Source organism: Papio anubis, chromosome 7 (assembly GCF_008728515.1).
Source record: "Papio anubis isolate 15944 chromosome 7, Panubis1.0, whole genome shotgun sequence".
In the NCBI taxonomy this organism is placed as follows: domain Eukaryota; kingdom Metazoa; phylum Chordata; class Mammalia; order Primates; family Cercopithecidae; genus Papio; species Papio anubis.
In genome coordinates this window covers 21,344,111-21,416,199 of record NC_044982.1, presented here as the reverse complement: position 1 = coordinate 21,416,199, position 72,089 = coordinate 21,344,111, and the positions used below count along the sequence as shown (strand labels likewise).

Here is a 72,089-nt window from a genome sequence, read left to right as displayed (position 1 = left end):
GGATATATTCTATATCAAAACTGCCAAATATAGTTTCAGTTTCTGTGATCCCAGCGTTTCATTCTACTAGAATGCAGGTAAAGAAAAGCTTGATTTAAAGCCTCAGAAATGTGGAGGGCTCCAGGGAACACAGTGGCTTATGCCAGACTCTCTGACCTACAGTTGGACCTAGTTTAGGCAAACAGACTGTAACATTTGCAATTGGACAATGACCATGAGATGTTCCATACTCTTAGTATTTTTTTAATATGATATTAAGGTTTTGATACCCTGTAACATCAATGAGGAGTCATAAAGTTGCCTTTAACTGGAAATTTCTGAAAGGTTGAAAAAAGTGATTCCTAATATTTATACCCAACCTAAATTTACCTTAATATTTTGGCATAGTTGAGTGTATAGCTCCCTGAATTCGATAAATAAAGCATTATTAGCACCCTGGAAATCTTCTGTTTTAGTTAGGGTTCTTCAGAGAAACAGTAACAATAGGATGTGGGTACATTCTTTACATTTATAAAGAGATTTACTGAAGGAACTGGTTAATGCAGTCATGGAGGCTGACAAGTCTTAAGATCTTCAGACTGAGTCTTCTTAGACCAAGAACAGCTGATGGTGTAGTTGCAGGCCAAAGGCCAGCAGGCTCCAGATCCAGGACGAACTGATGCTTCACTTCAAGTCCCAAGGTAGGACAAAGCTGGTGTCCCAGTTCAAATGAAGTCTGGCAGGAGCCATTCACTATTTCTCAGAGGAGGGTCAGACTTTTTGTTTGTTTGTTTGTTTGTTTGTTTGTTTGTTTAATTTAGGCTTTCAACTGATTGGATGAGGCTCACCCACTTCAGGGTGGGCAATCTGCTTTACTCAGTTGACTGATTTAAATGTTAATCTCATCCATAACCACCCTTATAGAAATACCCCATATAATGTTGAGCCATATATATGGGTACGCCATGTCCCAGTCAAGTTGACAAATGAAATTACCTATTATACCCTCTTACAGTAAATGCATAAACACACCACACACACACACACACACCCCCATAGCACCCACACATACACACCCCTACTTTACAGTATCTACATTTTTTGTTTGATCTTTTTCATGCAACTTTATATTTGTGAGAGTCATCCATACTATTGTGAGTTGTTGCAGTCATTTTATTATTAGTGCTGTACCCTATTTCATTTTGGGGAAATATACCAAAATATACTTATCTCAATTTCTATTAATGAGCATTTGGGGAGTTTGCAATTTGTGCTGCTCATGCTTGTTATTTCTTTATTTATATTTATTTTTAGTGAGCATCTATGGAAATTTTCTATAGGCATACACTTAGGGGTGGCATTGCTGGGCTATACAATTTGATTATGATAAGCATTAGTATATCTTCTGTAAACAGACCATTCATGCCAGGAAAACTTCTATATTGTATGATGTAGCAGAATTTCCAGGATGCCTAAGTTTCTGTTGCTCAATCCTCTTACCAAGAAAATATGTGCATGAGGATAATCCCAAAGATTACAGAACAGATGTTCATCTCTCTGGAATATCAATTTTTATGTCATAAAGACCTGAGGTACCAAAGCCCACAGGCCAATGCGCTTATTTGGAGGTTATTAAACTGATATCATGTGTTTATGCAGGAATATTGCCAATTTGGGGCCCTTTGTCTTTTTTGACTAATTCAATAGAGTTACTTTTTTCCCAACTTCTTTAAGAATTCAAAATTTATATAAGTACTATTCATTGTCAGAAATTTAGAAAATATAGATAAAATGAAATGAATTTTTAAAACATTCTGTGAATTTATAAATTAAAAATTTAATCATCTTGAAGCACTTAAATGGCCAAGGGATATATCCCTTGCCTCAAAATATACTTCTAGTTCCTTAGCATGGACCTTTATGATACGACCTCTGCCTTAATGTTTTTCATTTATGGCCTCATTCTCTGTGAACCACTTCTATTTCTAGGACTATTTCAGGTTATTTCTCATTCTGGGTATTGAACACCAACCGTCTTCCCTTCCTGTGAGAGGGTATTGCAAGCCCTATTTTACAAGACAGAAAAGAATTAGAGAGAGTAAGTCACTAGCAAGCATCACACAGGAGAGTCAAGTTCCAACCCACATCTGCTCTTTCCATACTGAATTATTTAGCCATTCCTCTCCATTACTCTTACTGTCCCTGGTAAAGACTTCCCTGGCCTCTCAAAATTTTAGAAGACATTTTTTCTTTGTGTTCCAATAGCTACCTATGCACACAATCTTAATACATTCACTTTCTTACTTAGAGTGTTACCATCATTTTATTTTAAGCTGTATGAGGGTAGGCTCTGCCTTCTTGACTGAAATCTGGAATAGCTGCCAACAAGTCATTCATCATCTCATCTTCTGGTTTTGTTTTTTCTATGCTCTTTACTCTCTGAAAATTATATCAATGGTATGTTTACTTGTTTATTATCTGTTATACAGGCCCCAAACTGACTGGGGATTTTGCTGGCCTGCACACCACTGTTTCCCCAGCACTCACAGATGTGCTGGGCACATAGTAGACCCCAGTGAATAATTAAAATAAATAAATAATGGGCCCTAATATATTTAATGGGTAAACACACTATGCACATTTATATTTGTACTCTTTACTAGGGCCCTAGATTTCAGCCTCATGTAAATAAATCATTGAAGAGATGGGATATATATGGCTGTTTACCTTTTCCAAAAAGAAAAGGGCCGCAGTTCTCATGCTGCCCAAAGACCATACTGAATGCTTATTTTTGTGAATCTGAGATACGAGTGTCTTTCTTGACATTAAAATATTAATTATTAATGTAATTCTCTTTGAATAATGCTCAGTGGAAACATGTATTAGTTTGCTCGGGCTGCCACAGTAAGATACAATTGGGTGCCTTAAACAACAGAACTTTACTTACTCATAGTTTCAGAGGCTACAAGTCCTCAAAAGAGGTCCAGCAAGGTTGATTCCTGCCCAGGGCTTTCTTCCTGGCTTGCAGACAATCCCCTTATCACTTTGTCCCCACATGGCCTTTCCATATGCATGGAAAGAAAGCAAAGGAGCTCTCTGGTGTCTCTTCTTTAAGGTGGCTAATCTAATTGAAGCAAGCACCACCCTGCTGACCTCATTTCATCTTAATTACCCCCTTATGGACCCTGTCTCTAAATATAGCCATATTTGGGGTTTAGATTTCAATATAAACATTTGGATAGAACACAATTTATTCCATAGTCGAAGGCACATTGTTGCAATCTGCCAGGCATTCCAGTTGTGATAAAATTCTTCCTTCTTGAGCTAAGTACAGGCATTTCATGTGAAAAATCTTGTCTAAGAGACATTTGAAGGATTGTTTGATGTGTTAGAAGTTCTTTCAGTATTAATCTGCTTCAAGTACTCCTGCATGTCTGCCTATTGCGCCAAATCACTGGGTAATATGGGAGGTAGAATTTGTGGTCTTCTATGAAAGATGGAGATTTAACGAGCCCCAGAAAATTAGTCATTTCAACCATGTCATGGAGGAAAGTGATGAAATAGACATTTCTGGGTGGAATGGCGTAACTGATTTCCCTGAAATTGCTTACTGAGGCTATAAAAGCTTGATCAACAACAATAAAGGGAAGGGAGTAGGACTGTTGGCTTAGGTAGGATGCTGAAATCATCTCTTTATTTAAAGCATTCTACAACTAATAAGGCCTTCTTTAGAAAACAGAAGGTTGTAAAAAACAACAACACTTACAAACACCCATTTTCAGCAGTACAATATTGTTCCATTGTAATCATCTCTATTTCATGACAAGGTTATTTATCACAACTTTGCTTTCCAGCCAATAAAGCAAGGCCAAAATAATGTTAAGTTGTTGTTTTTCCTCGAGGAAATAAGAACAATGAAACAAGATAAAAATATTTCATTTACCATGAGTTGTCAAATTATTTTCTACCATTTTTAGAATTTTAATAAAATACTTGAAATATGTTACCCTGTTATCTAGAGTGATTAATTTACCAGTTCTCTTTCTCTTTGCACTAACAGTCTGTTATCTTTTGGATTTTTAATAATACTAAATTTTTATGGAATTTAAATGTTTGATAGTACACATATTATGAATTTTGTATTTTGGGGATTCTTTAGCATTTAACACTTACTGAATACCTATTAAGTCCGTTGTATTGTATTGGGATATTCATAGGCAATATCTTGTCCCTACATGCATGACAAGCTGTTAAAAAAAAGTACTAAATCATTTACAAGACAGCAAAATAAATTCATATTGAGGTATAAACAAAGTAACATTTAAATTACTATAATGGATAGAAATAACAGAGAAGTCTTCATGGATGAGGTGATATTTGAACTGAGTCTACAGGAAGAATAAGATTTCACTATGTTATAAAGGTTTGGAAGAACATTTAAAATTGGTGATATTAAGTCATGAATTCCTGAAAGAGAATAATACACCCAAAGTGAATATAATGGCTTACCATGGAACTTGAATGAGTAGGGAGTGGCAGGTGAGATTTATAAGATATCAGAATCTGCCACCCCAAAATATACCTTTTTGGCATAAGGATTATTTTGAATTGATTATTTTGAGAAACAACAGACAGGATAAGCTCTGAATATGGAGTAGAAGTTACTCTTTGGTAAAAGAAATTTACATTTAGAAAGAAAATCTCCATTTGTAAAGATGTCTTCCTCTTTGTACCAGGAAAGAAGAATAACTGAATCACTAGAGACTCTTACCAATAGAGAAAGCGCTTAAATCTGCATAACAAACCTTACCCTTGTTTGCCCTGCTTTTCCTGGTGACCTCCCCATCACTGGCTCCCTTCTTTCTTTGTTTCAGGGAACAATGGTAATATAAGCCTCAGTTCAAAGCTGCTTCTCTGAAATTCACTGACTTTTCTGGGTATCACCAATGTATACATGAGGTATATATGTCATTAAACTTGTTTGTTTTTCTGTGGTTAACCTGTCTTTTATTAAAGGGGTTCATCCCAACTAATAAATATGAGTGGAGGGGAAAAAAATTATTTGCTTTCTCCCTTACAAATCCAAACAGTAATTAGATGAAAGGCTGTGAAACGTCTTAAATGCCTTGTAAATGAGTTTAAATTTTATTCAATAGACCAGGAGAAATAACTGATGATTTTTTTAAGTATGGGTAATCAACCATGTTTCATATGATCTTTAAATGCTAAAATAAAACTTTAACTTTTAATTTTAAAAAGTGTGTTGGGGAGTTCTTGTGGGAAGAAGAAAGAAAACAGAAAGAAAAGTCAGGTGGTGAGTGTGGTCCTTCATATGAGAGATAATGAAGGACAGTTATTCCAAATGTAAAGGTACAAACGTTAGAGTAGGCAAATGTGAGCAGGGCAGGAGAGGCCCCACCCAAGGAATGTCAGTCAAATACAGAAGGGTTGGGCTCTTGGCTAAACTCCACCCTCAAGCCTGGAGCTTTGGCCCTGGAACCTCAGCTCCATGGGAACTGCTGACCCATATACCGAAGGGCTGGGCTCCCAGTTAAAGTCTATCCTCAAGCCTGGAATCTCGGCCCTAAATGAAAGCATCTGACCCTATTTTTCCTACACAAATGATTGGCTTTTTGGCCTGCCCCACCCCCATCCTGTGCCCATTAAAACACAAGCAGCTGATGCAAGTGGTCAGGGATGCAAGCTGCTGAATCTCAGGGATTCAAGCTGCCAAATGCTGGGGATACAAGCAGATGAGTAGTAAGTAGAGAAGCAACTGAGGTTCAGTGACTACAGATAACACGGCTAATTTCCGATGGTGCAGTTTCAGAAGGCAGCCTAGCCAGAGACAGCTCGGCTTCAGATAAAGATCTCCTTCTTCCTGCACCATCCCCTTTCTAGCTCCCCCTTCACCAAGAGCCACTTCCACTACTCAATAAAATCTTCTACATTCATCATCTTTTAAACAGTTCCTGTGACCTGATTCTTCCTGGACACCAAACAAGAACCCAGGCATCATAAAGGGCAGGTGCAGGAGGCAATCAGCCTGACCCTTCACTGAGCTATTAACACTTAGCTGTCCACAGACTACAAGCTGAGTGAAATGAGCCGCTCCAGTTCCTGCCCACAAAGGGGGTCAAGGTCAAGGGAACACATACCATCTCAAGGCAACTATAAGGTCATGGTCAGGCAGTTGTTCAATTGTCTTTCTAAAATAATAATTGGTCACACCTGGCATCAAGGAACATCAGTCGCCCAATAGACAGAAAACACCTGAAGCTGGTGATCAGCAGCTTTCCAATAAGATCTCAGGATTTGGGTGAGTGGGTCCAAGCATGTGCACTAATAGGCAAAATGGCAGAGTTTAACTGGTATATGACCTTTCTCTAGGAACACTCAACTGGTAAGGGGAAAATACCTCAAGTGAGCATGCACACTACTTCAGTAAACACACCGTGCATGCACTCCCCTCTTAAGTGTTGGCAGGCTACTGCACATGTGGACAGCCTGCCCCAAGGAAAAATCAAGGGAGGAGAGATGCAAAACTCCAGAAGCATGCCAATGTATAAAACCCCAAGTCTAAGGTCAAACAGAGCACTTGGATTGCTCAAGTCACCTGCTTGGCCCTATTCTTTTCTTTTGTTCCTGCTCTAAAACTTTTTAATAAACTTTCACTGCTTCTCTAAAACTTGCCTCTATCTTTCACTGTGCATTACGCTCCACAGATGAATTCTTTCCTCTGAGGAGGCAAAAATCGAGTTGCTGCAGACCCATAAGGATTTGCTGCTTCTAGCATAAAGACCCCAGAAGACTTGCCAGAACTGGTATTCTCAGAGTCAGCCAAAAAAATCTGAAATATGAGACAAATAGTTGAATTTTCCTAGGAAATATATCCCAGCATTGCTGCAGGACTTACAAATATTGTACAGTGAGGCTGCTAGACTGGCAGTTCTCTCTAACCACCAAATATCCCAGATCCATAGTTCTCACTCATTAGGATGTATCAGAATCACCTGGAGTTGTTGTTACAACTCAAGTTTCTGGACCTCACCACCAGAATTTATGATTCAGTAGCTCTGGGTGGGACCTGAAAACTTGTCTTGTTACAAAATACCCAGGTGATGCTGATGCTACTCTAGAGACCACACTTTGAGAGCCACCAATAAGCAAAACATGGAGAATGAGAAACTATATTTTTTCAAAAATCATATACTTTGACAAAAATATAGGGATGTCTCAGAAGAATGGTCTTCATAATTTTTAGTAGAATAAAATAATAAAATATAAACATTCAAAAATAGAGGATTTATTAAGAGAATAAGGTAGCTAAGATTGAATAACATGTAATCGTAAACAAGTATTATAACATTTAAATAAAAGACAAAATAGGATACTTTACAAAACAGGATATAATCTATGACCTCTTTGAAGTAAAAATCTATTTCTGTTTACATATATGTACAAATATAGACACATAACTAGAACAAAGAACCAGAAAGAGGTATCTCAAAATGTTAATAGTAGTCATCTCCAATGTGGTGGGATTATGAGTTATATTTATTATTTTCTTTAGACTTCATATCTATTTTCCTAGCATGTCAATAAATATAACAAATTTGGGGTTAACAAAGGTATTTTTTTAATATTGGATTCAGGGGATTCATTTGGATTATTAGCTTCTTTTAGAAGGGAGGTAAGCAAAAGACAAGCATCTTACATCAAAATTACTAGCTCATCAGGAAATAGAAGTAATTTTGATAGATCATATATTGGCCCAAAGGAATGATTGCACATCTGTGCTCTTTTTTCTGCCATTTTAGGGATTCTGATGCAGAAAGACCTGAGCCAAAAAGGAACGCCCCTCTTTGTGTTTAATTGACCATTCATCCAAGCAGCAGAATGAAATCCCAAGGGACGACCTCACAGTCACAAATGCATGCTAGTCTTGAGGAGCTTACATTAATGCCCACAGAAAGTAGAAACACTCAAGGAAGAGGCAAAGCCATAGGAAATAGGAAACCAAGCTCCCTGAAGGAAGAGAGAGAGAGGTATGGAAGAGAGACAGGAAAAAGCAAGTAAGGAAGTCCTGGGGGAGATTTAAGGTTCTTGTGGCACTTCAAATTATGTTAGCTTTCGTTTCACACAGGATTGAATTTAGCTGCCAAGAATGAATCTACTATTTCTTTCTTTCTTTCTTTTTTTTCAAAATAACATTAAATTTATTTCAACAGGCTGTCTGAGCTACTCCGTTTTGTTATGAGCTGATGAAAATCCATCATCAGCCAATGACAGACCCTGCCTTTCCCTCACTCCAATTTAAGGCCTGAGTACAAGCAGCTGCAGTGTTCCTGTCAAAAGTCAGGCACGTCAATGGCAAGTCTTCCTCTACTAAGATTAAAACTTGGCCTCTATTCCTGCAGCCCAGAGTCACTCATCAGAAAAGGTGAGATCTCTTATCACCTTTCTCAGTGAAGAGCCATTCATTCCATCAGAGAAGTATGGTAGTATCCTGGAAGCCAGACACAGGGGGACTCTGATCTCATCTGTCTGTACAGGGTAGTCAGAACCAGACTTGATCTGAACTTGACCAAAAAACTATGGAGAAGAGTCATTGTTGCTTATGACTCATTGCCTGAACTGCACTTTTCTTGTGCAGGACTTTAGCAGCAGGAATTATCCCAAAATGCTATATCCTTCTCCCTATGATTGTTATCATATGGCATTAGTGTAGTCTGATCTACCAAAATCTGTAGCAAAATGCTGTATTTGAACTGCCTGCTTTAGAAATCTAGGTGAGGTGAACAACCAATAATTGAGCCCCACTCTCTGCCCACTGTATCTGAGTTTCTAGTAATAGGGCCTGATAATCTAGAATTTGGAAAGACACCCCAGGAGATTCTGATGCAACTACATTCTAACTACTGCTGACAAAATGATTAAGAACCTGAGTGTCTAATTCAGACAATTTTACAGCTTGCTTTTTTTCATGAATTTGGAAAAATTACTCCCTTAGAACCTTAGTTTTCTTATCTATAAAACTGGGATGAAAATACCTGAATTCCTACTAAAATCCTTGGCTTTCAACTGTACATAAACCACTCAAGCACATAGTAAGTCAGTAAGTGTTAGTTATTGCTATTTACTACGATAAAGATCGTTTTCTTTATGTGCATAGCAGCTGGGTGAAAAAATGATGGACATTGAAGCAAATCAGAGTTCAGCTTTGGTCTTTGATATGTATGGCTTCAAAGATACCAGGACAAGTTTTGTTTTAGTTTAGTTTTTTTTTTTTTTTAATCTATTGATTTTGTGCCTAATATGTGAACAGTTATGATTCTAAATCCTTGATAGATAATGAAGAATGACCTAAATAATTTGCTTACTCTTATGGTATTCCTCACCTAGTGAAGAAATAAGCAAATAGCAAAACACACAAACATACATAATGGAATAGTTTCAGATACGAAGCCTATGAGGAAAATAAAGCAAACATTTGGATAGAAGGTACAAAAGTTAGGTAAACGATAACTGTGGATAAGGTAGCCCCAAGCATTTTGTAAGGAGGTCACATTTGAGTAGATCTCGAATGAGAAAAAGGAGGTAGCTATGTGGACAAAAGCCTTTGGTAACTTTGTTAAATGTAATAAACATGGCTTAACATTAAGGATGGCAAACTTCTTCACTTGGATAAGGTATGTTTGCTAGGTATCCACATTACAAAGTGACTATTTTCCCACATCTATATTCTTGTAGCAATGAGTGACTAAGCCCCGCTTCCTTTCTTCCAGCTGTATTATTCCAGAAGATGCCTCCTTCAAATGGCAAACAGGCAAGAATAGTTTGAGAAGAAAAGGGTTGGATGGAAACCTACAGGAAAAAATTTCCATCCTGAAATTCTCTTTGGATGATCTTAAATTCAGGGAAGATCTTGACTGAATTATCATTATTGAACCCAGACAAGCTATTTCCTAATCCTGTTGAGGCTTGCTAAAGTGGAAATCCTTGTCATTCTTAAGGCTTATTTCTTCCTATCAATCCAAGTGAAATGATACATTCCACCTGCTCATACTTACCTGGCAGGGGAGATACCATGATCACATTCCACCTGCTCAGCGTATACTTAGGACACAGTTGGATAAACTACAGATATGGTTGTTGTCACAGGTGCAATCCCACTAGACATCACCTGCATGCATAGCAGAAACCAGGACAGACAAGGAAGAATGGAGGAAAATCCACATAAACCAAACTCTAATCATGAGTGTGATTCCATTTTTTCCTTTTTACTCCCAGCCCAGTCCTATAATTCTGAAATATTTTGAATAGCTTTCTTCCCCTCAACTATTGAATTATGTTTTCAAAGTACTAGGTCAGGAGTTCTCAAACTCTAGAGTGTATTGGAATCCACTGAAAGATATGTTAAAGCAGGTTGTCTGGCCCCACCTTAGAGCTTCTGATTCAGTAGTTTTGGGGTAGCACCCAAGAAATTGCATTTGTAGCAAGTTCCCAGGTGATATTGATACTGCTGGTACAAGAACTACTCTTTAATAACCATTGTCCTAGATTAATCATTTGGTTCTAAGTCTTTTAATTTAAAAAAACAAAGACTCGGGCCGGGTGCAGTGGCTCACGCCTGTAATCATAGCACTTTGAGAGGCTGAGGAGGGCAGATCACGATGTTAAGAGATGGAGACCATCCTGGTCAACATGGTGAAAACCAGTCTCTACCAAAAATACAAAAATTAGCTGGGTGAGGTGGCATGCACCTGTTGTCCCAGCTACTCGAGAGGCTGACGCAGGAGAATCTCTTGAACCCAGGAGGCAGAGGTTGCAATGAGTCGAGATTGTGCCACTGCACTCCAGCCTGGTGACAGGGCGAGACTCCATCCCCAAAACACAAAAACTAAAACAAAAACAAAAACACGAAGGCTCTGATATTGGTGTTTTTATGAGTTTAAGTATTCATAGGTTATAGTTTGAATAAAAGAGATATGTGTGGCTGGATTATATTGGAGTCTGTGGGTGGTAAAGGCCCAGTAGCCCAGCCTCAATTTTGTACAACACTTAAGGTTGACTCAGAATCTGAGTTAAACATGGGGATAGATGGGACCTATGCTGAAATTGCTTTGCTTTTCAACTTCTTCCTCTACTCAACCCTTCTCCCCTTCATTTCTCCGAAGGAATTACTCCTAAGAGTACACCTCAATAAAATCCCTGCATGCAAATATCTACCTCAGCTTCTTAACTGGGGAATCAAATCTCCTCAACATTTGAATTGATGGTGTCAGTTTTGTGTGTTTTCATTGGTTAGTTTTAAAAGTTGCACAGAGTCTAAATTCTTGCAACTCTGAGATGTGGCAGTTGGTTTTAGTAAAATGCTATATAAACTCATGTTCATAGATAATCCTAGTTTGAGTCGAAGCACTCTATGTCAAAATTCTATTAGGCTGGTGCAAAAGTAATTGAGGTTTTGCAATTAAATTAGTGGCAAAAACAGCAATTACTTTTGCACCAACCTAATAGATGATAGCATTATTTTTCCTCATATTGTATCTCCTGACAAAAATAAATAAATTTAGCATATCACTAAACTACTCCCCTCCACTCCTTATCTTCATACTGTATAACGATTTGGCCAGTTTAATAGTTCTTTTTGTTTTTTTGTTTTTTTTCAAAAATAAAAGAAAGTTGATGGCACATTGTTAAATTATTTATCAGGCAAATAGATGATTTTAAGAATATATATACACACACATAAAGCATATATATATATATATATATACATAAAGCAAATTACACATAAAGCATTTTACTGTTCTGAACAATCCTTGATATGTAAATGCCTCCCCCTAGTACATATACTTAACTATTCATTCGGTTGGAGAACTTAGTGTGTGTTTTTTAATTGCATTCATATTTATAGCTTGCCTTTCAAAGATACTTCGGTCTATTAAAATTCTGTTTTATATGCTAGCCAATGTGACCTGTGTGTGACCACAAACCTCCCTAGAGAGGGAGTTTACCTCTGCTGTTCTTTCCTCTTTTTCATTTTTTTCCCTGAAAGCAGGTGTCACATCTGTCACTACTTGGCCCAGTAGACTGTGCTAATTAACTTATAAATTACGTCCATGTGGCATTGCCTCTCTCCTGTAAGGCAGTCCTAGTTGTTTGTTATGCTATGTTGGAACAGGGTTAAAGAGGGCCACCGATTTTGCATAAACACCGACCTAAATGTTTGGACACTGGAGAGCTTGTACTGTGTTTCTTTGTATTCCCCACTGTGTTTTTCCATAACTGGGGGTCCGTGTGTATGCGTTGAATGATAGGACTAGTTGAGGGAAGTATCTTTGAACACATTGTACAGGGTGGTTTAGGGAGCAAAAGAGGTCAGTTGTAAGCAAGATCACAGGAAACATGTAATCGCTGATGATATAGGGAACAGAAATACAACTTTTCCCTTTTGCCACCCAAATTTGACCACTGTGTGACCAATCCTTTAGCACTTTGCCAAGAGCCCTTTAGCACTTTGCCCTGAGTTGGGTTATAGCATTCCAACTAAAGCACGTACCCTAGGCGAATGTTTAGTATTTGAGAATTATTATTGCATTTCTTGTTCAAAGGAACAGATTCTTTAGGGTGGCATTGGCCATGGGATAGAAAGCTGTGAGAGACACAAAATTGGGCCACTTAACTGTCTTTGCTGTTCTAGTGGAACCAATATGCATTTATATATTTCAGCCAAGTATTCACATCAACCTGTTGAATGCAATCTAATAGCAATCCTCAATATAACTCTACAAACGGCCAATTGAATCTTGAAGGTCGACTTTTGGGGAAAAAGTAGGTAACCCTTATATCAGTTTCAATAAGTATGATAAACTTATTCTAGAATGAAGGAAGCTTAGTTCTTTTTCACCAGATTGCTTTCTTTGTAACACTTATTTAGAAAAAGGATTATGAAATGCCAAGGGAAGGCAAATATTAAATCATTTCCAAAATGGCTATGCATTAACCTTTGTAAGCAGTAGCTACAAATTAATATCTTGTAGTATAAGTTAACATTGAAAAAAAAGAAGCATAAGTACAGCAATTATTCTCTTATTGTACCAGGAAAACAGTATACTGGTCTTTATATACCATTTGTACTAATGGAATCCAGGCAATATTGCAGAAATAATCAGCCAATATGCAAATGCTCAAAGAGTCTGCCTAACTCCATTTGGATTTAAAAATAATTTATTTGAGAATCAACTATTTTTCTGCCGTGATATTTTTCAATGCTTGTTGAGTTAATCTTTTAAGAAGGAATTAACATATGAAGATAGAAGTATTCATCAAGGCTAATTTTGAAACCCTGTCATATTTGACAAGATTTCTATCAATTAAGTTGTCTATCAAAGACAACCCCAAAATCTAGTGACATTAAGTTATAAAAGCCAGCAATCTAATCCACCTTATTTAGCAAATTCTTACTTATAGTGTACCACATTAAAAAAAAAAAAAAAAAAAAAAGAAGTAGAGGTAGTACAGTAGAGTGTAATCTGAGCTGAGCCAGGAAAGAGCTCTATAAACAAAACTGAATCACCCACACTCTCTAAGGCTCTATTTCATTTCAAAACTGGGTATAATAATAGCTACTCCAAGTTTGTTGACTTACTTTGGGAAATTAATACAATAAAGCATTTCAAATATTGTAACCAGATTTATGAAATTATACAAATACAAGTCTCTGCCAATCTACCAATGTTATAGTTTTCAAACCAGGGAATTTTATCATCTACAAAAACATACATTTTGTAAAGTTTTACTTTCAGACATTTTTTACACACATATTTCCTTACAATCATACTTGATATGATTTGGTTCTGTGTCACCACCCAAATTTAATCTCAAACTGTAATCCCCATATGTCAAGGGAGGGACCTGGTAGTAGGTGATTGGATCATAGGGGCGGTTTCCCCCATGTTGTTCTCATGACAGTGAATGAATTTTATACATGGCAGTTTCCCCTGCGCACGCTCTCTGCTGCCACCTTGGGAAGAAGGTACTTGCTTCTCTTCACCTTCTGCCATAATTCTAAGTTTCCTGAGGTCTCCCTGGCCATGCAGAACTGTGAGTCAATTAAACCTCTTCTTTTTATGAATTACCCAGTCTTGGGTATTTCTTTATAGCAATGTGAAAACGGACTAATATAATAATTTTTATCCTAAAGATTTTCCCTCCTTAACAGTGAATATCCCTGATACTCTCGATGAGTTTGTGATAAACAGGCAGTAAGGTTTGATCTTCAATGATAACTGAATAATTTGAAATTGACTTTATTGCATAAACTGTATAAACCTTAGTGCTCTAAATATTTTAACATCTTGATGACTTTGACAGTATAATATTGAATCTATTTACTCTACCAAATTAAATCTTTACTATATTATTATTCCAGTAATCATGTTCACAATAAATGTGCCTATGGGACTTTATATACTTCGTTTTTTTGCAATTTCTAAGTCCATGAGTGTTTCAAAAGAGCAAGTTTTAGAAATAAAACAACAAGATAATTAAGGTAAAAATTCAATTGCCTAATAATGGCTACCATTTTGAAATGAAGATCAGCAGTATAAACTAGTAAAAATTTTAAATTATTAAATATTTTAAGAAATTACAATTATGTTGTTTTTTAGCATACTCACTCAATCATGTTCTTAAGTAGAAGACTTTGGAACATCCTTTCATTAGAATGTAAGGATGTGAGGGAGAGCTGGCAGTGACATGTCACCTCATTGATCGCCAGAGTTGATTTGGCTAATCTGACTGGTTAGGCAAGTGTTCCCTTCCTTCCTCACCTCTCCATGTGCATCCCTTCCAAAGCTGCATGCTTGGTTGAAGAGGATGACCATCTCTGACAGAGGAGGGCCAGTCTTCACTCAAGGAATACAAGTAGCTCCACTCCCCTGCTAGAACCTTCAAACAAGCTGTCATAATTAGAATCTAAGAACGATGCTGATATTGCCAGGTTATCAAGTGAAGCTTCCAGGAATGGAGCACCAAAGTAAGCCAATTTGTCCTATGGAATATAAATAAACTTTTGAAAGTAGTTGTTTATGTTTAGCTTGTTTAATTTTAACAAGTTTTATCTTGGTGAATCCCTGAGATTTGGAAGCAATAGAGAATGAAGTACTCTCGTCCTTTCATCTTTATTTTCCCTTAACATGCCCATTTCTCTAGTTGTCTCCTCTTTACGTCGTTAGTGAAGAGGAATTACTAGGAGTTACTCATAAGTTACTATGATTCTTCATGATTGAATATGGCATGCATGTACTTGAAAATGGAATAATGCCTTAGTGGAATGTCTTGGCACAATTCCTAGTACAAAAGGGTGCCAAGTGTAACTTTTCCTATTGTCTCTGAAAAACAAAACAAGAAATGCCAAGTATTCACCCATTCTAGGGTGAGGTGTTAGCTCACATAGGCATAGAAGGGAACTTTTAATTCTATTATTAAAATTAAGGCTGGACAAAACCAGGATATATGGTCACCCAACATTATTAAAAACTAATTTTGCAGCCTTTGCTTATTTTCAATGTTGCAGATGTTATAAAGGGTGAACACTGTACCATTTAAAGTCTCAGAGATCAGAAAGAGAAGACCATTTGGAGACAGAATTACTAACGTGCTTTCAGTCTCCTGTCACTTAGCAGGTAAAGGTAAGACTTGTGCACTCCTTTACCTTAAGCCAAGAGAAATAGAAAGAGGTAAACAGGTGTCAAGGTAACCAATTTGAATGTCTTGCAGGTGTCCCCTGGAGAAACTGGTGTCTGACCATTGCTGGAAGAAATCTAAAAGGAGAAGTTGGTTATAACTGGAAGATCCAAGAGCAAAAGGTACTCTAGAGTAAGTTGTTATCCAAAGGCAGCAGAACAAGGGTCATGTTTCCAATAAACCAGGTATAAGCACCAGCGAAGGCAAATGAAACCCCATCCTAACAGAGGATAGGCCCCTAAAACCCCAGGGCCAACACCGTGGGGACACTTAACATTGGCTAGCTAGACAATTTCTGGCTTGTGTCAAAAGAAACAACAGGAGGATTCCTATGGGGATACAGCAGCAACCCACAAAAGCATCCACCACCCACTGACAACAGATGAATATGGTACTAGTCATGTATGACCTTTTCTGCTTTTTCCCTCATCTCTGAACCCCTGCTGCCCATCCCTGTGCAAATCTACAGCAGAGTTAGTGAATAAAGAGAAGATGAAATGAGGGGAAAGAGAAGAAGCCAACCATGCATCCTCTTGTAGTGCAAATTCCAAGGATTAAGTCAGCTTAGCCCAGCACTTGGCTCATAGTAGACACTCCATCAAAGTTAATCGAATACATTCTTCTTTCATTTTCATCCATTTTGTCTTTGTTGGATGCTTTGCCTCTATATAATTTTTCATCATTAATGTTATTTTTGTTATCCTCATCCTTTTTTATTTAAAAAAAGGAAATAATGCCAGTAAAATTATTGAGTCTTCTTAGAGCATCATTGTCTGCCTTTCTGACTATCTAAAGCTGGATGAAATCCCACAAAAGCCTGAAATGTCATGAGAAGGCCAAGTTTCCATGAGAAACACTGAATCAAAGAACTGTGAGTTGGGATGGAAAGATCAAGGAATGAAGGTGTTTGTAGATCCTATATAATTAGGCTATTGCTCCCTGGCAAACAGCTTGTCAGAGGTGAGGTGCTGAGCAAGGATGCTTATGGGCAGGTAAGAACAGTGGTGGCCCTGATTCTGTTGCAACTTAACCTGATAACGATTAAGCAACTTAACCTGATGATGAACTATGGCTTGAAACTTTTCTCCTTCATCCTCTGTGGTTCTTTTCCCAGCTCAATTCCACCCCTCAAAGTATCTTAGCTAAGACAATATTTAAATGTATTACCTGAGGGAGGAAACAGGGCCAAAGGAAATGTTGGCAGGGCCAGAGCCAGGGCCTGGGCCAGCATGGTTATTTGGTTCTAAATCTATTAGTACAAGGAAGATTGACATAGACCAGCAGGGCTTCAGCCTCCTCACAGAACTGTGAGTCTTTAGATTATGCTCAGATGCAGAGCTAAAAGATGATACACTGGCTCATGCCTGAAATCCCAGCACTTTGGGAGGATAAGGCGGGTTGATCATGAGGCCAGGAGTTCAAGACCAGCCTGACCAACATGGTGAAACCCCATTTCTACTAAAAATACAAAAATTAGCTGGGCATGGTGGCACACACCTGTAATCTCAGCTACTCAGGAGGCGGAGGCAGGAGAATTGCGTGAACCTGGGAGGTTGGAGGTTGCATGAGCCGAGATTGCGCCACTGCACTCCAGCCTAGGCGACAGAGCTAGATTCCATCTCAAAAAAAAAAAAAAATAGATGATACACACATTGTTAACTATAAGTACCAGCAATCACTTGGAAGTTCTTGTTGGTTCCACTTATTATAGATTCAATAGCCCAAAAAAAATTATAACGAGAAATAGGTTTTCATTCCTTTATCAGATGTTAGGCATAATAAGACAGGTCCCAAGGCAGGTGGTTTGGTATAATGGCTAAGAGCTTGGGTTCTGGATGGAGACTGCCTGGGCTCAGCTCCAGGCTTGCATCACTTACTCTGTGTCCTTGAGGAGGTGGCTATCCTCTCTGAGCTTCATTATCTGCAACAGTAAATAGAGATGATCATACTGTTACAAATCACATAGGGTTTTGTAAGAAATTAATTGGGTAACAGAGTTAAGTGCTAGGACTCAGTAATCACTAGTTCTAATCATTACTTACAATTCAATCATTATTTTAACAATATACTATAGTGGTACTATACTTGCTCTTTGTACTATGTCTAGTGGTTAAGAAAATATATCAGCCGGGTGCAGTGGCTCACGCCTGTAATCTCAGCACAGTGGGAGGCCAAGGCAGGTGAATCATGAGGTCAGGAGTTCAAGACCATCCTGGCCAACATTGTGAAACCCTGTCTCTACTAAAAATACAAAAAAATAAGCCGGGCATGACAGTGGGTGCCTGTAATCCCAGCTACTTGTGAGGCTGAGGCAGGAGAATCTCTTGAACCCAGAAGGCAGAGGTTGTAGTGAGCCAAGATTGCACCACTGCACTCCAGCCCAGGTGACAGAGTGACACTCTGTCTCAAAAATATATATATATATTATATATATAACACATATAATATATATATTATATATGTATATCATGACAGCAGACAGATCTGTGATTTGAAAACGTGACTTTGCAACTAACTACCTTTCTAATCTTATTATGAATAGTCTAGCCTTTTTTGACCCCAGTTCCTGTATCATAAAGTATTGTGGGATGGAAATAAGAGTGCATATAAATGATTAACAGTGACTAGTTTGGAAAACTTCAATGCATCTCTTTCAGCCTGGTTATCATTGATATTGCACATGTTCTTCAGAAAGCACTATTAATGGTATATTATGACAGGGAAAATAAAAGGTGTGTTTTGTAAGTTAATAGTTTTGAAACCCCACAGAAACTGAAAGCTATTGGAGGAACAGGATTACATTTCAGAAGGATTGCATCAACTTAGCATTATGTTATTTCAAGATTCAGAGTCAGTCTTCAGTAAAATTATAACTAAGACAAAAGTGTCCATAATGATCATACTTTCTTTTCTCCCCTTTCCTTTAAATATCAAGGTCCTTTTGATTCTTAGTTACTTCTCTGAGAAAAAATAATGTGACCCACTAATCCACCAAAAGGTACAATAATGGTTAAATTCACAATTTGATTCTGCCCAGAGGACTTGGGTTTGATAAAAACCTGATGTCTGTACTAAAAGTTTCAAATCTTTATCATGTAAGTTGAGTAATCGGTAAGGCAGATGGGGAAGTATTATAGGGGAAGGAGAACTCTTCTTAAAACCTGAGGTTATTGGGATAGTAATTCCTTTCTTAAACCCTAGGTAAGACTTATCCCAATTTAGATCTTTGTAAAAAAACTTAAAATTAATTCCACTTTTTGTCCTTAGTAAAAGAATCATGATTTTTCACTAGTTCTTTTATGCCCAAATGATAGCCTACTTTTGCCAGCCTCTCTTGTAGTAACAGCTGGACAAGAAGTAGTAAGCAGAAGCTGTTGGGTGAAACTAGGCTGGAAGACTCCTCCAGTGAATGGACAGATGGTCTGTGCATTTTTGGCCCCTCTTGTTATCTTCTTCCTGCCTCTCTGCCTGGAACTCTGTTGTGAGAGTTGGAGGGTCAACAGCCACAAAGTAACAGTAAGGATTGAAGCCATGCTTGAAGGATGATAGAAATGACAAGAAGTTGCCTGAACATGGAGTCACCATACCTGATCTTGGCTGTGTTCTTTCAAATTCCTTTTATGTGAGAGAGGAACAAATGTCTCTCTTGTTTAAGCCACTGCTATTTCTGAATTCTAGGAGCCAATGCGATTGACAGAAGCATTTTACCCACATTTTATGTGTGATGTTACAAGCGAAGCTGGCTTGGGTGTAAAACAACTTTCTGATTGGGAAGGAGAGGAACAAGCTAAGGGATGGGACTGAGCTACAGTGGCTGTCCATATAAGACACAGCAGCAAAGGGCCTAATCAGTTCCTCATGACATAGTAATCTAGGCAACCAGGAAATATGCAGAAGACAGGTAGGCAGTAGCAATAGTTGCTGAAAATGTGACGCTACATAAAAAGCCTACTGTCAAAGAATAGAACTTTGCTGGGATATGGTGTATTAAAGATGGCCACAAATTATTTGAGATACCTCCCTTTATGGAGAGGGGACTATATTTTTTCCTCTTGAATCTGGGCAGGCTCTTTGATGATGTCTCAGTTGCAGGTCTCAGCCTTAAGACACTGGTAGCTTTTACTTCCCGACTCTGAGAAGACTTTTATTCTTAGAGCCCAAGCTGCCTGTAGGAAATCTATCTACTCTTCTAAGGGTACCATATGGGAAGGTCATAGATGACATGGAGAAGAAAGGGCCCAGCCCAGCCATTCAGCCAGGCAGTCATCTCTGGCAATGTGCCTGGCAACTGAATCATGCAACCTTAGACCCTCCAGGCTAGCTCAGCTGCCAGCTAAATACCAAGCCAAGACCATGTGGAGAAGAATTGCCCAACCAAGCCCTACCTAATCTCCTAACCCAGAAACTCATGAAATATAATAAAATGGTTATTGTTTTAAGTCACTGAGATTTGGGGATACTTAGAATGCAGTAACAAAACTATAACATGGGGTAAGTGAATCGCCAAGAGCTAAGGCTCAAGACAGGACCCTGGATCTCACTGAAAAAACCAGAAAACTAGTAAAACTAATTTGGTGGTATAATTCTGTTTGGGTCAACTGGACTGGAAAAGTGCATTTTTATTTTGTGGATACATTGTTTTTCAATTAGCCTAAAGGCACCAGAGCCTAGACCAAGGAAAGCATATGTAAATAAGTACGTAAAAGGAACACAAGAACCCAACATAAGTATCCAGTATCTGAGAAAATGACAGTGAGAAGGCCACAGACCCCAGAAAGGAAATTCTACAAGATATGGGTGAAGAAATGAGACAAGCCTGCACTGGCCAATGGAAGCCATTAGTAGAATCCGCTGTAGGAACCCCAAAAGGGCTGAGGCAGGAAATAAGAGGCAACTGTTTAAGTATAAGAGATGGAATGAGGCTCCGTGCGGTGGCTCACACCTGTAATCCCAGAACTTTGGGAGGCCGAGTTGGGCAGATCACTTGAGCCAGGAGTTTGAGACAAGCCTGGGCAACATCGTGAAACCTTGTCTCTACAAACAAAACAAAATAAAACAAAAAAACAGAAATTAACCAGGCATGTTTTCACACACCTGTAGTTCCAACTACTTGGGTGGCCGAAGTGAGAGGATCACTTGAGCCTAAGAGGTAGAGACTGGAATGATCCATGTTTGTGCTACTGCACTCCAGCCTGACCAACAGAGCAAGACCCTGTCTCCAAAAAAAGAGAGAGAGAGAGATGTAGATGGAATGTATCAGCAAATTAATTGTAAAGGTAAAGTTTACATTAGTAAAATTTAAGTTAATCTTGGCAATATAATTTGGATATTTGTCCCCACCTAAATCTCATGTGGAATTGGAATCTCCAGTGTTGGAAGTGGGGGCTGGTGGGAGGTGTTTGAATCATGGGGGCAGATTCCTCAGGAATGTCTTGGGCCATCCTCTTAGTGATACATGAGCTCTTGCTTTGAGTTCATACAAGACCTGATCATTTAAAAAAGTGTGTGGCACCTCCTCACCACTCTCACTCTTGCTCCTATTCTCACTATGTGATATGCCCTGCTCCCCATTTGCCTTCTGCCGTGATTGGAAGCTTCCCGAAGCCTCCCCACAAGCAGATGCCATTATGCTTCCTGTATAGCCTTAAAAATTACCCAGTCTCAGGTATTTCTTTATAGTAGTGCAAAAACTTGGCAACAAGGTAATGGTTTCATTTTATTTAAATCAGTCAGTGAACAAGGATTTATTAGGGTTCTTCTGTCAGACAGGCCTCCTTCACTTTATAAATGCATGCCTTCGTTAATTAATCTAAGTCTTAGTTTCCTCATCAACAAAATATTCCCTAACTCCTGCCTCAAAAAAAATGAAATATATTAATAATAAAAGCTTTTAGCCAGTACTTAACACACAGTAAACTGTCAGTAAATATTAGCATTTTCTTAAAAATAATGGCTTTCAAATGACCATGGGATGAGTGCCCAGAGGAGGCTAAAACGGAATTTTTGTGCAGGACAGGGAAAGAGAGTTGAGGATACCTGAGGCAGTCAGTTGGGAGAAGAAGCTAATAGGGTATGAAAGTAACCAGTGAAACTGATTGACTTCCCTTCCCCTATGTCTGCCACCTCAACCATTTTCTCACTGCTTGTTCCTGGAGGACTTGTTAAAACTCCTGAGAAACACAGAAACAGAGCTGCAACAATCCCAATCTCAAGCCCCAAGGATTCCTGGAATAAGGCAAAAAGAACAGTTCTGCTGTGATGTGAGAACATTTTGTTGGGTTAAAGTATTTTGTACCTATTTCCAAGATGACCTCTAGAGGCAGTGCAATGCTGTTTGACACCTGTGAAGGTGAACTCAGTGGAACTTTCCAAAAACTGGGAGATTGAGCCCTAAAGTAAAAGCACCCAATGTTTCTCATAACTGCCTTGGAAAGAATCCCTGGGCATAGGCCGTGAGCAAGGTGGAGGGACTGAGGCTGCCAGGAGTATCAACAATGGGAAGGACTTTTCATCTGGGCCCAGAGATGGTCCATGATAGCTTCTTGATTAACAGTTACTTTTCTATAAAAGAAATATAAAGATACAGGAATGTTTTACGAAACACGAAGTCGGGTAAGTAGCCAAACTTGGAGATGGAACAGGAATCTAGATAACACCTCCTGTGTCCTGGCCTTCTGTCTGTCTCATTCCATTTCTTCTGCCCCGGTTCAGACTTATTTTCTTTCTCACAGCTGAGAGTTTCCATCTCCTCAGCTCAAGAGATGGGCTGCCTTTAGGTATCGATCTCAGTTTCCCAGAAGATGGAACAAGGGAGGCAAAATTTAAGGTTTATGTCCACTTCTATCTAATCAACAGTATTCAGAAAGCCCTAACACACACATGGCTGCTATAGACTAAATTCTATATCTATAATACTACATGTGAAATCTCTATTGTGACACCATGAGCACCATCTTTTAGGAATGTTACATAATATTATAGGTGTGAAGTCTTTCATTAACACTGAAATCCACATGAACACCAAGTACAAACTCAACTATGTTTGGTTCATATTATTTCAATTGCTTTCCACAGGTAGACTAAATATCCAAGCTATCCTAGCGAATTACTTGCAATGAAGGGTTGTCTTGTCAATCTTTGCCACTCTTTTGCTTCCCTTCCATCTCAACTGATTTATTTTTGGCAGTTAATACTTTTTTTCATATTACTTAAGAAAATGATTAAATTAGAAAACACGGAAAGCACTTTCTTGTTTTATTTCAGCTTTGCTTATCTTTATTGTAATCCATATGTTGGAATGACTTACTTGTCATTTTATTTCATGTATTAGAAGGCTCTCTAATTTGAAGTTACTTCAATCTAAATCTAAATCTAAAAAAATTTTCTCACTCGTAAGTGGGAGTTGAACAGTGAGAAACATGGACTCAGGGAGGGGAACCTCACACACCAGGGCCTGTTGGAGGGTTGGGGCTGGATAAGCAGAGGGAGAGCATTAGGACAAATACCTAACCCATGTGGGGCTTACAACCTTGATGACGGGTTGATGGGTGCAGCAAACCACCATGGCACATGTATACCTATGTAACAAACCTGCATGTTCTGCAAATGTATCTCAGAACTTAAAGTAAGAAAAAATTATATTAGTCCATTTACAAGAAAGATGTTTGTTTGGTTTTCAAAGTCACTTACACTGCTTCTGTGGTTTCACTAAAGTGTTTGTAGTAAAAGGAATTCCAGACTCACTCATCTTACGCTGATGCGGTTCTATAAATCCAGACATAGCTACTATCTTTGGAACCCAAAAGTTTGTCCCAGAGAATCAGCTTTGGTCTTTTATTTAGAATAGCACCGTTGCGTATGACATACGGGGATTCGGGACTTTCATGTGGTTCTATGTATGCAATTCTTCAAACACACTGTCTCTCCTTGTTCTGCCAATTGAGTTAGAAAATATCCAAGCAAAAACTGAACAAGATTACACAAGATGATTCGTGTGTAGTACAACGGTTTGAGAGAGTGGTGTTTTTGAAACTTGTGAACTCTAAAGATATTTCAGCCACGATGGATGTATTCAATAGAGCAGTTCATTTTCGATTCAAATTGTGACTTTTTGTGTATTAACTCAGCAACCTGAGACCCTCCAGCAGCTGTGAGAAGTTGGGGAATCCTAGAGAGAGAACAAAGTATGAATGAAGCACCACTTCATGATATATTTATGAACCATCAACTACCACATTCTTCTCCACTTGATAACACTCGAGTCCTTCTGTTTTGCTTGTCTGAATTTTAGATTCTTTATCTGGTTCATGTCTGAGATACAGGAAGCCTGAAATCTGAAACCCCACCCGGTTCACTCTGTCCTTTTCCTTTCTTTGACTATGAAGGGAAGCCGGAAACTTCAGTAACACCATGTTTCAATTATTTTTATTTTAGACCACATGGGCAGAGACTGCTCACCACTGTTTGACAGGATGTTGCTGTGTCTTCTTAGTGGGGGTCCACTGCTCTTCAAAGAAAGAGAATTGGATTCTTTTGACTCAAAAAATTGTCAGCCACACACATGCAGACACCACCTCACAGGGATACATGTCTGGGTGAGAACTTTTGAATGAGGCATGCTTTTCAGATATTTTCTCTTGTTAATGAGTGAAATGTGAGTTCTAGGTGTTTATGTTCCTAATATTTTGAAAGCTATAGATCCATACCCTTATCTAAAACTCCTGAAGTCAGAGGTATTTTGGAATTCAGACATTCTCAGATTGCATATACTGCATGTTACATAAGATCCCGGAAAGATCTGGGCAGGGCGATAGCAAAACATATTAATTCTGCATTATTATATATGTGATTATATATATTCTGCATACATATGCACATATATATAGTTATATACATACACATTATATATGTGTGTGTGTATATATGTGTGTGTGTGTATATACGTGTGTGTGTATGTATGTAACTATATATATAACTATACCAAGGAAGGCAAAGATTAAAAATACCCTTATGTCCAACTTTCGTCAAGTTCACCACAAAACTAGTACAGGACAGGTCAGGTTTTGTCCCCACATAGGCTCTAACAGTTTTTATGTTTAGAGTGTTTAGATTTAAAAATTACAAGTAAGGGATTGTGTACCTATATTCAGTAAGTTTCAAGTACACTGTAGGTGTTCACAAAATAGTTATGGAAATAATGACTGGGTAAATGAATGGTGAATGAATGGTCTGTCTCTTGTAAAGTGAAAATTTAAGAGAATAAAATGTTTTATTATTTAATAGGACGTCCATATATACAAGCAGACTTTAAGGGGATAATTGTCCCAGGTGAAATTATTGTTTTTCCTAGGCTACTAGTGCATATAGCATTTGGGGTCAGTGTATTTGCTCATACTCAGGTTTCATATTAGACTCGGAATATCCTCAATTTGCCCCTCTCTCTGGTTACTTTCCTTACCTTTTTCCTTAATGTAGCCATTAACACAGGTTACATTTTCACCTGCCGAAGCACGGTATGTAGAAAAATACATGATTAAAAGTGCAAGCTATTCTCCTACAAAAACAACTGATTTTGGAGAGATTTGGCAGTGTTTTGTCATAAGAAATAAGTCTTTTGGTTTATGAGGTTTGTCACATCCTTTGTAATTCTCTCAGTTAAAGAATATTCTGTACAATTAAAGGGGCGTTATGCTTTTAAGATTTGTCTTATTGTATGTTTGATATTATTCAGAGAAAGAAAATGACTAGAACACAAAAGGATTCTGGTAAAACTTATGTATGTTTTCCTCAACTTGAAGAAGTATCTCACGCCTTAAAATTGCTTTTCAGCCAACCACTTTGAAACAGGGACCTCCCCTCTGGCCTGTTGACCAAATGAGTTATTCTGGGGCTATTTTGGATTATACCTCTTTTCTCAACATATTAATTAACAGTGCTCCCTCTTATTTTCAAAAAAAATTTTTTAGTTTGGATCAAAATTATATAACTATGTGAATTAATAAAAATTCTCATAATTTTGTTTTAAAAAATCTCGTTGTTTTCCCAGCAAATTTATGTCTTCTCTTAATCTTACTGTTGTGTCACATGTTGGACATTTCTGGTTTAAGGACATCTCATGCTGCTGATAAAGGTATACCTGAGACTGGACAATTTACAAAAGAAAGAGGCTTAATGGACTTACAGTTCCACATGGCTGGGGAGGCCTCACAATCATGGAGGAAGGTGAAAGGCACATCTCACATGGTGGCAGACAAGGAAGGAGAGCTTATACAGGGAAACTCCCCTTTTAAAAACCATCTGATCTCGTGAGACTCATTCACTATCATGAGAACAGGGTGGGAAAGACCCACCTCCATGATTCAATCACCTCCCACTGGGTCCCTCTGAGAACATGTCGGAATTCAAGATGAGATTTGGGTGAGGACACAGTCAAACCGTATCAGTGATTATATTTGATCAAATTTTATAAACAACAGCCCTCTATGGAATCAATTAGCAAGTAATTTTAATTTATTTGTAAAGCAGAGGTCCTCTCACCTCCAATTAGAAAAAAAAACAAACCTCTGTCTTCACTTGCAAAACCTCTTAAAATGTGTTTTTACCATTTACAAGATCCTGCAATAAAGCATCAGTGTCCCTGTGGAAACAAAAGCTATTGGAATTCTAGTAAGAATGTCTATAAGTTCAATGTGACAGAGGAATTGAACACTGCCAAGATGTTTGCATTGCAAGGCCACATGAAAAGGCATCTTCTTTCCTTTTAGCCAGCATGTTTCAGCATCCCCACTGTCTGCCAAGATTAATAGAGGTGTAAAAACCTTGTGTTCAACACTGAGTCTATTTATTAAGGAGGAGGGTGGAAAGAAAGAAGTGCTGGGAAGTTATTGAGAAGCAGAGTTGCTCTGTTGCTGATAAAACGGAGAAAAAAATATATTTTTACCACTAAGAAGAAAGCAAAGATTAGCTACACAGATTGATGTTTCACTTTTATCTAAAGGCTGTACAGATATGTTTACTAGCATGATAAATGAATAAAACATTCACCAGTGGTGGGGGGCAGGAGTGGGCAGAGTAGCGGTAGCACAGGTATTTCTTTCTTTCTAAAAGAAAAATGATGTTGGCTCCCAAAATGTCACAAGGTGGCTTCAATCACTGTATCTGCATTTCATCATTAAAACTGGAAAATGAACCCATTGGCTAAACTTCTCGGCTCCCAGAAAGACATCCATTTACTACTAAACAGATTAATCCCCTTACCTGGAGTGGGAGACAGATATATTAACTATATATAGATTTTACCATTAAAAACAACAAAATAAGTCTTTGTTCAAAAGAAGGGAGTTTCCTAAACATGGACTCTACATGGAAAGATTCCAGACCTCAGCCCTCCACATTTGAATCTAGTATGATTTGCAGACAAGTATTGGCTAGCAATAACCACGATCCCATTAGCTTTAATGGCACAAGAGCAACACTATCCCAATTCTTCTTAGATCCTAAAACGTTTTCATGAATGTCATAGCCGCCAATGCATACAACAAAATGATTAAACAAACAAAACAAAAAATCCCAGCTCTCCCTCCAAAGAAGGTCATGGTTTATCTTTGTTTTAAAATAAAACACGAATAATATTCAAATCTTTCTGGCCTCCCAAGGGTCACATTTCTTTAGACCTGGAAAAGAAGATGGATAAATTAGTGATATATTGACCATGCTTTACTATCTCAGAATTAGAATACACACTTTGTCGTATATACATTCACAATTAGAATACAAATATGAGGGGTTATGCAAGAAAATCCCAGACATACAATGATCTCAAACTGAGATCTTTCAACCAAACACATCATTTTTTTTAAAGGAAGAAACTGAGATGAATGAAGTAGCTGCTTATGAGCTAAGTTGAAACCAGAAATCATCTATGAAGGCTGTATTCAGTGCTTTCTCTCCTCTCCACCTTATACCAGAGTGGGGAAGAGATCCAAGTACCAATGTCATGAATATATCAAGTAATCAGAGCACCAGGGAGAAGAAAACAATGTTCACAACTAGAGAAAATGCAAAGGTAGCTCTGCATGTAAATACAAGAAAGACTAGAATAGTGTGATTTGCTTCTCAGGCACAGCAGGGAAATTATCTAAGAGGATGTCAAAAGTATGCAAATGTGATTGAGTGCTGAATGCATCTGAGAAGCTGGTGGTTGGGGTCTCAATGAACTTATCATTTGCAGGACTAAGAGGAAAGGTGTTCTTCCTGCTCAGGCATTTGCGAGGACTGGTGAGTATCAGAAAAGTTCAGTAGTTACAAAGGTGTTTGTGGTTTTATACTTGCTTTTCCAATTCTCCTGCAAAGATTGAAAGCACCTCCATTGGGAAGGCATTATGTTTTTCCCTTTCCAGACTCTTGTAGAAAGTCAATTTTTTTCAGTTGTTTTTGACCCCAGTAATATTCTGCACTGAAACGTATTCATGACTTTCTTGTCATATTTTTCAAGAAGAGATTAGGCCCTGAATAAATGTTGTTAGTTGCCTTCACGCTGGGGTCCAGTTATTTAGATTTACAAAAACTATGAGCCATAAGGTGATTTAGAGATTATTAGCCTAGTAGGTCTCAAGCAGGAATGACTTTTCCCCCATATCTCCAGAAAACATTTGGCCAAGGCTGGAGGCATTTTTGGGTGTCACAATTGAGTGAGAGTGGTACCAGCATCTAATGTGAGAGGCCAGGAATCTACTAAACATCCTACAATGTAATGCACAAGACAGCCCCTTACAACAAAGAATTATCCGCCAATTGTCAGGAGTGTCTAGGCTGAGAAACCCTTCTGAATGATTTTATTTTATAAATGGAGTGTAGGGAGCTCAGTGAGGCGAAGTCATACCTCATGATATTGAGCCCAATCCTGAACACCTGTGTCGTGACTCTCCTTGTAGTGCACTTTTATGTAGAGAGTGGAAGTACCATATGCTTTGTTAACTCTTTGGACTGGTTCAGATTTTCTATTTACAATTCTCAATATTTTTAAGAGGAATGAACTCCATCCAGTCTGTTCTCTCAGTTGGTTAAGCATCCCTGAAAAATGATTCATTCTTGTCTTTTTAAAAACATGTGCTGGGCGCGGTGGCTCAAGCCTGTAATCCCAGCACTTTGGGAGGCCGAGACGGGCGGATCACGAGGTCAGGAGATCGAGACCATCCTGGCGAGACCATCCTGGTTAACAGGGTGAAACCCCGTCTCTACTAAAAAATACAAAAAAAAAAAAAAAAAAAAACTAGCTGGGTGAGCTGGGGGGTGCCGGTAGTCCCAGCTACTCAGGAGGCTGAGGCAAGAGAATGGTGTAAACCCGGGAGACGGAGCTTGCAGTGAGCTGAGATCCGACCACTGCACTCCAACCTGGGTGACAGAGCCAGACTCCATCTCAAAAAAAAAAAAAAAATGTAAGGAATATTAAGGGGATTAAGTTATACACCATGCCCTTGGTAGGTTCTCATGAACATCAAATGAAAATGAATACTGAAGGAATCATGGGTTAATTTGGGGGCCTAGAGAAAATTATATAAGCACAAAATATAGAGTGAACTTTTCTCAAACTTAAGAAAAGTGCATTGAGAGAGAAAAAAAAATCTTACTTTCTCAAAACAACAGAATGTTGACTCAAAGTCAATTCTCTGGAAGGTTTTTCCTAACCAAACATTCATAAGGCACAGTGTTGCTTCCTCCCTATCTCTTCTTTTTGGCTTTCTGTGTGGGGAAGATAAATATACAACTCTTTTTATCATTGGAAGTTGAATAACCACTCTTCCTTGGTCTGCATGTGGCCCCAAAACTGTGTAAATTTTTAGTTGTTTAAAGAAGACTGCATCTCAACAAAATTATACTATTAGAGGTTTCAAAAAACTAGAGCCCCAGATCTAAATTTCCTGAACTCGGGTGACCTTGTACTTCTGATTATATTAAAATCATATAGGTCTAAAGTCATTCCCTCCTGTAAAGATTTAACACATTTAAGCAAATTCACACATTCCCTGGTGTCTCATAGTCCAGGGTTCTTCCAGGTATCAACTTGTTAAATTAGAAAGGGAGTAATTTGTCTTCTGTTTTATTTTTCTCTAAGGGTGACTCCTGAATATTATCTAGTCTTCCTTCTTTTTTTTTTGAGACAGAGTCTTGCTGCCACCCAGGCTTGAGTGTAATGATGCATTTTTGGCTCACTGCAACCTCCTCCTTCCAGGTTCAAGTGATGCTCCTGCCTCAGCCTCCCCAGTAGCTGGAGTTGCAGGGGTTTGCCACCACGCCTAGGTAATTTTTGTAATTTTAGTAGAGATGAGGTTTTGCCATGTTGGCCAGGTTAGTCTCAAACTCCTGACCTCAGGTGATCTGTCTGCCTCAGCCTCCCAAAGTGCTAGGATTACAAGCGTGAGCCAAAGTGCCCAGCCCTAGTCTTCCTTCTTAAAATATTATAAGTGGCCCCCATTTTAGCCTCATTTTAGCTTTTAAACAAAAGCATTGATTATTCACCTAAAACACATATCCCTAGTAAGTCTACTGATTAATCTCTTTCCCAATAAACTAGCTATCCCTAATTATTTATAATTAGTTTTCTGCAGAAGGTATTATTATTTAATTTTGGAAAAGTGGCATTTGCATAGTTTTCAAATTTTCTAAAACACTTTCTTTTTGAAAGACTCTGTATAATTTAACTAATCTAATTGTGCTCCAGTGCATAATGAACTAAAAATGTTTCTGATTACAATAATCCCATGGATAAGGACTGGGGGGCAGAGAAATTCTAGACAGAAAAATGCAGATCCCTGGTGAAACTCTACCCTGAAGCTGAAAATCCTAAAAACATGGCCAAAGGTGTGAAATTATCACTCTGTTTTCCCACTCAAATGTTGCCTTTTCCTAAACCACCTATGGCCCTGCCTCACCCCATCATGTGCCTATAAAAACCCCAGACTCAGCCTGTAGATGGGACTATGGCTGGACGTTGGAGAGAAGTGCCTTGACTTCAGAGGGACAGCTTGATGGAATACTTTCAAAGAAGAATCTGACCAGAGACAGCCTGACTTCAGGGGAAGATTACCTACACACCCTGTCCCCTTTTTAGCTCCCCTTCCTGCTGAGAGCCACTTTCATAGGCAATAAAATCTCCCACAGTTACCATCCTTCAATTTGTTTGTGCAACCTCATTTTTCCAGGATGCTGGACAAGAGCTCAGGGGCCATGAATGCAGATACAAAAAGCTGTTGCACTGGCCTTTTGCCCTCACTGGCAGAAGACAGCCACCTCAGTGAAAAAGGCAAAGGACCTTTTTTAAAGTTAAAAACATTAAACGATAATAGATGTATTACTTCTTTGTTTGTGGATGCATCTGTGGATGGCAGAGCTAAAAGAGCACTGTAACATACCCTCTGGGGCTTCAGGAGTTGCAGGAACCCACACCTGGATGCTGCCACAGGGCCTGCATGGAGTTGGCTCCTGCTAGTACTAATGTATCTGGCTGGTTCCTGGACCTGCTCACCCGTGCGCTCCCTCCGAGCAAGGGTAGAATGCAGTGAGTCCAAGTTAGTGGAGTTTGATCCCACTGGCACCAAAGTGGTCAGCCAGTTTCAGCACTCGTTTACTCCAGTTTCCATACTTGTTAGTTTGTGAGCTCCCTCCCGCAAGGAGTTGAGAGTGGAGAGCTGAATAAACAAGGCACCCCTGTCACGAGTCTTGCCAAGGTCTCAGGAAATAACCTGCTTCACCGTGATATGCATGGCATTGACATTGTGTATCTTAACCCAAAAATCTTAGGCCTGGCAAACATAGAGAAGAGAATTATAGAATAATAACTACCTATTGATAATCCAAACATAGCATAAAAATATGTGTCCCTAATGGTGTTTTATCTCTAACAAAGGATTAAATGCTTTCTCCTAAATGAATGCCATTATGTTTTAAAAGTTTGCTAATTGTTGGGCCGGGCATGGTGGCTCCTGTCTGTAATCCCAGCACTTTGGGAGGCTGAGGCGAGTGAATCACGAGGTCAGTAGATCGAGACCATCCTGGCTAACACAGCGAAACTCCGTCTCTACTAAAAATACAAAAAAAAAAAAAAAAAAAAAATTAGCCAGATGCGGTGGTGAGTGCCTGCAGTCCCAGCTACTCGGGAGACTGAGGCAGGAGAATGGAGTGAACCTAGGAGGTGGAGCTTACAGTGAGCTGAGATTGCACCACTGTACTCCAGCCTGGGCAACAGAGCGAGACTCCATCTCAAAAAAAAAAAAAAAAAGTTTGCTAATCATCAAATGCATCCAAGATTTACAACTCCAAATAAACATTCAGGGTTAGAACTGGTCAGCAGCCCTAAGCAAAATAAAGAAATATTTTTATGAAATGCATCAAGGGTCATTTGTCCATAAACTATGTGACTTCAGTATCCCATATATATCGCATGTTGCTTTATTTGATAAAGTTGTTAACATTTATTTTATTACTTATCTCAGCTTTCATTCATGACTCCAGCAAGATCTTTCCTCACTGCTGTGTCTGAAGCAAACTCACATCCCTGCCAACTTTCTCTAAGGATATTTCACTGTTTACCTGCCTCTTCAAGATCCTTAGGCCTTACATCCCTGGTGCACTATTTTAACTTCAGTGCCAAACACATAACAGCACTCAAAAAATGACTTGTTAAAGGAATAAATCTGAATGTCCCGTTTGATGTTGGGCCCTTAGAGGACAAGAGTAATATTTGTTACTTTGTGCATCTTTAATGCCAAGCAAAATGTTCCACAAATATTTGGAGCACACTTAAATAGTTCCTCAAATAAATTATCTCGCTTGGGAAAAAAAAAAAAATGTTATTCTCCTGAGCCTCTGTTCTCCTATATAAGACCTTGCTTGTTTGAAAAGTTAAAAACATTAAACAATAATAGATGTATTACTTCTTTGTTTGTTGCAAAAATGTTATATGGTATCTGAGTTTGAACATCACCTATAGAATGTCACCACTGTATGCTTCCTAGACCCTACCTTCATCACATTAAATGTGGAGTGGTATCATTCGGCATGTTGAGCCTGGAGTCAGGCGGCCTTGGCTTAAGTCCCATCTCTGCCCCTTAAAAGCTGTTGCCATCATATAAAATGTGTAATTTCCTTTGTGGGTAAGTTTTTTATCATCAAGTGGAGATAATGTTTATACCTAAGGCATGCAATTTACATATAAATATTAAAGAAGCAGTCAATATAGCTAAAGCACACAGAATAATACATAGCTCACAATAAATTCTAAATGGGTAAACCACAATTTTGAAAGCATTTCAGACAATGTTCCCACAGATGTATAAATAAGTAATTACAAGGCAGTTCCCACATTTAGATTTTAACCCCAAGGGGATGATTTAATTAAGAATTATCCTACCTTTATTCCCTCTGCTTCTTGCTCAGTGTCTGAAATATCACACATTCATTCAATGCAACAAACAGTCATTGAGCTCTTATGTGCCAGTTACGATCCTAAGTGCTGCGAATCCAAAGAAAATCAGTGCTAAAATATGTGTCCTTGTAAAGTTCACAATAAATGGAGAGGACAGAAAATAAACGGAACAAAATAATAGATGCAACAAATGTAAATGAGAAATCTTGTCTTGTTGAGTTCAGGCTACTGTAAAATATATCATAGACTGAGTGGCTTAAATAACAGAAATTTATTTCTTCCACTTCTGGAGACAGGGAAGTCTGAGATCAGGGTGCCAGCACAATTGGGTTCTGGGGAGAGCTCTCTTCCTGGTTTGCAGATGGCTGCCTTCTTGCTGTGTCCTCACATGATGAAGAGCAGAGAGAGAAAGAAAGCAAACTTTTTTGTGTGTCTTTTCTTTTCTTTTTATTTTTTTGAGACGGAGTCTCACCTTGTCGCCCAGGCTGGAGTACAATGGTACGATCTTGGCTCACTGCAACCTCCGCCTCCCGGGTTCAAACAATTCTCCTAGCTCAACTTCCTGAGTAGCTGGGAGTACAGGCATCCACCACCACGCCCAGCTAAGTTTTGTATTTTTTTAGTAGAGACAGGGTTTCACCCTGTTGACCAGGCTGGTCTTGAACTCCTGACCTCGTGATCCACCTGCCTTGGCCTCTCAAAGCACTCTCAAAGTGCTCAAAGTGGCTGAGCCACTGTGCCCAGCCTGTATCTCTTCTTATAAGGGCACTAATCCCATCACAAGGGCTCCAGCCTTAAGACTTAATTGCCTCTCAAAGACCCCACCTCTGAATACCATCACCTTGAGAATTAGGTTTCAACGTAAGAATCAGGGAGGCACAAACATCCAGTCCGTACAAAGTGTAAAATGAAAATGAATATGCTACCTATGGAGTAACAAGCTAAGAAGCTAGTCTACTTTGTTGGTGTGTGTTTGTAGCCATACTTGTGGGATTGTTGGAGTGAGGTTTAAGAGTAGTGACAAGGGTGGAGAGGTAGGAGGAGGCTGGTTAGGCACAGCTTTTGCCAAAGGGGTGGTCACTGGATTAAATCATTAAGGAAATCATTAAATCATTAAGAAAATGATTAATGGAGGGGTTTTTTGTTTGTTTTGGGAGGTATTTTTGGAAGTGGAAGCTTTGTGGAGAAGGTGCTTCTCCAGGTGGAACTAACAGCATATGTTAATATCCAGATTTGAAAAAAGAGCATGACCCATTTCAAAACCCAATTCCTCAATTTTAAGTTACCATTAATAATAAAAATATACAGGAGATTTGGTAACAATTTTCTGGGCGTAAAGATCATTAAATGTATGTTTTCAGTTTTTTGTTTTTTATTTTTAAAATGTTGGACAAGGGCATACGTTTATCCTTTCAATAGCTTTCCACTTTCTTACTTAGTGTTACAATTCACATTTGAGTTTACCCTTTCAACATATTCATAGACCAAAAATCACTTTGGACATTTCTAGCTATATATATCCTAATGATCACACATTTTCTTATCACTCTTGCTAATGATCATATCTTATACACTTTTAAAATTGGGTACATAATTTTGAGGCACACAGAAGAATACTAGTGTTTTTCTATTTCCTTTTTGTTAAAATATGCATAGTCATGCACTGTGTCATGACGTTTTGGTCAATGATGGACTGCATATAGAAAAGTAGTCCCATAAGATTACAATGGAGCTGAAAAACGCCTATCATCTAGTGATGTTGTAGCTGTCCATTGTCGTAACACAGCATAAGGCATTGCTCACATTTTGTGGTGTTTTGGGTGGAAACAAATCTACTGTGCTGCCAGTTATATAAAAGTGTAGCATATAAAATTATGTACGGTACATATGCTTGATGATGATAACAAATGACTATGTTGCTGGTTTATGTATTTACTATGCTATATATTTTATCATCATTTTCAAATGTACTCTTTCTGCTTATTAAAAAAGAGTTAACTGTAAAGCAGCCTCAAGCGGGTCCTTAAGGAGGTATTCCAGAAGAAGGCGTTGTTATCATAGGAGATGACAGCTCTCTGCCTGTTACTGCCTCTGAAGACCTTCCGGTGGGACAAGATATGGAGGTGGAAAATAGTGATATTTTGATCCTAGGCCTAGGCTAATGTGTATGTGTCCGTGTTTTTTACAAAAAAAAAAAAAAAAAAAAGTCAAATAGAAACAAAAGCTTATAGATTAAGGATATAAAGAAGAAAATGTTGGCCGGGCGCGGTGGCTCAAGCCTGTAATCCCAGCACTTTGGGAGGCCGAGGCGGGTGGATCACGAGGTCAGGAGATCGAGACCATCCTGGCTAACATGGTGAAACCCCGTCTCTACTAAAAATACAAAAAACTAGCCGGGCGTGGTGGCGGGCGCCTGTAGTCCCAGCTACTCGGAGGCTGAGGCGGGAGAATGGCGTGAACCCGGGAGGTGGAGCTTGCAGTGAGCCGAGATCGCGCCACCGCACTCCAGCCTGGGCGACAGAGCGAGACTCCGTCTCAAAAAAAAAAAAAGAAGAAAATGTTTTTGTATAGCTGTGCAATGAGTTTGTGTTTTAAGCTAAGTGTTACTATAAAAGTTAAAAGTTAAAAAATTAAGAAGTGTCTCAAGTAAAGATGTCACAGTAAGTTAAATTATTATTAAAGAACATTTTAAAAATAAATTTAGTGTTGCCTAAGTGTACGGTGTTTATAAACCTTATGGTAGTGTATAGTCATGTCCTAGGCCTTCACATTCACTCACTACTCACTAACTGACTCAATCAGAGTAACTTCCAGTACTGAGGGTCCTATTCTTGGCAATGGCCCTATACATGTGAAACTTTTTTTATATTTTATGCCATATTTGTACTGTATTTTTTATTGTTTAGATACGTTTAGATACATAAATACTATTGATCTCCAGTTGCCCACAGTATTCAATACGGTAACATGCTGTACAGGTTTGTACCCTAGGAGCATTAGTCTATCCAATCTAGGCTAGATGTATAGTACACTATGCCATCTAGGTTTGTATGAGCATATTCTGTGATGCTCACGCATTGAAAAAATTTCCTAACAATGCATTTCTCAGAAAATATCTCTATTGTTAATTGATGCATGACTGTATTTTTGTTGTATTTGTTGATTTAATTAAATTATTAGCCTATAGAATTTGCATGTCTTCTCCTGAAATTCAGGTAGCAGCTTTAGACAGATAACTACTCAAGGCCTGAATAATAACCCATCGCAGCATATGCAACATATGAACTGATTATACCAATATTTCCAAGCTGTGAAAATTCTGATTAATTTGAGATATTACTTCATCTAATTTCATGACTTAGCCTATAGAGACCCTTCTTTGTATGCAAAATAACTTTTTGTGTCAATGCTGTTGAATCATTCCGAAGAGTTTTATTCAATGAAGAGGGATCCAAATTTAAGGTACAATTCAATTGGGTGGAATTATTTTATCAGACCGGATCCAATTGAGAGTGAGAAACCACACAGTAATTTGAAAAGGGAAAGTTGAATATGAAGAATTATTAACTACAACAGTGGAGTAACTATAAGAAAGAAAAAGAGAATGCTAAAGAATATCGGATGCCTGAGAGAGCACACTCAAGGGAGGAACAACTTAGAAGGCAGAGTGGGATGTGGGAAGGATCCCCAAAGCTGAGATTCAGATACTGTTATAGAAGGTGAGGTTGCAATTCACTGGGTGGTGAAGAAGTTCTCTGGGTTGCCCAAACCAGAAATGTTTCAATCATCAGGAAATAAGAAAACGTCCTTTAGGAAGACAGGCAGGCTGAGGCCCATAGGTGCACACACGCTCATTCAGGTGTAGGACGTCTGTTCATCAGCAGGATGTTTCAAAGCTTGGTGTGCACAGAGTCTGTTTTGAGAGGACCACAGAAAGGAGATCAGTAGACTGGGGCCTGGGCTGCAAGCTAGTTGAGGTACTGCTTGCCCTAGAACAGAGCACCTCTAGAAGGGGTACAGCAGAAAATTGAAAATAGTACCACGTCAGAACCAGGAAAAGAACCTGCCTGCCATGTCTCTTCGTTTTTTACTAACGAAAGTTAAACACTGTGCTATTTGCAATGGATATATGTGTAATGCATTCATTATCATAAAGCAGGTAATGAATGAATGAATTTTGACCTGAGAGACAATCATGAATATCTAGGACAGTTGCCTTCAAATTGCTCGACTGCAGTGGAAATCAACTACAAAGATACCTAATATGCATTGCTCAGTTAGCACATGTGTAAGCTATAGGCACTGACAGTGCTTCCTGACATTTATCGTTTGAGTGGATTTTAAAATATATGCCTTATTACACAAAATAAGAAAACACAAAACAACCCGGGTGGCAGTATTAAGAACATATGATATTCTATGTGTCTGCAGCACCGGATGAATTCAGGACCATAAAAGTTGAATCAGAAAGAAACTTTTAGGAATCAGATTACAAACCATTTTATTTGTCCTACAACAGAATGTCAATTTAACTTTAACTACTATAAGAAATAGGGTAGATACTGTTTGAGATCATCAACTACACTTGCAACTTATTATCTGTATTGCATCTAGCTAGATGGGATAATGTGACTAATTTTTACAAATAGAATTTTAAGTAATGTAATTCTAGGTTGTGTCAATTAAGAGCTTGTGTGTATTCTCCAACCCCATAGCTTGAAGCAAAGATTTTAAAGGTAGAATTTCCAAATGAAAACAACCTGGGTCCCTGAGTCACTACATGGAGCAGTAGAGCTGCAGAGGAGAGCTATCTGACCTACGTTGGACTCTAACTTCAGTGATAAATAGATCTGTAGCTTGCTGGTTAAGTCACTGAGATGTAAGAATTTATTTGTTACTGAAGAACCTCCTAGCCCAAAATTATAGGCAGGAGGATATTGTGATATGGTTTTGGAAAATTGATTTTTCTCCAAATAAATGTAAGCTCACTTCAGTAAATTTAACTTGAATTGAAATAGAAACAACTAGCCAAAAATATGCGCTGTTCACTTTATCCCTACAAGATGTTGCAATACTGTTGAGTGACGGCAAGGATAATATAAATGAAATGGTGCTAATGAATGAGAAAGTTTTCATGATTTGAGAAATTCAGATAAAATAAAAGTCCAAGACCTTATATATAATATAAAAGTTATGTATATTCATGACTCTTCTTGACTTATTCACCCTTCTTTATGAACATTAAAGCAGATTCACAAAGATGGTAACTGAAATAAGCTTCCTGGTATTTGCTGAGATTTGTGATTACAGGAAGAGATGATGAAAGAAAATGAGAATGTCAGGGCAAGGTGGCTGTACAAGTTGACAACCCATGGAGAATGCTCATAAACTTCTTATCATGCATCTTCATGTGTGTTCTGTATAGTATTTGTTACACAATGTCATTATATTTATTGTATAAAACCATAATCCATTGACATAAATATTCTATAATTTGTCAGTATGTTCATTGAAATCTGGAAGAAACAAGGGTATTTTCAAAGGCCAAGGAGATACAATGACCTGGGGATGAAATCTTACCAACATCTGGCAAATGAGAGGTAGGTCAATGTTACAAATATTATTAATATTCTTTATTTCAAATCACATATGGTTACAATTTGCCATATTGCTATTAAAGTATTTCCAAGATCTTTATGGCTTATTAAAACAATACACTTGTGTACTTGTGAAAACAATTAATTATTTGAATGGTATTACATCAAGTTAAAAAGCTCCTGCACAGCAAAGGGAACAATCAACAAAGTGAAGAGAACCTACAGAATGGAAGAAAACAATTTTCAAGCTTTCTATCTGACAAAAATGAATAACCAGAAAATATAAGGAAATCAAACCACTAAATAGCAAAAAAAAAAAGAAAAAGAAAAAGAAAAAAATTTTGATTAAAAAATAAGCAAAAGATTTGAATCAACATTTCTCAGAAGAAGACACACAAATGTTTAATAGGTATACAAAAACTGTTAAACATGACTAATAATCAGAGAAACGCAAGTCAAAACCACAATGGGATATTATCTTACCTCAGTTAGAATGACTCTTATTAAAAATGACTCAGGAACTAACAGATGTTGGTGAGGCTGTGGAAAAAAAAAAAGAGCTGTCCTACATTGTTGGTGGAAATATAAATTGCCGAGGTGGGTGGATCAAGAGTTTAGGAGATTGAGACCATCCTGGTCAACATGGTGAAACCATGCCTCTACTAAAAAACAAAAAATTAGCCATGTGGTGGTACACACCTGTAGTCCCAGCTACTCGGGAGGCTTGAGGCAGGGGAATCGCTTGAACCCTGAAGGCAGAGATTGCAGTGAGCCAAGACCGTGCCACCGCACTCCAACCTGGCGACAGAGCAAGACTCTGTCTAAAAAAAAAAAAAAAAAAAAAAAAAAATGGAGGTTCCTCAAAACACTCAAAATAGAACTATCTATGATTCAGTAATTCCACTACTGGTTATATAACCAAAAGAAAATATACCAATATGTGTAGAACAACATATCTGTGCTCCCATGTTTAATACAGCATGATTCACAATAACAAAAATATGGAATCCACATAAGTCTCCATCACTGGATGAATCAATAAAGAAAATGTGGTAGATAGATACAGTGGAATATAATTCAGCCAAAACAAAAGAATGAAATCTTGTCATTTTCAACAACATGAATTAAACTGAAGATTATTATATTAAGTGAAATAAGTCAAGCACAGAAAAACAAATACTGCATGTTCTCACTCACATGCAGGAGATTTTTTTTTTTTTTTTTTTAAAGGGAATTTCATGAGGATAGAGAGTAAATTGGTGGTTATCAGAGGCCAGGAAGTAGGGAGGAAATAAAGAGAGGTTGATTAATGGTTTCAAATATGCACTTAGATAGAAGAAATAAGACCTGCTGTTTGATAGATCAGTGAGGTAACTACAGTTAACATTCATCAATTGTGCATTCCAAAATAGCTACAAGAGAATAATTAGGAAGTGCCTAGGGTAAGAAAATAAAAATATTTAAAGTGATGGATATATCAATTACTATGATTTGATTATATGAATTATCAAATTATATCAAATTATCACTTTTTTTGAGACGGAATCTCACTCTGCCGTCCAGGCTGGAGTGCAGTGGCGCCATCTCGGCTCACTGCAAGCTCTGCCTCCTGGGTTCACGCCATTCTCCTGCCTCAGCCTCCCGAGTAGCTGGGACTACAGGCACCCACCACCACGCCCGGCTAAGTTTTTTTTTTAATCGAGACAAGGTTTCAACGTGTTAGCCAGGATTGTCTCGATAGAGTCGTGATTCGCTCGCCTCGGCCTCCCTAAGTGTTGGGATTACAGGCGTGAGTCACCGAGCCCGACCCAAATTATCACATTTACACCAAAATTGTGTGCCTCGAGTATGTATCAATAAAATAAAGTAATTAAAATTTTTATTTGGTATCATTAACACTACGATTAAATTTCCTTCTGTGCCTTTTCCCTTTGTTTTTCTACTTTAAGTGCTCATTCCCTAACTCCATCATAAGTTAAAACTCCAAAGCAATGTTTATAAAGGTCTCTAAATATTTACATACTTAGATTTATAAGTATGTATTTCAATAACGTAGTAATAATAACATTTACACAACATTAACACTATGAAGATGCATATTTCTAAGCACTTTACACATACTGATTTATTAAATCTCCACAATAATCTTATAATAATGGGTACTAAAATTATCTGCATTTAACATGTGAAGAAACTGAGTCACAGAGAGGTTAAGTAATTGGCCCAAGTCACACAGCAAAACTAAGCTGATACAAGCAGGATTTAAGTCTAGATAACTTTGACTGCAGAATCATTGCTTCTAGTTACAGAACTTGGCATCTTTCAGACTCTAGTAAAACATTAGTGACATTCTCACAAAATATTGTCATAAAAATGTGTATTCAATCATTCTACATCAAAGATTCGAATTATTAAATAGTTGGCTTTTCCAAAAAATGTCTATACCTTTTACACTTGAGACATAGCATCTATCTGAACGATCACATGTACCCCATACTTAGGTCATAATTTATTCATTGGAATACATTATGTCATTTTTAATAATTATGTTAATTTTTGTTCCTTCCCAACTCTGCACTTTATTTCAGTCTATAAGATTTGTGACAAGATTTAAAATATCAGGTATGCCTTGGTCCAGTTGGTTATTTAATGTTTGTTTTTTAAGGAGGGGTCTTATATAGAATTTGAAAGCAGATTTCCACATTAAATTATTAGATTAAACCAGCAATTGTGATGGTTCAAATGCTTTATCTAAAAGGATATTAGTCAGGACAGGCATCCTCTAGTTACATAATTGTATGGCAATGTGACTTGTGTGTGTGTGAGTATATGTGGCTGTGTGTGTGTATGTGGGTGTCTGTATTTGTATACTTTTTGAAGAAAAATAGGAAATAAAGAGTTGACCAGCTGGATACACACACACACACACACACCAACACACACACACACACACAAATTAAAATAATTAAGTAAAGAGGAATGAAATCTTTAGAAGCAGTAAATATCTTGTGCCAAATTGGGATGGGAGTTAGGGGCAGAGATTGGGAGCATATGGTGAAGTGGAGCTTCTCAGTTGATGTATTAAATTTTTTCAAGTAACTTGTAAGTTTGCATTTTAATATTGGGAACAGCTTATGCTGGGTAAATAAGTTGATATGCATCAACTATTACATCAACAATTCATCGAAGAGACTGGGGTATTAGAGCTAAACTTAATACCTTTTCTACTATATAAAAAATGCTCTTTAATAGCCTTGGGGTGCTTACTTTTAAGCGAGGGAATAATGACCAAATAACTGTGGCCTAAAAAAAAAATAATAAGCCATAGAGAAGATAGATATTACTGAATAGCTTGCCATTTCCTTTTCAAAATGAAAATGATTATAGGTTTTTATTGGTTTAGTTTTCATCTGTTTGAGAATGCTTCCCCCCTTCTTTGGGGCTGGTTTGTTTGTTTTAAAGACCAGCACCACAGGGAAAGGAGCAAAGCACAGCTTTTCTGAAAAGTCTTTTGTGTTTGCTCATTTTGGCCAAGGAATTAATTCCAGACCTGCCTGTTTATATGACAATGTTGATATCTGATTCTGTCACTCAAAAGAAAATAGAAAACTTTCTTTTGGCATCAATAATTCTATTTTTCCCAGATTGGGTAAGACACAGACACTGTTCTGAATTCCATTTTGTTCTAGGAAGAATGGTTACCTTTGATGACTTAAAATTTATATATTATTAACATACCTTTGATTATTTATTTGAAGAGACTCCAAAACCAGATGGAATTCAACCAAAACCTTCACAATCTGGTCTTCTAATTAACCTTTTAAAATTTCAAACTATTTTTCCTGTTATTCACATATTTTGCTTTTACAGTGGTTCTTTTCCCATTCTTACTGCTCCTAATCTTCTTCTTCATCTGTGGAATTTTAAGCGCCTTTATTTTAAAAGAATATCACTTTTGTTATAGTAGTATCATGTGCATTATAGAAGAGAATAAAACATGCAAATAAACAAACATTTTAGCCTGTTATAACCGTGGTTGAGTACTTTTTAACTGCTTTTAAAATTTTTAAATTTAGGTTCAAAAACTGCCCACTTTTGTTGTTACAACTACGAAAGACAACATGTGAACCGAAAGCTAATCTGAGAAATACCTTACAAAAGATATGTTTACAGAAAATGCAAGTAGAAAGAAGGCTATCCAGGAACATGCATACCCAGATTTGCCTCTTGTCTCTTATTCATAAAATTAATTTCTTTTGTTTTATCTAAGCCTAAGCTTCAGAAAGTTTTGGAAGAAGTAATATAAGAGAAATTTTTAAGTTTAAAAAAAAGTTACATAAAGCATAAAGCATTTTTAAAAGTTCCCCTAGTTCAGGCCATGTAAAATCTCCATGTGTATATTTTTTGTATAAAAGGTTGATTGAGGAATTAACTGTTTAAAAGAACTACATTTTATTTGTCTACACATTGCAGAATTGTATTATTTTATTATAATTTCAAACTTCTGCTTGGATTGTAAGGTCCTTGAGTTTAAATTTCAAGTTTTATTTAGTAATAGATTATAGAAAGCAATGAGCAATATTTGTTGAATGAAAGAAAAAAATTATCTTGTTAATCAAGACTTATCTATATCTACCTCCAATTTCTTTTATTTTCTTCCATGAAACTACTTATGTAAGGGTACCCTAAGGATAACTATACTTCTTCTTGTTGTATATGGTTCTCATCATATAAATGAAAAGAACATAATTTGGGGGAATAGTCCAGAATTAAAATACTGACTTAGCATTTGGTGCATGGTAAGTACTGTTAACGGCAAAACTTTAAACAAATTAAATTTAACAAAATTTCTTTGTACAAGGAATGATTCATGAATCAGACAGCACTCAGAACCAGAAGAGGTTCAGAGAGTCCACTTTGCAGCATTGGCAACGGGCTTTTTATAGGGTAAACGTGGGAGCAAAGTAAAAAAATTTACTTGATTTGCTACAGCTAGGCATTTGCCTTATTTGGGTGTAATCTTATGGGAAGTCCCTGCTTGGAGATTAGTTGGTAGTTTCCAATTGGTTAAGCTTAAGTTTCATTTTACTGTTTACCTTGGGCTTCAGTTTGCCTATATGGGAACCGACAGTGCTGGAGCCATCTCAGCCTAATGTCTTCCCAGTTACATTTTGTTAACAGTACACAATACATATTTGTTAAATGAAGACTTAATAATAATGGCTAATTAAATTGTGTGCTTTTAAAAAGCTCTTCACACTTCTTTCTCCAGCCACTGTGCACAGTTACTTAGCTTATAAGAGTGGATAGATGGGGGGCTGCGTAGTAAGTCTTAAGACTTGCTCCTGTAAGGGATGGAAGGAGAAGCTCCCCCTAGGAAGAAAAACTTTGGCTCAGTATATACATTTCCTTCTTCTCCTGATGCTCCATGTGTTCAGAGTATTTCTCATGTCTTCTGCCTCTTTGTTAATCATGTTTGGCTCGTACTCCTGGTCTGGACGTCCAGATCCTCTGATGTTCAGGCTTCTTGCCTGCGTTCCTGAACCCTGAATACAGACATAGACTATTTAATATCTGCCTATCTTTTGGAATACCACAGTTTGCTGTCTAGACTTTACCATCCTCAACTGACAGGTCTTCTAAGAATGCATGATTCTGATCTAGAACCACTCTGATCGTCCCCCTTTGACCTTGTACCACTCTAATTGGTTCCCTCTGTTCCTAGTTCCAGCTCTCCTTTCCAAACGTTCCTTGCCTGTAGTTAGCTCTGTTTTGCTTTCTTTCCTGGCTTTAATGGGAGCTTGGCATGTGGAACTCATAGGAAAATAGTACTAAGTATCGCACCTAGAGCAAGCACCTTCATAGAGCCACACTAATGGTTCACAGATAAGAATCAAGGTAATAAGGAAAGTTAAAGAACAGAGATTATTTAGCCTGGGAATGTGAAGTCTGAGGGATAATTTAATAACACTCTCCAATTACAGTGAAGGTTCTGTAAGCATCTTAAAACTGCACATTGCAGTCAACCGGTTTTTTTTTTTTTTAATATAGTTCTATTTTTTCAATTTTTTTTTTTTTTTTTTTTGAGACAGAGTCTCATTCTGTTGCCCAGGCTGGAGTGCAGTGGCACAATCTCAACTCACTGCAACTTCCGCATCCTGGGTTCAAGCAATTCTCCTGTTTCAGCCTCCTGAGTAGCTGGGACTACTAGCTTGTGCCACCACTCCTGGCTAATTTTTGTATTTTTATTAGAGATGGGGTTTCACCATATTGGTCAGGCTGGTCTCAAATTCCTGACCTCAGGTGATTGGCCCACCTTGGACTCTCAAAGCTCTAGGATTACAGGTGTGAGCCACCACGCCCCACCAATTTAATCTATTTTTTAATTTTACTTTAAGTTCTGGGATACATGTGCAGAATGTGCAGGTTTGTTACATAAGTGTACATGTGTCACGGTGGTTTGGTGCACCTATCAACTGATTTTAATCACTACTGAGGACAGAAATAATGAACATAAGCATCAATTATAGCATAAGGGATTAGGGTTAGGCATGAAGAAGAATTTCCTGATAGGGACTGCATAGCAGTTTCAATGCAAAGAGAAAATATGAAAAAAACACAATTTAATCCAATATCCTAGACTTTCTTTGGGAAAACTGGAATATAGAACTTTGAGTGACGCAGGTTTTCAACTGGCTCAACAATATTCAAGGTCATCTGCTTTCCAAGTGATGAGAATAAAGACTGAAGCTGACATGGACATTCTGAACTTTCACCATCAGCTCCTGTAATTTCTCCGTCATCAGTAGGGAGATGACAGTACAGATGACAGTACACCTCACTCCTCGTACTATTCTACTTCTCTGCTTCAAGTACTGATTTTGTGCTAAGGATATAAGAGTTGACTATAACAAGATATCTATTACTGGCGACAATTAACATAGGGCTTATTTTGTAGTCTATCATATCGCACAAAATAATAATTTAAAAAGAAAGAGTTGTAGTATCAGTTTTCTTTATCTTTTCTTCATTTGTTTCAGTGATTTTTCTCCTCCAAAGTATGTGGTACTAGGTACTGTGATAATTTTAAAAACTATATTAAGTTGTAGTATCATTATATAATTACCTTAGTTGGAATATTATTCTATCTTTACTTTTGTCCTTAAATGAATTTATAAATAGAAACATATTTTAATATGTTTTATAAATATAAACATATAAACATTTATTAGGAGCTTAGCACTGTAAACGGGGAGAAATATTTATCTTCTACACCTTAATTTCATTAGCTTAGACCAAGTGAGACTGATGAAAGACAGATTAGCAAGAGAAAAACATGCAGATTTATTTAAGTTTTACTTGACTCATCTCTTTCATAAGGAAACGAAGATCTTCACAATTTCTTTAAGCATAAGCATTTTTATACTATGTTTGATCAAGAGTGAAAAGTCAGGGAAAACTGTGATAGAAAAGGAAATGATGGAAAGGCAGTAAATGGGGGAAACTCAGCAGGACCTGTTTTGATTCTTTGGAATCCCTTCATCTTCAGGGATTAGGATACTCCTTTCCCCAGGGCATAGGAAGGCACCTCTCACATGAGTCTTTTTCTTCAAGAGAGAAGGGGAAAGCTAGAGAATTCTCCCAACACATGTTACTCCTCAATTCCTTCCATTTAACATATTCAGGCTGGGTGCGGTGACTCATGCCTGTAATCTCAGCACTTTGGGAAGCTGAGATGGGCAGATCACCTGAGGTCAGGAGTTTGAGACCAGCCTGGCCAGTATGGTGAAACCCCACCTCTAATAAAAATGCAAAAATTAGCCAGGCATGGGGGCATGCACCTGTAATCCCAGCTACTCAGGAGGCGGAGGCAGGAGAATCACTGGAACCCAGGAGGCAGAGGTGGCAGTGAGTCAAAATCATGTCACTGCACTCCAACCTGGGTAACAGAGAAAGACTCTATCTCAAATCAATCAATCAATCAATCAATCAATAATAAAAGTATTCAATGTGACAAGGCACCATATTTTTAGTAGTGTGTTCTGAAACCCATCACCTCTCAGTTTAGTAGATGCCCAGCCCCCATACAAGAAAATTCTATAGACTCCCTGTTTTGCTGGTTGCTTCTAAAGGATTTTCTTCCATCTATGTGAATTCAGAAAGCCTTCTTTTGGAGGGTTTGTGGTAATCTAATATCTATCACCTATAGCATCTGAGACCTTGGCTGGTTATATATCCACTTTCTTCTTCAAAATTACCCATGCAGATTGCACAGAACCATCTTCCAGAAATCAGTAAAACTTATTTCCATGAATAACCTGAAGGAGCATCACCTGTGAGGTAAATTGCTCTGTTATGCTAATGTTCTTTCTAGCATTCCTAAGGCAGATAATGGTTCCTCTCACTGAGGCAAGTCAAACTGGTGAATAGCTCATTATCCTATAAAGAGGCTTTGCTTCTGTTGCCTACTCCTATCAGAAGCCTTGCTTTGATTTTTTTTCCACAAGATTCTGATTAAATCTGTCATTTTCAAAAAGCTTTCTATTTCTTTTATTTCTGCTGTATACATATTTATGGATGAAAGGATGGATTTCTTTCTTCAAACAGTCTACAACTTGATGGACTGAGGATTATCAGACAACATGTGACCACCTAACATTTGCCAGAAGTCTGACTCATTGGAGACTTAAGGTGGATATGGACCACTTTGTTTATGCTCCTGGACATACTAACTCCCTCCTTTCAGGGTTTTATTCAGGGCCAGTTTTCCTTTTTTCTCTTTTGCTTCCATATCTACAGAATACCTCTCTTTTGAGTCTTAACTCTAACCATTCACTCCTAAGGATCAAGTCCAAATGTATAGAATGGTTCCAAATATTTGGAAGTTTTACTTTTAAGGCAATAACTGCACCTTTCAAAAATCACTGAATTGGCTGGGTGCAATGGCTCAGGCCTGTAATCCCCGCACTTTGAGAGGCCGAGGTGGGTGGATCACCTGAGGTCAGGAGTTCGAGACCAGCCTGGCCAACATGGTGAAACCCCGTCCCTACTAAAAATTAGCTGGGCTTGGTAGTTGACACCTGGAATCCCAGCTACTCGGGAGACTGAGGCAGGAGAATTGCTTGAACTCAGGAGGTGGAGGTTGCGGTGAGCTGAGATCATACCACTGAACCCCAGCCTCAGTGAAAGAGAGAGACTCCATCTCAAGAAAAAAAAAAAAAAGTCACTGAATTGTATTGTCTTGAATGTCTTTCCCAAGTCTGATAATTATTTAAAGCAAATCAACAATTGTGGCTATAGTTAAACAAAAGTGGTGTACTCAAATGTGTAACAAGTTTCCTAGACAATTCTGGTGCTCACCACAGTTTAAGAAAATGAGGCTAAGGAAGTTGTCATCATTTTGTCTCAGAATACAGCACATTAATATGCTGAAATACAACAAGCAGCCTTAAAATTCTTCTCTGACCTTCCTTCACCTCCCTGTCTCTGATCCTTTTTTTTCCAAAGCACCAGGAGGGGATCTCTCTGGAAATTCTCTTATCTGAGTGAGAAAATTTCTACTAAAACAAATGCAATTCTCTTCAAGCCCCCTCCCTGGGAATCTTATTAAATGACCAGGAGAAATTAACCACCAGAGAAGAGAAGAAACTGAGGGTTATCACCATGGCCAGACTGACTTTTCATCTATTCTGCTGAGGGCAGCTTTAAGAGATTACCTGGGGGACTGTATCTGCATAAGAAGAAAATCTTTGTTTGGAATGCTGTTCTGCCCCTCACCTTTCTGAAACTCATCTAAAAACTATTGTTTGTCTTTCAGTCCCATTCAGCATCCAAAGAGAATCATTTACAAATCCCTGCTGGTCTTTGAGCTCGTTCATTTATGGGTTCCCCATCCTTCTCCCCAGTGAAGAGGGTATTCAAGCGTCAACTATCTGGCTCTTTTTTCTTTTGTTTTTTTTCTTTTTTTAGTTTTTTATATTATATTTGTGGCTCCCATGCATTCTGCATGTTAATGAATTCATTATTTTTTTTCTATTGTTAAACTATCTCTTGTTACAGAGGTGTCAGCTATGACTCTTTAGGATGGGGACAAAGGGATTACCCCCTTTCTATCTATACACATTGATCATGACTTCCTTAAAAACAACTTAAATTAATACAAATTTACTTGGAAAGTTTTATTACAGTGCTTTAAGATGTATTACCATCATCTGTCAGAAATTGCACTCTTCTGGTTCAGTTGGGCTTACAAACATTTCCGTCACTTCTCTACGCAAATACATAAATCCTTGCCTATACCTTGCCTTCATCTCTGCATTCTATGAGAAGCTACATGCTTCTCTGTGACCTTTCGGGCTTAAGCCACACACCACTCTTCTTAAACAGCATGCTTTGCAGCATTTAATTTGGGTCAGCTGTTAGACTTCTTCCAAGAGCAAAATATAAACAATGTACAAGCATTTAATGTAAAATCGACTTGTAGTAACTTTGACAATAAAAAGAAAGTTTTTTATTGGATATTTAGTCTCTGGAAAAATCAAGTTCTCTTTTTGTTTTCTTTCTTTTTATTTTTTGTGATAGGGGCTTGCTCTGTTGCCCAGGCTGTTCTTGAACTCCTGACCTAAAGCAATTCTCCTGCTTCGGCCTCTCAAAGTGTTAGGATTACAGGGGCGAGCCACTGCATCCATCTAAAATTGGTTAAAAAAAAAAAAAAAAGAATTAGGTAATTATTGCATGTCTGCAGTGTGTGAGGCTTTGGCCCTTAAGTTTGCAACCTTATTGTGTGATACAATAAATCAGGAAACAAAAAGGTAAATGGCACTTTTATCCTCACCAAAAAAATAATAATTCAATACAACAAAAGATCTGGCTCTGGAAATGTAGATATTTTATGTCTGTTAAATGAGAATAAATAAGTGAATGAACGAATGAACATAATTGACAAATAAATGGTATAGAGAATGCTATTGAATTTCAGAAAAATGTTACTTTAGGTTAGTGTGATTCCAGAAACCTTTCCGGAGAAGGTAAAAATTAAGCAAAAAAAAAGTCCAAAATAATTGAGAGGAGACAAGTTAAAATATTCTATAATTTTTCAAACTAACAGTAGGACTAGTTAAAAGTTGGCCAGTTTCTTATATTTTACAACTATTTAATTAATATAAAATAACTCTTTAATATTTGAATATAAGAATATCTGAGCAGAGAGTTAGAAAACTGCAAAGACAGAGTTTTACATCAATCTGCAAGTTTCTTTTCTTAATTTTGTTTTTGAGCTAACACACTGTGGCAGAGTGCATATTTTAAAAACAGCATTTGTTGACCGGGCGCGGTGGCTCACGCCTGTCATCCCAGCACTTTGGCATGCTGAGGCAGGCAGATCACAAGGTCAGGAGATCAAGACCATTCTGGCTAATGCGGTGAAATCCCGTCTGTGCTAAAAATACAAAAAGTAAATAAATTAACTGAGCCTCATGGCGGGCATCTATAGTCCCAGCTACTCGGGAAGCTGAAGCAGGAGAATCTCTTGAACATGGCAAGCGGACGTTGCAGTGAGCCGAGATCATGCCACTGCACTCCAGCCTGGATGAGAGTGAGACTCTGTCTCAAAAAAAAAAAGAAAAAGAAAAAAAGAAAGAAAAGAAAAACATCCTTTGTCAAAATTTACAGCAAAGCCCTTCTTCATAAACCGATTGCAGGAAGCAAGATAGTAATGGATCTGTTGAGGCCCAGAACCTGATATCCTGAAGTATGGCACCTCCGCATGCTGACTACTTTGATCTAAAGGACACTGGAAGGCAAGGCCTCATAAGCAAGGTCTCTCTGACCTTCTCTCATCCTCCTATCTCCCACCCTCCTTTTCCACCAATGCTTATTATAGAAACCAAAATTCCTCTTCTCCAAGTTGGTCATAGAAACTAGAACTTCTCTCCTCCAAAGCAAGCCATGAAACCTAGAAAGCTCACTCTCTCCCTTCTGTCTTCTCCATTGATGCCCCTCATTCCAGAGGAGTCCTACCGCATAACCTAGAGGAAGGAATGTGGCGCAGAGAGGGTAAGGAGAATCTGGACAGGCCTTGCTGGGTTTTCCCCTACTCTCTCTATAACCAGTAGTTCATACTGTTTTGTCTAATCGCATTTCTACAGGACTGTCTATCCTTCGTCAAATCTAAGCATAAAAACAGATGGTTTTCCTGGGATCTTTAGTCTTCATTTTCTGGAGGCTCCTGTGTCACAAAGAACTTTGATTAAATAAATTTGTTGTGTTTTTCTCTGGTTAATTTAACTTTTGTTATAGGAGTATCAGCGGTAACCATTATGATGGGTGAGGAAAGGTATCACACCTTTCCAGACTTACAAGCCTATTGATTCACTGAAAGTCATGTGACATTTGTAGAGAAGACCAAATTGCTTAATGACCTATGCAAAGTAATGTATTAAGTTGTTTTTACCTAAGTGTGTGCCTCTGGTTGTGGGAACAAAACGGAAATGCTTTGGTCCCCAAAATGTTAATTTTTACCTGCTAAGCACATCCACAATACACATAAATACAGTAAAGAAAAAAGAAAAAAAAAGTGAAACCACAACATTCTAACAGTTGTTGCTCCTTTCCAGCTAATGGGCCTTATTTGGGAAAAAGCAGCAATTAGATGTTAAAATCTGTGTGTACGTGTGTAGAGCAGATTAAAAAGTGTCAGGGATCAGGAAATCGCTATTACACCCTCCCCCATCTGTTTAATATAAAGCAGTATTTTTTCTCCCACCTCTACCAACCCACACACAAAAAAGACCTGTCTGGAGGAAACAGAAATTAAACTCCCAGACTGAGTGGTCCTGCTTTCCTGCCCAGCACAGAGGAACGTTGATGATTTACTACATATTGCAAATTTTCATCACACAAAACATCACTTACAGCACTTATGTGATTAACTAATTAAGTCATTAGACACAAAGGTGCTTATCATGAGATAATTGCATCCCAGGGATATAAAGAGAGAAACAGAGTCCGGCTTGAAACAAGAGTCCTTGCTATTACAAGGGCTCCTTCATTACAGAAAGGGTATCCAAGTAGGCAGGTGGAGGAGATGAAAGATACGTGTTTCTCCACCAAGAGAGTTCAGGTTAGAGGTCAAAGTGAAAAATCCTTGACATCCAGATTTGACTCAATTATGTAGACTCCACTAATCAGTACCAGGGTGTCCACAGGGCATGTGTGAGAGTCGCTTAGAATGCAGAGGACTGGAAAGGTGCACCAAGAGGATGGGAAGAGCCAACCACTGAGCTGAATGCATTTGTTACAACTCCCCTGGAGGTCTAATTGCTGATAAAATTAAACATGCAAAGAGCTATCTCTGCATGGCGAACTTATAAATCAAAGGTTTCTTAATGTGGTTTTGAAAAGTATCAGATCATATCACCTGATGGTAACCAAGAAGGGAAATATTTTTCTCTAAGTGTTTATCTCAGTAACACTGTATATACATCCACAGATATGTGTTGAGTGTATATGTGAATACATGCTTCTACAAACAAATATCCATATATACAAGCGCATATAAGAATGAAGATACAGAAGGGCCAACATTTAACAAAGGTATGCAGGCTTGTAAAATTGTTATCAATCACTAAAGAGGGAGCTTGTCTGTCACCATTAGAATCATTAAAATATCTTTAATTTTATAACTTGCTACACAAGAGTTTCTGTGCAAAAATACATACACACACATAGAACTATTAAACTTTGTTCAGGGAAGATATGGGCCATTCCTTTCTAAACAGGTCTTCTGATACATGTGGTTTTATTTACATAAGGATGCATTATAGGGCTAGCCACAGCAAATGCAATGTATTGCCTTTGAGTTATAATGATAACTCAAACCCACATTACCTATATATTTATTTGTTTATTTTTATTAAATTATATCCATATTTTTTATAAATGTAAGTGGTATACGTACAATTGTGTTACATGTATGTACGGTGTAGTGGTGAAGCCTGGGCTTTTAATGTAACAATCACCCAAACAGAGTTTTAATCTGTAGATAATTTCTTATCCCTCACTCCCCATTTTTGTGAGTCTCCAATTTCTCCAGTTATTCTACTCTCTGTGTTCATGTGTACACATTATTTGGCTCCAACGTGTAAGTGAGAACATGTAGTTTTTGACTTTCTATTTCTGAGTTATTTCACTTAAAATAATGGTCTCCAGTTCCATTCATCTTGCTGTAAGAGACATGATTTTATTCTATTTTATTGTTGAGTAGTATTTGATGTTGTGTGTGTGCACACACTCACATGTGTGTATACACTCATAAATGTATACACAACACACACACACACACTACATTTCTTTTTAGAATCATCCACTGATATACACTAGGTTGAATACATATCTTTGCTCTTGTAAATAGTGCTGTGATAAACGTATGAGTGCAGGTATCTTTTTATAACGAATTCTTTTTCTTTGGGTAGATAGGCACTAGTGAGATTGCTAGATTAAATGGAAGTTCTATTGTTAGTTTCTTGAGAAATCATCATATAATTTCCCATAGAAGTTGTACTAAATTACAATCCCACCAATATTGTGTAAGCATTTCCTTTTCTCCACACCCCTACCTGTATCTGTTGTTTTTTGACTTTTTAATCATAACCATTATGACTGATATGAGATGATATCTCATTGTGGTTTTAATTTAAATTTCCCTGATGATTAGTGATGTTGAGCATTTTTCATATGTTTTTTGGCCATTTGTATGTCTTCTTTTGAAAAATAACTATTCATGTATTTGCCCATCTTTTAATGGAGTTACTTGGTTTTTGGTTGCTAAGTTGCTTGAGTTCCTTTTAGATTCTGCACAGTAGTCCTCTGTCAGATGCATAATTTGCCAATCTGTTTTACCCATTCTGTCAGCTGTCTGTTTACTCTGTTGATTATTTCTTTTGCTGTGCATAAGCTTTTCAGTTTAATGAAGTCCATTTGTCTGTTTTTGTTTTTCTTGCATTTGCTTTCGAGGTCTTAGTCATAAATCTTTTGCCTTGGCCAATGTCCAGAAGACTTTGGCTTAGGTTTGCTTCTGTGATGTTTTAAAGCTTCAGGTTTTCCATTTTAGTCTTTAATCCATCCTGAGTTAATTTTTGTATATAGTGAAACATATGGGTCCAGTTTCATTATTCTATATATGGCTACTCAATTTTTCTGGCACCATTTATTGATTAGGGTGTCCTTTCTCCAGTGTATGTTTTTGTTGACTTTGTTGAGGATCAGCTTGTTGTAGGTATGTGACTTTCTGAGTTCTCTATTCTGTTTCATTGATCTTTTTGTCTATATTTGTGCTAGTACCACCCTTTTTTTTGGTTACCGTGTTCTTGTAGTATAATTGGAAATCAGGTAATATGATGCTTCCAGCTTTGTTCTTTCTGTTTAGGATTGCTTTGGCTGGCCTTTTGTTGTTGTTGTTCCATATGAATTTTAGGTTTGTTTTTCTTTCTTTCTTTTTTTTTTTTTTTTTGAGACAGAGTTTTGCTCTTGTTGCCCAGGCTGGAGTGCAATGGCCCGATCTCGGCTAACTGAAATCTCTACCTCCTAGGTTCAAGTGATTCTCCTGCCTCAGCCTCCCAAGTAGCTGGGATTACAGGCTCCCACCACCACACCCAGCTAATTTTGTATTTTTAGTATAGACAGAGTTTCGTCATGTTCATCAGGCTGATCTCGAACTCCTGACCTCAGGTGATCCCCCAGCCTCATCTTCTCAAAGTGCTGGGATTACAGGAGTGAGCCACCACCCCTGGCCCTAGGATTGTTTTTCTAGTTCTGTGGGGGGGAAAAAAAACAAAAAGGTTGGTATTTTGATAAGAATTAACTGCATCTGTAGATTGCTTTGGGTAGTATAATCTTCTTTTTTTTTTTTGAGACAGAGTCTTGCTCTGTGGCCCAGGCTGGAGTGCAGTGGCGCGATCTCCGCTCACTGCAAGCTCCACCTCCTGGGTTCACGCCATTCTCCTGCCTCAGCCTCCCAAGTAGCTGGGACTACAGGCACTCACCACCACATCCAGCTATTTTTTTTTTTTTTAATGTTTTTAGTAGAGATGGATTTTCACCATGTTAGCCAGGATAGTCTCAATCTCCTGACCTTGTGATCCACCCACCTCGGCCTTCCAAAGTGCTGGGATTACAGGCATGAGGCACCGCACCTGGCCAATATAATCATTTTAACAATATTGATTCTTTCAACCCGTGGGCATGGAATGTTTTCCTATTTGCTTTTATCATCTACAATTTCTTCCATCAGTGTTTTGTAGTTTTCTTTGTAGAGATCCTTTACCTCTTTGGCCAAATCTATTCCTAGGTTTTTGCTTGGTTTGGATTTGTTTTCTAGCTATTGTAAATGAGATTGAGTTCTTGATTTGGATCTCAGCTTGGTTACTATCAGTATATACAATGGTTACTGATTTTTCTACATTGGTTTTGTATCATGAATCCTTAATAAATTTATATGTTAAATCTAGGAGTATTTTCGAAGAGTCTAGGATTTTCTAGGAATCAGATTACATCAGCAGCAGCAAACACAGATATTTTTACTTCCTCATTTCCAATTTAATGCATGTTATTTCTTTTTCTTTCCTGATTGCTCTGGCTAGAGCTTCTAATAGTATGTTGAATAGAAGTGGTGAAAGTGGGCATATTTGTCTTATTCCAGTACTTAGGGGAAATGCTTTCAACTTTTTCCCATTCGTAATGTTGGTTGTGGGTTTTTCATATACAGCTTTTATTATTTTGAGGTATGTTCTTTCTATGCCTAGTTTATTGAGGGTTTTTAATCATGAAGGGATGCTAAATTCTATCCAATACTTTTTCTGGGTCTGCTGAAATGATCACATGGTTTTTGTTTTTAATTCCATTTATATGGTGAATCACATTTATTGATTCACCATTATGAACTATATATTAAAACATCCTTGCATCTCTGAAATAAAAGCTACTTAGTCACAGTATATTATCTTTCTGATTTGCTATTAGATTTGCTTTAATAGTATTTTGTTGGATATTTTTGCATTTATGTTCATCAGAGATGTTAGCTTTTCTTTTTTATTGTGTCTTTGCCTGGCTTTTGTTTCAGGGTGATACTGGTTTCATAGCCTAAGTTAGGGAGGATTCTTTCCTCCTTGATTTTTGAAACAGTTTTAGTAGGATTGGTACCAGTTCTCTGTACATCTGGTAGAATTTGACTGTAAATTCATCTGGTCTTGGGTTTTTTTGTTGTTGGGAGATTATCATGTTTTCAATTGAAAGTGATTATAAAAAGAGAAAAAAATACCAAGAAAATGCAAAATGGATATTTAGATAGAGAAGATACTTGCTTTAGCAGAGATAATAAAAAATGGAAAACTTGTGAAGTCCCTTAAGTTGCTCTGTGGTTCCAATCACTTAAGATTAGTAGAATATTTATATTTCAGATTTGAAACTAAATTGTCAATTTTATCAATCTTTTCTAAATACGCTGTACATGAATTAAAAGTATACATGTTAAGGATGGAGTCTGATGGCATAAAACTAACATTGACCAGAAAATCAGCAGATCTAAGTTCACATTCTCTTCAACATCTCTCCTACCAACTTTGTGTTTGAAGAAACTCACCTAGCATTTCTTTACCTTAGCCTTCATATCTGTAAAATAAGTCCTCTAGATCTGTCCCTTTTCCTATCCACATAATCCACAACCCTCTGTAACCTACAACATCTCTCTCTTTCACACACGCACACACATACACAGGTACACACGATAGGTCAAAACTTTTCCAAAATCATTTGGAAAGCAGCTCAATTTTTGTTTAAAGTCTATAAAATGTTCATTTTCTATTCAAATAATTGTATTAAAATAGACAATTCATTAGAACAAAGCCAAAGTTAGTAACATGCTCATGATTTTGTGTTATTCTTCCCTGTGTTTCCTTATTGCTTATCCATTGTCATGCAAGAACGTGATTCACAGATGACAAACTAGGACTGACTACGTACCATGGTCCTTTCCCTTATGATCCTGTAACCCATGTAAGAAAAGTAAGTGAACACACTACTCAAGAAAATATGTAACTGAATATTAATTATGGCTTAAAAATTCAAAGCTCTATAGGCATTTATAAGAGAATTTTTCAAAAACGACTTGAACAAACATACAACTTGGACAAGGAGAAGAGCGAGAAGGTCTGAACAAGCAGTGCATACAGTAGTTTGAATAAAAGTGCAGAAGTGGAAACAAGGCCCACTCAGGGGAAGAACTCAGCAACAGAGGCTGCATACTGAAGGCTGTGAAAATCTACCCCACCAAAGAACGGTATCATCTGCTACTCTCACTTCATCCTGGTTTTACAACTAGTTTATAAAATGCCATTAAAATATTTGGCTTTAAGACTTTTTTTGTTTGGTTTGGTTTTGTTTTGCTTCTTTTTGGTTGTAGGTGAAAGATCTATGGATACCATTAATACTTTTAAATATAGATATAGATAAAATTTGGGAATATTCCACACTGATGAGGTCTTGGAGAAGTGAGCACCATTTACAAGTTCTGGTGAAAATCTCATCAGACCGAGCCTGGCATGGTGTCTTATGCCTGTAATTCCAGCACTTCGGGAGGCCGAGGTGGGTGGATCACGAGGTCAGGAGATTACGACCATCCTGGCCAACATGCTGAAACCCCGTCTCTACTAAAAATACAAAAAAAATCGCCGGGCGTGGTGGCGGGCGCCTGTAGTTCCAGCTACTAAGGAGGCTGAGACAGGAGAATAGCATGAAACCGGGAGGCGGAGCTTGCAGTGAACGGAGATGGTGCCACCGCACTCCAGCCTGGGCGACAGAGCGAGACTCCGTCTCAAAAAAAAAAAAAGAAAGAAAATCTCATCAGACCTATATTTCTAAGAAACATGTTGGCAAAATGTGTCAAAATCCTTAAAAGTGTTTTATATCCTTTAACTTAGTTAATTCTACATTTAGAGATTGTTCTTGAAGGAAAAAAAAAAAAACAAAAAACCCAAATTACATATAAATGCTTTAAGCACAAAGATGTTTATTATGATTCTTATAATATGTGAAAGTAATAATAATAATTTAAAGTGTTTAACAATGGGTATTGATTATATAAAGTATAATACAGCTACATAATGAGTATTATACATAGTCATTAAAATGTTGAATAAGTGCATTTTCCTATCAATTAAACACAATACATTAATTTGGATATGTATGTGCATGCACACATATACAGAAAAGTTCAGGAATCACTTAAATTCGAAATCTTAACAGCTGTTAACTCTGAGAAGTGGGATAAAAAGTGTTTCTTCTTTTATATTTGTATATTTTGTCATTATTTCACAATAAATTCATACTATTTGTGCACTAAAATTTTCTAAAAGCAAAAACAATCAATATCATATTTGTAACATGTGAAAGATATTATATTTTAATTTGAGGTATAAATATACAAAAGGCGTATGCAATTCATTTGGCATTATTGACATTAGTTCTCCATGCTGGCTTTTATTTATTTATTCTTTTGAGACGGAGTCTCGCTCTGTCCCCCAGGCTGGAGTTCAGTGGCACAATCTCTGCTCACTGCAATCTCTGCCTCCCGGGTTCAAGCGATTATCCTGCCTCAGCCTCCTGAGTAGCTGAGATTACAGGCGACCGCCACCATGCCCAGCTATTTTTTGTATCTTTAGTAGAGACAGTTTCACCATGTTGGTCAGGCTGGTCTCGAACCCCTGACCTCATGATCCGCCCGCCTCGGCCTCCCAAAGTGCTGGGATTACAGGCGTGAGTCATGCTGGCTTTTTAAATGGTCTTTCTTCCTGGCCTACGTGATTCATGTTCTCCTATTTACTTCTCACCTCTCTGGTCAGTCCTTCTGTCTGCAGTACTGGCCTTTTTTCTTCTGCTGATTCTCTATGTGCAGATGCATCTTCAAGTTATGCTTTGTTTCTTACCTCTTACTTCTCCCACTTTTCCCTCCGGAGCTCATCTACTAACACCTGTATATTAATCATGCACTAAATTTTATCTTCAGCCAGAACTGCAAGGTATTTCCACATGGATGTTCCATAATGACTGAAACTATACATAAGGACTCTGAATTAATCAACGTAGCCCAGAAATCTAATCCTCTATCTTGACTCCATTTATTGGCCGTCGCTCCATAATTTATAAGCTGAGCTGAAAACTGGGAAGCCATCATTGACTTTTCCCTCTCCCTCACCCCTGCCTTCTTCTAATCCATCACTGGCCCTGCTGACTTTACCTCTTAAATATTTCTGGAATGTATCACCTCCTCTTTCTTAAACACAACTGTCCTGAATCAGCACATATCATCACTTCCCTAAAGCACTGCAACAGCTTCCCAGCTGGTTTTTTTTGTCTCCCTCTCATGTTCATTCTACAACGATTGGCCAGAAGATCATGCTTCAGCCGTAAATCTAAATAATTCACTATCCTGCTTTAAATCCTCCAACAGCTCCTTGTGGCCTATAGGATAAATTCTAAGTTCCTTGATGCAGTTTGCAGGATCTTTTTTATCATGCCCTTGCTTTCTGAGAATTTCATCTCAGCAAATACACACCTGCTTATATTTCCATCCACACATTGCCTTTCCCTCACCGTTACCTAGACACTTTGCTTTAGCGTTTATCTTCTTTTCAATCCACAAGACCATTGAGCAGCTGATTCCTGCTTACCTGCTAAGACTCATTTGAGGTTTCACCTTCTCCAGGAAGTGTCACTCACTCATCAGACAACCAATGGTGTGCTGGCACCAGCTCCTGGAAGCTCATGAGAAACAAGTATTCCATTTTCAGGAATTTTATGAGATGGTAACTAAACACAGGCAGTCATAAAAATTAATTTATATGAATTTGTGACTAAATAAATTATATGAAAAACAAAAGCAAAATATAATTAAACCCATCACTTTCTAATTATTTGTGCCATTTTGTTTTTATTTATTCTTTTCAGGTTACTTACATTTCTTGTATTTTTATGGCAGAAATACTATGTAAGAATGAACACATCTCTTCCTAATTTCACATTCACTGGCATTACACTGGTTGGAATGAAAGAATTTATACCATAGGAATCAGAAAATATTACAAATGAAGGCTTAATTTTTTGTTTTGTTGATTAGGCTTAAGAAAATGATTAATAAAATTATAATAATGCAGATTAAACTTTAAAACTATAATATATCTATAGCTCTTACATTATCAATAACCCACACAAAAATGAGGAAACATTCCAGTGTTTAACAACCACCGTCAGATTCAGCCAAGAAGCTTCTCATGCCATTGACAAATGAAGGAGATTCCAGCATACATCTTCATTGTTTCTCTTTCATCTTAAAAAATATTAACCAACATTTGTGTCAGAATTTTTCATTCATCAACTGTATAGAATTTACAATAAGGAGCCAGGTGCGGTAGCTCATGCCTGTAATCCCAGCACTTTGGGAGACTGAGGTGGGCAAATGGTCAGGAGTTCGAGACTAGCCTGGCCAACATGGCAAAACCCCGTTTCTACTAAAAATACAAAAATTATCCAGGGGTGGTGGCGCACGCTTGTAATCCCAGCTACTCGGGAGGCTGAGACAGGAGAATCACTTGAAACCAGGAGGCAGAGGTTTCAGTGAGCTGAGATTGCACCACTGAACTCCAGCCTGGGCAACAAAGTGAGACTCTGTCTCAAAAAAAAAAAAAAAAAAAAAAAAATTACAATAAGGAAGTATTACCTATTTCATTTTTTTATAAATCTCAAACTATGTATCTTTTATGTCAATTATAATAAATGTATACAAGTATATACACATGTAAACTTTTTCCAGCTAGCCAGTTGTGAAACATTTACCAGCACACCATTGTCCAACACTCTCCTTTTTGTGAGTAGAAATGCACATGATTAGGGTTTGCTCTACTCTCTTCCTGTCTGTATCTTTCTCACTGCCCTTGTTCCCCCATTATATGATCTACTTTGGTGTCTGCCTCCTGCATAGACTGTGATAACCTTAAAATTGGAAGAAAACATACCTCAAAAGTACCTAGTGCTCATTCCTGGATGGAGAGATGACGGCTATTTGCTTTAAAAATATTTTTACAACTTGATTAATGAGCATACGTCTGTTAAAACAATTATTACCTTTATAGTTTGCAAAAAGCAAGAAAAACTTGTTGCAAAATTCTAGTTTATTCTTCATTTCAACTCTGAGTATACTCCTGCTACACAGAGTCATGTACTTTCAACCTTTACAGCTGTTTCATCTGGTATTTATTTCATATTTCCGAATATTAGACTTACACTGCTATACTGATGCTATTCCATTATCTCTCTCTATTATTTGAAGATATACCTATTTTTAAAACACCACCCAAACATACACTCATGCACATATGCACATCTTCTCTCCAACCTCCCAGCATTTCAATTGCAATTTTGAAGTAAATCAGCATCTGTTGTGTTACAACTGTGTAAATATTGTTCACTACTGAGTCAAGTAATGTACTTTAATTTTGTTTCCTTTCTTATCCAAGTTTCTGTTTTACCTGAATGTACTATTTGTTTCACATTATTTAACTTGGACGAGGAGTCAATCTTGAGGATAAAAGCCACATACAACAGAAGATGAATAAAACAATAGAAAGAGAATGCTTAATGACCATGGACTGCATATTTCTATAGTTCTTCTAGGTGAAAGAATAATTTCTTTTAGTCTTAAGTCACTGCTATTTGGGGTTTCTGCTATAAGAAACTGAACCTAATCATAAAATCCGAGTTTGTATTGTTTTCTTACTTTTTCCTCTTCTCTCTCTCTCTCTCTCTCTCTCTGCCTGTACTTTAGGAAAATCAGTTTCTGAGGTCAAAGAAACCTGTGTGAATATAATCGCATTACCACATTTGCACAGAAAACTTTTTTTCTAAGCCTCTGATTCTTTATCAATACAATCGGTAAGGTAATACCTACCTCAAAGTCTTATTCAGAAGGTTAAATCAAAACATGTATCAAGGAGCCCATGATAGTGTCCTAAACAGTAAATGTACGAATCACTGGGAAGGAGGAAATGCTGACAGTTGCGGTTAGTTGAAGTAGCAGCAGCAGTAGCCACCACATTAATGGTAAGGGTCACGGGAGTAGCAATAACAATAGGAACCCTTCTCTTTTCAAAGACTATTGTCACTGGCTGTCATACAATTCAACCATCTTCCTGATCCCTTTCCCTCATCATATTTGTAACGAATATCTGCCACATATACACTGGTTTTTCTTCCTCTTCTTCCATTTGGGAAGTATCCAATATCATCCTATGTGACAAACCCTATAATCCTTTATTAAAGCTTTTCCTTCCCATTTCCTACAACCTGTAGACATCTCTTAGCCCCTCAGAATCATCTCCAATCAGAATATTCTTACATGCAAAATGGATTGAAGACTTGAAAATATGACCTTTCTCAGCTTGGACTCAGATCACGCATACTAGAAACAGTGAAAAAAAATTGATGATTTTTATTATTTGACATTAACATTTATTTTCAGGTAGAAACTTTGTGACTGTAAGTAATGAGCTCAAATGCTTTTAAGCAACCTGGTTATAATCTATCAAGGCAACTGTGTGAAAGTTGGCAATGAAGAATAAAATAAACATTCAAAAACATGAAAGTATACAGCTTTCTATATATTAATATGGTAATGGATGAGATGGTTTTAGACAAGTAAATAACTGGGTTACTTTGTCATGAGATATTTACAATTTTAATTTCTGCTGTACTTTTAAAGTCAAATATAATAAATGGGACTTAAAGAAACTGAATTTGTTTTATTCTGCTTGTATTGTTGCTTTTATTTTTAACTGAAGCATTTTAGAAAATGTGTGTTCCCCTCCCAGTGTCCACTTTGTAGATACAGTCATTTCTAACACCCTAATTTGGGCTTCATTACATGTTGTAGTTATACATTGTATTCAGTCTTACACAGCTATAGCTGACCCTAAGCAATTACAGAGAATACGCAGAGTCAAACCAAAATAGAAAATAAAAGAATGAATGCCCTTGTATTCCCATGTAAGGAAAAATACTTGGGGTGAGAAAAGTAGACTTCAGGACAAAAATACAAGCAGACCAAGATATGAGATCCTACTATTTATTGAGTACCTTCTCTGTGTGTGTGTGTGTGTGTGTGTGTATATACACACATATATATGCCTATATATACATATACATACATACATATATACATATGGATATGTTTGTGGATATATATGTGTGTGTATATATACATATATGTATATCAGTCATTGAACTAGCTGATTTACAAGTAATGCCTTACATAACCCTCTCCAAACCAAAATAAGATGTAGAAATATTGTTCCCATTTTATAAGTATGAAAATTGAATCTTGGAATGATTAGATAGGCCAAAGTCACAAAAACTGTGGTAGAGTTTCACTTGGAATCCAAATTAGTTAGAAACCATTCTAAGTATGTTTAAAACTATTTCATGAACAAATAAAATATTGTTCAGATCAAACACTACCATATCCCCTCAAAAAAAAAAAATGGAAATATTGAATGAAAAAAACAAAAGGAATATGACCCCAAGGCAAACATCCAGCACTTTCCAAATAAAGACTAACTTGGAGAATGAAAGTAATTCCTATCTTGTTTTCCAAAGAAAACAAGCAGAATATTCAAAGGCTAGAAGAAAATCACATCCAGGACTTGATTAAGAAACGATTTAAGATTCTTCTAACTCCCATACCAATCCGTGTTTAGGTTTAGATGTTCCCCAACTAGTATTATCTTTAATTACACATTACACTAATATTATTTCTGGTATCCAACAAAAAGCAAAAACAAAAACAAAAAGTCAGAAACGAAGCAACTGTTAATTTGTAAGGGGTAAAATCCTCTAAAATATTTAGAATCCATTTGAATGTAATTAATATTGGAAATAATTCAAGTTTTGCCTTTATCTTAAGTTCTGATTTTGACTGTTAGACTTTTCTACATTTCAGAACAATCTAAACACATGTCAATTCATTTTAACTTCTGGAAAAACTTAAGAGAAAAACCATTTTGCATATAAAAGCAATTGAGCTGCTGATAGAGTCCACACTGACTCAACCAAGAGTTCACAAATGTTCTTCGGTAACAGAAAAGGTAAAATGAGTGTGGAATTTGATCTGAAGATTATATATTTTAATGTTTGGAATATTGATCCATTGCAAATGAAAATGGAAGTCCCATTTTCTCTAGCTTGACTAAAATGGTTTCCCACAAAGACTCTGGAACCATATTAACATCTTCTACCTTATGTAAATTAGAAGTTAATGAACATAAAAACCATTAGTCTTCACTTATGTTCTATAATTGAATCGATGCAATTGATTTTAAAGTTCAGAAGCACTCCATGTTTCAGTAAAGCTTATAGAGGCTTTTAAGACTCTGATTTAGCACTATAAACAAGCCCATCAGATTGATAAGAATTCCCAGAAGAAACAGAAAGACAGCATTTACTGAGCTTGGATTTCTACATGCATGACATGAAATCCTGCTTCTTTTCTTAGCCTCATTCCTGACCTACTGAGGAGAGAGGGTAAGTTATGCAAAACAGAACATAACGAGGTTCTCATGTTTAAATTACATGAAGTCTCCATTCTTCCATAAAACTACACATGCGCGCACACACACACACACACACAGAGAAATAATCATATATGTGCTAGAACATATTCTATAACTTGCATAAAACAAGTTGAATTTTCATTTGAGTTTGAGGAGAAATATTATGGCCCATGTTCAGTGGTGACCCAGTAACTCTTTCTAAATAATAGCTCTTTCTGCTTCCCTACTGAGATTTCTGGGAGCTCTGCATTTACCTCACAGTGGTATGAGCCATGTGGTCACATCTATAAAGTCATCACTTTCTAAGGTCATCAGATATATGGAGAAAAGGCCAAGAGGGCTTCTTACTGAAGTCTTTAACCCCAAAGTCAACAACAGTGCACCATCAATTTAGTTAGAAAACAAGAATGACTTAGTGTCCCATTTCTGAACAAAGATTTCTGCTGAATTAAGCCTCATTTTTATTTAAAACAAGCAAACAAATGAACAAACACCGCCTCATTGGAGTTGTAGTCTTCTCTTTTAACAGGCGCAATTGATTTCTCCAAACAAGTACTATTTCTTTGACGTATACTTAATTATCAAGAAATGGCTGGGAGTGGTGGCTCATGCCTGTAGTCGCAGCTACTCAGGAGGCTGAGGCAAGAGGATGGCTTGAGCCTGGGAATTTGAGGCGGCAGTGAGCTATCATCATGCCCCGGCACTCCTGCCAGAGTGACAAAGCTAGATCCTATCTCTAAAATAGAATAAATAAAAATAAGAAATAGGAATTCACAGTTTTAGCCTCTACCATCATCATGGGTGTGGTTTCCTAATTCATCTCCCCACTCCTGCCCAACCATGTGCCTGCTGAGGAGTCCAAAAGGAACAGTGAGTGAAAATTATGAAATGTCGTTATCTGAGCATTTCAAAAACAACTACAAATTCAAGAGCTTTCAGTTTCTGTAAATTCTACATCATTTACAACAAAAACTGATAAACAAGAAGATTAGAAAAATCAAAATATTCCTCCGGAGGGCAAAATCTACTAGCCCCTCAGCAGAAATTAGATATGTGAATAAATTTATATAGCATATATAATTATATATAATATAGTATGTCAAATGTATATGTTATATATTAGTATATTATGTGTAATATGTATATGTAATATACTATATGTATGTTGTGCATATTATATATGTATAATATATGTATATAATATACACATATTACATAGCAATATGTACACATATTACACTCATTACATATTAATATGTAATATTACATATTAATATGTAATACACTTATTACATATTACATAGTATTTGTATATTATATATAATAGATGTATATCTACATATATACATATATGTGTATATAGTCTATACACTATGTGTGCATTATATATTGTATACATTATATACAGTATACAGTACATTGTATACATTATATACAATATAATGTACATTGTATACACATATATGTATATATGCACAAAATATATATTTATATATAATATATGTTATTCTGTATACATATATTATGTATTTTAATATATGTATTTCTGATAACCACTTTTATTCAAAATTAAGCTTCACAAATGCCAATATTTTCATGTTCACTTTTCATTTTGTACTATTAAGAGTCTATACTTGAAGCTACAAGCAACAAAGCCTTTTTCAAATTTCCAAAGCCAGCTCCCTAGAAGTATAGAGGAGGAAGAGTAAAAAATTATGCCAAGTGTATGTATCCAGCAAAAAGAAAAGCAAGCATTTCTACTATCTGCCTTTCTATAGGTTTCTGACAATGACTGGGGTAGTCACCTACACACTGAAGTCAAGTGTCTACACAATGAGATTCCTTTAGGCCTCCCAACTGTTCAGTCCCTGGTATTTGTTACAGCCATGCATTGCTGTGCCACTCTGATTTAAACCGCACATTGCTTTTCCCTTTCATTTCTGGCCAGAGCCCAAAGCCACACAGCAGGTGCTGTCTCAGGAATGTCACCATCTAATAAAAGTATTGTAACATAACACAGAGACAATGAAGTTCTCTTTGGATGTACTTGGATATTCTTGACAGATTGCATTCCTAATAAGACAGTGTCTCAAAGCTCGGGCAGAAGAACAGTACATATGTATTTTTTGATTGCAAACAGTAAAAAGTCTTCGTATTAGTATTGTTTGAACAATGAACCCCAGTGCTGGGTGACTGGAGTTGAGAAAGCAACTTCCAGCAGCTGCATATCCCCCCTCAGTCTGCACAATGTTGAAGAAGGAAGGTTCAGGCAAAGTTCTTCAAAAGGCAGATTTTTGCACTCCTTTCGTGCTTCGTAGAATGACACCTTAATTGCTTTCCTAACTGGGTTATGCGGGACTGACATAAAGAAAAAACAGTTTCAAGGGAGTGAGAGATTTACATGATTCAATTCAATTGAATGGATTCAAGAGAGTACGAGAGCAGAAAAGTTAAGTTATGCAAACTAAAGGAATTTGAAACAGGACAGTAACAACTTTGAGATTAGATGCCGCTGCTTTGGGATTTAAGGCTTTCGGTTTAAGGACTGATCCTGGGTATGTCAAGGTCATGATTCCCTGAAAACAAAAAAGTCCATGTTTTTATGATGTTCTTGTTAGGCCTGTGATTTGAAAACAGAAAGTGAATATTCCAAGACAAGATAACAAGTTGGACTATTTGTTTAGGAACAGATTTCATATTCTAGCAACGATTATAGTGCACATACCAGACACAGATAATACTGCCCTCAAATTTGAAGAAACAAATTTTATTTTCAGTTAAAACATTGAACTGAATTATTTTGACTTCTTTAGGTATTCTTGGGAAAAGATCTTCTTTGAAACTGGGCCAAGAGCATAGCGAGTGATTCAGTAATATCCTCACAAGATGTATTTTACATGGATTGAGAAGCATCTCAGGTCAGATCATGCCTCTCACAAGGCATTACAATTTTATGCAATAAAAGATTTTAAAACATTGCCTATGGGAGCTGAGTAGATAATATTCCTAATGGAGAATATCATCATTATCTCCCAAACTTATATGAGTTATATCCCAGAGTCATTCTTTCTTTTTTCCACAGATGAAAGAGAACTCAAGCAAGAATTACAACGTGCTTTTGTGATAGCCAACATCTTAAGTATCTGCCTTTCAGCTGTCTGTTATTTTATCATCCTCATATACAGCTAGATTTGATGAGAAGATGGAGCACCTGCTGTACTCCAAAACTTTACATTCAATAGCTCGTTGGTCCCCACAACCTGGTAAAATAATTGGCTTTCTATTTTTAGATGAGGAAATTTAAGATCAGAGAAGTTAGTTACCAGCCCGAGGTCACACAACTGGCAGGTGGAGAACCAGAATTTGAATCTGTGTCAGTCTGACATGAAAGCTTATGTTCTTTGCATAGTAGGACACTTCCTCTAGCAGAAAATATGTATGGTAAGTTTTCACCCTTAACATACTAATTGTCACACGATAGTATTCATCACTTAAACTCTGCCCTACTTAGAGATTTTTTTTTTAAGTTGAACTAAATTAAGCTTCATAAAACTCAGTGTCAAATATATCTCAGAAGGTTTGGGCTTGAATGGAAGCGAAAATGTTGCCAAGTTTAACAGCCCACTCTAAACCTTCTGGGCAGTAAGTTTAGAGCACAGATTGAGTCTTTTAAGATTCAAGATTTCTTGTATTTGACAAGCTGTGATGTCCTGTATAGAAGTGGAAAGACTTGTAAATGAATTATTTGGATATCAAAGGGTTCATAAACAGGGTGATATCAGATAGTTTTTGTACCTATTACATGTATTCCATTAAGTATTTTAAATTTGGTGTCATCCATTCTCTGGGTCTGTATAATGCTTCTTTTCCCCAATCAGATGTCTTTGGAAATTGTATGACTTCATTTACCCATTCATATTCTTTTTAAAATTGAACACATAAGCAGAATAGGAGTAAACAAATAAAGGGGTAGAGAGAGAACTGTAGCTAATAAAGGAATGGGATACATGTATGATGAATTGGTAGAATGTTTTTAAAAAAGTGTGTGCGTGTGTGTGTGTGTGCGCGTGCGCGCGCGAGCGCACGCGCTCAAGACATCTGGTAAACCCAAAACACAGAACATCCTCTCTTTGTTCAGCATTTAAATTTGGACAGTAGCTTGATTTCAGCTACTTTTCTTAAACTCTTTGGTTTGACAAACTGGGCTTTGTGTCCTATGACAACAGCTTTTCTCAAGAAATTTCTGGTACTTTTTGATTCTGGTTGGACTGGAAATACCACAAAAACAACTTTCCTTATGGTATTTTGGCACTTCGACCATCAGGACCAGATGGTACACAGAAGTGCAGAGGAAGCATTGGATATGAATAATGATACATTTTTAAAAATCATCCAGTCTTCTCTAACTTTATTGCATTTCAGATGAAGATTCATGCCAATTTACACTCTGATCTGAACATGTTCCTCCATTTCCAATGGAGGGAAACTGAATGGCAGGATGTAGGTTGAATTGGAATTAGAACAATTCCTATTCTTGATTTTGCCTGATGAGAATTAATCCCCAGTATTTTTTTTTTCAAACCAAAAGGCAGAGCCTTTAAATGTGGTCTTCAGAAGAAAGTGTGGGAAAGCTTACAGATAAAGTACTAATTTTGACTATCAAGTTTAAACAGAAGGAAGAATCATCATCTTAACCCCCAAGGGCAACAACAATGGTATAACTGCAGACAAACATTAAATATGATCACAAAGGTGCCCAATAAATGTGCCCTGTGTTTGATGAAATATATGCTAAATTCTCAAGATAGAAATAGAACTCAGGTCTTAAATGTGATGTGTTATTTTTCCCCAAAGGAAGTTGATTTGTTGCGTTGGATGTTGCTGTTAAGTTTTGCTTCTTTGTTTGTGCATATTCCTTATTATTTTGTCTCAGGAAATGGAATCTGGGGAAGTATGAAGCATTCGCCAGTGACCAATCCTCACTAAACCATTTATAAAATATCATTAATAGAGGTATGTTTAAATTTAACCTTTTATCTTGTTGGTACGTCTGATGAAAATACTAAAATGAAACAAAGTAGCTAGTGGTTAAGAAGCAAGGATTAAGATGCAATTAGTTAAAAACAAAAATCAAATAGAAGAGGGAGACTGGATATTCTAAACGACTTTTTCCTAAAATTTGTTCCTTAGAACTTTAGATTTGCTAGGGGACATGCTGGGATAAACAAAATCAAGTAAGCTTTTGATTTCTTTTCACAATATGTTGAAACTCTTCTAGAGAATGATAGACTAGGTAGGTTTTCCAAATACTGTTCGTCCAAAAAATCTTTTTTCCAAGGGGGCAACTTGCGGGAAATAATTAACGAAGTTTCAAGGATCAAAAACATAAAGTTTTAAAGGTAACCAACTTTTGAGCATTTTGAGGCTACTACTAGCCTATTTCCACACTGCTATATATTTAAAAGACAGCCATATTTGTAAAGCCTTAGCAGCAAAGAAGTATTTAAAAAATTCTTTACTTACAAAATATACATAAACGTACATTGCTTCAATTACACTGCTTATTACAAAATCAAAATTCAAAACTGAACCTGAGAGAGTTACCTCATATTCTCTGACAGAAATCTGTGCAAGAGTACAGAATGGACATTAACAATTTACCTATCCTATTTAACAATAATAAAAGTAAATAAGATAATTCAAAATGTCATTGCCATATTAGTTCACCGTAAGTGATCTTTGGTCATTCCCTTTGATAATTAATGTCGGACTTTCCTCATGTTTTAGTTACTTAACACCATTTCATATGAACAGAAAATGCACAGATTCATCACTTTTTTGTTTTGTAATTTTCTGGCATGGTAAGGAAAAGCAATCTTAAGCAAAGCCTTCTAATAGAAAGCGAGATTTACTAGGTTTCTTTGAATTAATCTTTGTTCCAGCAAAAGAGAGCTTTAATTAACAGAGATTATCAAATGTAAATCAAATGTCTAAAGGAAAAAAATTCACTATGAAATTTTCCTTCTTTGCATCATAGGAAACTAACAGAGTAAGTACTCCTCATAGTCCAAAATACGCCAGGAAAACACATCTGCCAGCCAAGAAAAAAAAAAAAAAAAAAAACTATTTAGGGAGTCTTAATCTCATATAAGGAGACTCTGGTTCCATCTGCATTGATTTTCTGAGGCACAATGTTTTAAAATGGATGTCTGGAAATACTTTTAATTGCTTCAGACTAGTTCTGATAAAATTATTTGACCATTCTTGAACTCAAAACAAAGATTGAAAATTGAAGAGTTCTTCATTATAGCTTTGTTAAATATAATTTTATTTCAAGCATAATTTCATTTAATAAAGCAATTGTTTTTTATTAGCAAATTTCCAAAAGGATATATATTAAACAAACCAAAAGGACTTTGTATAATTCTATTTGAGGAAGAAAAATGCATTATTTGACAAGGTCATGTAGTTGATGACATTAATAACAATGTCAAGGTCCTGCTCCCTCCTATGTCCAAATTTCCATGATTAGACATGACAAAACTTTGCAGTCTCATTCTGTTGAAAATGGAACATAGGATTAAATGCCTGAAATGTCTTAAACCGGGTTCTTATCCTCCGAAGTATTGACATTTAGGGCCAGATAATTATTTGTTGTTGAGGGCTATCTTGTGTTTAGCAGTATCCTTGACCTTTACCCACCAGATATCAATAACACTCGTCCCATCCAGTCAACCAGTTGTGACAACACAAATGTCTCCAGACATTGCCAGGTGTCCCATGGAGGGATAACTTGTCCCTCCTGTGGAACTGCTGGTCTAATACACTGCTTTCCTGGACATGATTGATAGGGAATTTATTTATAGAGTTCTGTAGACAATTCCTATGTGCTTGCTGCTTTCTTGTAACTAATGTAAAACAGGATTCCTAGAACAGTTTTGCAAGGATATTGACTTCTGCTTAAACTAAGCTTCACCATTTTGTTGTGCTCAATACTTTGTTGTCTCCGTTTTATACATTCATTATTAAACAAGGATTTTCCATAACAACATTTTTACACACTGACATTTTTACACACATAACACATTTTTACACATTTTTACAATCCCTAAGAAAATAGAAATTGTGTCATTTCTGAATCACAGTTTCTGTCTAATGGGCAACTGCTGTTTCCTCTAAGTCTTTGGACAGATTTATATATTTTTAATACATTCATACAATATATTTTATGGTTATAAATAAAGCCAACATCCAGTAGTCAACTTTGATCATACCCAGGTCAAAGCTCATGTTTTTTCACGAGGACTTTAAGATGCTCTGTGTCAAGACCTTGCTAACCTATAGCTTCATCTCTTTCAACACCTTGTCTTACAAATCACACTCTAAAAATATGGAGATAGGGTTCACATCATGCCCTACTCTGTCTTATACCTTGGTGCCTTTGATTTTATCATCCCTTGTTTAGAAATATGCCGCTTATTATTTTTCCATCAATTAGTTTGGGGGGGGGCAGTTTTCTTTGGTGGTTTCCAACAGAAAATTACATAGATCAATCCTTAGAAACTGATTTAGTGTTTTCAGGAAAAAATATTGACAGGAAATTTTACAGTTGTATTTAAAAAACAATGACAACTAGACATACTAAACCACTGGCATCATCTGACATCAGCAATAAGTTCTGCAAGA

General features: G+C 37.2%; 1 long non-coding RNA gene across 2 annotated transcripts; it reads right to left on the bottom strand.

The window, feature by feature from the left end:
- Positions 1 to 26,092: 26,092 nt before the first annotated feature.
- LOC103886406 lies at positions 26,093 to 60,287 on the bottom strand. 2 transcript variants are annotated; one of them, XR_002523442.2, is made up of 5 exons: positions 59,475 to 60,287; positions 44,159 to 44,300; positions 42,493 to 42,667; positions 33,143 to 33,244; positions 26,093 to 27,407 (listed from the first exon to the last, which is right to left on the bottom strand). It is a non-coding gene; the product is annotated as an uncharacterized LOC103886406 (long non-coding RNA). The 2 variants fall into 2 exon arrangements; XR_002523441.2 differs by having other exon boundaries at positions 42,493 to 44,300.
- Positions 60,288 to 72,089: the final 11,802 nt, after the last annotated feature.